The sequence below is a fragment of the Primulina tabacum genome, chromosome 18 (genome assembly GCF_025594145.1).
Source record: "Primulina tabacum isolate GXHZ01 chromosome 18, ASM2559414v2, whole genome shotgun sequence".
Classification (NCBI taxonomy): Eukaryota; Viridiplantae; Streptophyta; class Magnoliopsida; order Lamiales; family Gesneriaceae; genus Primulina; species Primulina tabacum.
The window spans coordinates 18,869,181-18,941,269 of NC_134567.1; positions in this window are offsets into that span (position 1 = coordinate 18,869,181).

Consider the following 72,089-nt stretch of genomic DNA (forward strand, 5'->3'; position numbering starts at 1 on the left):
TTTTTTTAATTTAATTTATATTATTAACTGATTTGTTTGTACCAAATAGTTCGAATCTGAAATGACAGGTAGTGTCCGAAACGCACCGTAGTAAATTCGGTTTCATTTTGGTGAATGAGAATGTATGATATTCGAACAGATAGTTTTGACATAGACAGATTAAATCAGTTGTGACAGAATTTGTACTGAATGTTGGCAGAATTTGTACTGAAATGTCTGAATCGCCAATAAATGAAGATAGAAAGATAGAAATCAGAAGGGTTATTACAGAATTGGTATATTTCTGACTAGACATGGGGAGTATAATTCGATGAATTTCGTAGTGAGATCACTATAATACTTCCCAGATTGTGATATGATATGATTGTGATTGACAGATTGTTCAATCTATATCTAGTAGTTGTACAAGATGACGTACACACATGACCAGATGACAAAGATCGATGTCAAAGAAATAGTCAGATTGACCAGAATGTTGAAATAGATTATATCAGATTATGAATTTTGATTGAGTTTGTAATTGACCGCATCTGCGGTCAAGAAGCCCGGAGGTCTACTTCAGAGTTTAGCTATTCCTGAATGGAAATGAGATCACATTTCCATGGATTTCGTTACGAAGTTACCTCGATCATCCCGGGGCTGTGATGCGATTTGGGTCATTATTGACAGACTGACCAAATCAGCTTGTTTTATTCCGTACAGAATGACTTACCGACATGATCAGATGGCCGAGATATATGTCAGAGATGTAGTCAGACTGCATGGTGTGCCGAAGTCTATCGTATCAGATCGTGATCCACGATTCGCTTCACACTTCTGGCACAGTTTACAGCAGGCTTTAGGTACGACATTACACCTAAGTACTGCTTATCATCCTCAGACAGACGGACAGTCAGAGCGGACTATCCAGACTTTAGAGGATATGCTGAGAGCTGTAGTGCTAGACTTTGGCACTAGTTGGCAAGATTCACTACCTTTGTGTGAATTCTCGTACAACAACAGCTATCAAACGAGCATTGAGATGGCTCCGTTTGAGGCATTATATAGCAAGAAGTGCAGATCTCCGTTGTACTGGGATTATGTATCTGAGGTACCAGAACTTGGACCTGATATGATACGTGAAATGACTGAGAAAGTGAAGATTATTCAGAAGAGAATAAAGACGGCACAAGATAGACAAGCGAAGTATGCCAATATCAGACGTAGACCGTTAGTATTTGAGCAAGGAGACAGAGTGTTTTTGAAGATTTCTCCTTTCAGAGGCGTTGTCAGATTTGGCAAACGCGGAAAGTTGTCTCCTAGATACATCGGTCCGTACGAGATTCTTGAAAAGATTGGCGATCGAGCATATCGACTTACTCTTCCTCCTTCTCTACTAGAATACATGACGTATTTCATGTATCGATGCTGCGTAGATATATGCCTGATGCTTCTCATGTCATTCAGCTTGACGAAGCCGAGCTTGTTCAGACTTTGAGTTATGTTGAAAAACCGATACAGATTCTTGAGCGGAAAGAGAAACAGCTCAGAACGAAGACTATTCCACTTGTGAAAGTTCAATGAAGTCGTCATGGCATCGAAGAAGCGACTTGGGAGGCAGAAGCAGATATAAGACAGAGATATCCCGAGTTATTTACATGATGTGAGTATGTCTTCAATTTTAATTATAGTGCTTTTCATATATGATTTGATAGATTGTTTGCGATTTCGAGGACGAAATCATTTCTTAGAGGGGGAGAAATGTAAGGCTTGAGATTTATTAGTCTTCATTGATGTGATATTCGGAAGATATGAGTATGCATGACATGTAATGAGAGGCACTAAATGAGATTATGAAGTGTTGCATGAGATATAGACCGCACCCGCGGTAAGGAAAGGACTGCACCCGCGGTTGAGCTCATGAATTGTGGAAGAATTACAGTAGCATGAACGCACCCGCGCCTAAAGAAGGACTGCACCCGCAGTGCATGGACAGAAAGTTGAATAGAATTACAGTAGCAACACCGCACCCGCGGTCTCAGAGGCAGTGCACCCGCGGTGCTGCTACAGTAGGGTGAGCGCACCCCGGTCGATGGCTCTGCATTTTGGATAGGGCTGCCGAGAGCAGACTGCACCTGCGGTCAAGAAGCCACCACACCCGCGGTGCAACGTGTTTATTGAAAAATAATAACACTTGTCCTAGCCATGCATATAAGGTGTATGTGTCTTCATTTCCTTCTTTGCTAGCCTAATAACCGAGAGAAAGGGAGAGCAAGTTCAGCAAATTCCCTCAAGCTTCATTCCATCTTTGAATTGTGATTACTCAAGATTTAACCATCCCAACTTCAATCCAAACACAGATTATTGCTCCTCTCATCAAGTGCTACAAGGGGATGTAAGTATTGTTCATTTCCAGCATGTTTTGAAATCTATATGTTGGAGGAATGATGATTTGAGTAGAGATATATGTTCTTGAGATTTTGTACATCGTAGAAACGTAAACGGATTGAAGAAATGATATCGTATATGATTGTTCTCAATTTCCAGCATATACATATTCCGATTTCTGCAGATTCTTAGATGCTAACGAGTATATTATGTTGGTTATGAATTGAGGATTATGGTTTGTTGATATATGTTGAGATTCTTATTGTTTGAGTTGATCGGTATCGAAAGATTACGCCGTTATACCGTCAAGATTGATCATTGATTCGTAGATGTGTTGAATTGAATAGAGATTGATAGAATGCATCTCAACATTGTCCTTTCAGATTTGATATTGACATATTCGACATCGAGACTTCGATCACGATAAAGACTGTACGACGAAAGGTATAATTCATGTTTTGTTTGAGGAAGACACAACTCAAATGAGATTCAATTTGAGTTTCCCAACAAAATCACATACTTGTTTTGTTTGTACTTTATATTGATTTATATATATGTACTGAGATAGGAGTATCATTGGTAGATACGCCAATTTTTAAACGTTCGGTGATATCGATGCTTCGGATCAGATTCACTCCGATTGTAGATTTCGATACAGACCAGACCGAAGTTTAGGAATAAGATGTAACGCTACCACGATTGGGAGAGTAGTTGGGAGACCTGTTACATCTTATTCACACCAGGATCCCTAGAGTTAGAATTGAGTTGAGTCAAGATATGAATTGAATTGAGTTGCGTGCTTATTTTATTTTGGTTTCAGAGATTATGGAACCCATTGTTACTGCATGCTTATTTTGATTTAGTTTCATAGACTATGAAACCTATTGCTATTGATTTTATGCATGATAATATGCTTTATGATTTATATTGTGTATATGCATGTCTACCATGCTTTATACTGGGATTTATTCTCACCAGAGTATCCGACTGTTATCTTGTTTTGTATGTGTGCATGACAACAGGTGGGACAGGCTCGGGGTCCAGAAGATGATGAGAGAAGACGAGTTTAGAGTGGTGATTCCGGACTTATTGTAGACTTGGTTTAATACTTGAAATTTAGTAGTTGAACCTTAGACTAGTTTGAATAATTGTTGTACATTATTGTACTTATATACTGAGATGTATATTAGTTACAGTCCATTACGTTCCGCACTTACATTTTTAAAAAAAGAAAAATTTTTAGACCCTGTTTATCTTAATTGATAATTAAATCCCAAAGATGATTAAGAAGATGATTAGCGTCCGGGTCCCCACAGAAGACATTGAAAATAATCCTTCGTAGACACAGATTAATTATTTTGTAAAACATTTAAAAGATATTCAAGTCGAATTGAGTAAAAATATTTTGGTTGAAATATTTTATCAAAAACTTGGTATGCAATATTTTGGTATTTGAATAACACATAAAATGGTTCAACAATACATCTTTAAAAAAATAAAAATGATAAGTAAATTCAATAAATAAATAAATAGATACAAAATTATTTATCGAAGTTCGGAGATTAACAATTCATACATCAATCATTGGGAAAGATCCACTAGAAGACTTTGATTTATACAATTATTTGTACAAACTCATTTCAACTTATAACTTATCTCTTGTTTAATTGAAACTCATAGCACACTCTTCATTGTAGGCAGCAACATCACAAACTACATAATATTTAACGTCTCTTATGCCATGACTACAAACATAATATTTGATGTCTTTGTGTGAAGGCTCATTCAACTAAATTTTGAAGCTCAACTCTAATGTATATATGTGAGGATTTAATCTATTACAGTGTATTTATCTCTCAAATGTATCCTTACACATTGAGCTTGCTCTCATTCCAGCTCATTTCTTCATGTAGGCTGACTATGCTTTAAATCCCCTTCAAAAGCTTGTATTTGATCATCGAGATGTTGTATTTATAGGATCCAACAATGATATATATGTTAGATACAATAATATAACCGTTTGGAAAGTTTCTGTACTGTTTCTGATATTGAAACGGTCATTTCCGCACTGATGCACATTTTCCCGAGCCTAAACTGGTCATTCAGTTTTGCTCGGTTCAACTGTACAATTTTGTTCTACTCAACTGGTCAACTAGTTCAGTTCTGGTTTGCTCAACTGATCAACTGGTTCAGTTCTGGTTTGCTCATATGCTAAACTAGTTAGTTTTGCTCCTCTACTCAACTGAAACTGGTCAATTGAACAAAATTGATGAGGTATGAAAAAATCAGTCTTGCTGATTTCAGCTTGTGCAGAACCAGTAATGTAATGATCATGGGCCATTAGGCTGAACTAACATCGGCCTCGACCCATACTCATGCACCACTACTGGTCATGGGTCATTAGGATGGTCTAACATCAGCGTAGCCCATGCCCATGCACCATCACTCATAGAATATCTCATCCCCGAAAAATGGTTTCTTTCGCCTCCCCCAACACTTAAACTCAGGACCTCACAGCTTAAGTACCTAGATTCCTAAAATGTTGGTACAAATTGTGCTAGTACCATTGATGTTAAATACGACATGTTACAAATTGAATTTTCTATTCAGTCGTCTTAATAACTGGTCATTTGGATTACCGAGTTACGAGATATTATCAAAAAACCAAAGCTTTCCAGATTTTCAGATTCGCTAGATTCGAGTTTCATTTTTCATTTTGAGTTAACAAGTTCACACTTGAGTAAATATGTTAGAAATACAATAACAAGTTTTTTTTTATCACCGTTTTTTTAGACAAAATTTGAATTTAGTTTCATGTTTAGACAAATCAAGTTTTTTCTTTATCCATGTGGCAATGAAAATTTTCAATTTTTTCGAAATTGAAATATGATTTGTCTTGGTTCCTTGACTGATAAGCTTGATAAATTGAACATCAATATTTTAAATGATATTGATAATATGCATGCATGTAATTATTAAATTAAATGCAAATTAATTTCGTATGTTGACATTAGTAGGAGTGAGTAAATTGAAAGTCAATCTTGAGAAAAATATATAGATGTTTATGTTAACATGTGTGTTGGTATAAATTTGATCATGTGGTAATTTCATTCGTATTTATAAGAAAATCATTTGGATATTGTGCAAATCATTGGATTGTTGGGAATATATTTAAGAAACCCGGGATTAGATCATTACTCGGGTAAACGGTATATAAAGTGAAATAAGGATTTCATGCTCACATATTGGAGATCTGACATATGAAAATAATTAGATATTTTGACTCCGAATAAAGTTGCGTAATTTTATCACCGGCAATGATAATTGGTCTAAGAAACCATTGATGGTCAATTGTGTTAATAAAGCCGCTATATTATATTTAAGAACAACTAAAGCTTGTCAAAGTCAAAAAATATTTACATAGAGTTTCTAGTTGAAAGGAAATAATTTAGCCTGCTTGTGTGTCAATTGAGCATGTTATTGCAAACACTATAATTGCATACACGTTTATCATAGGTTGGCCACCCAAGATGTTTATGGGCATGTGACACACATTTCTGTTATCCATACATATGATATGCATGTATAGTGTGAATTTGTATTCGGCTTGAGCATTGACTCATTTGACGTGGTTTAATTTTTTGTACATGTTAAAGTTTATATGAATTACTCTGAAATAAAGTGATGACTGTCATTGTGGTGTAGCATTTGGTTGAAAGTACGTTATTGGACTAGTTGAGCCATTAGGAGGACCAGTTGGAAATACACGTTTTATTCTTAGATCACATTTATGTATCTTCATGATACACATCCATACTTAATCTATGTTATTGATTATACTGATATGATGATCATTGATGGGTCTAGTGATTTGAAATGTAGCGAAGACCGCTTTGGTTCAATATTTATATAATTGATAGACCATATTGTTATGGAATATTTTGTTTTAGATAACAAGAGCTCAATCAATTTTTTGCATGTACAATATCTAGATAACTTATGTAGCCCAAGTAGGAGATTGTTAGAACTATTTTGTGGGCTCACATAATTTAACTAATTTTATATGGACAAAATATTTAATAAATGACCCAATAAGTTAATCTAATTAATTATAAGTTTCTGAATGATTAAATAAATTGATGTGATCCATCTTATGTGTAGAAACTCAGCCTAATTAAGTTTTCTATGATAGGTTGAAGACTGTTAAGGTTATATAAAGTTATGATCCATTAGACCTTGAGAATAACACAAAATATATATGACACACATTTTCTAGATGTTTCTAGTTCTTCCATCTAAGGCAAGAATAAGTGGATGATCCTCTGTTGCCTTGAAAGATCCCTAACTCCAACGTTAGATCAATCAATAGATTTTAATATGTGTTTACTGTTATTTATATTTTCTGATAATTCGACTTGAATTCTTGGCCTATTGTGATATATATAGATTTAATCACATTATTTATAAATTTATTTTTGTTAAATCTCCAACACGGCTCTTTGACTGCTTTCTTCTCACTACAAATAATGATCATTAATGACAACTTTTTCACAACACTTGCATATCATGAAAGAACCCGAGAATCTCCGCGAAAATAAAAGTGTACGTGATTCGATAAACGCTAGATATTGATTGCAGATACTCATCATCCTAGAGACTAGGCTTGTAGTTTCCTGACTTCGGACAGAACTTATGATACGATGTATTATTTCAGTTATGTGCAAATAATTAACTTTGTATTACGATTTTGGTGATGATCAGCTGATTGTGGTTTGAATAGATAGATCCAAAGCAAGTATTAGAAATGCAACGACGCCTGATGAATAGTTGGTCAAAATATGGAGAAAAAAGTTGACAAAAGAGCCGAGGGAAAAAAAAGGAAAAATCGTTGAAAGTTTGTTACCAGATAGATAGATTGATAGTCGATAGATAGACTTATGGAACCGTGTCATGTCGGTGCTTACTCTAGAGCTATGCCTTTTTATTTAAACTTTTGTTAGCCCTTGAATCGTCAATATATATATGTCAACTTCTATAAAATTGTGAGAGACTTACATGATCTAATGATATTAAAATAGACGAAGAAAAACTCTCGTTATAGCATAAACTAACTCATCCTGTTTATTAGAGTAATTAATTTTGATGTGTCATTGGACACTACATTGTGTTTATACTTCATATAAATTTATTTGAGTTAATTTACGAAAAATAATTTTTTTTGGTTTACTAACTTTGCTTATTTTGGATTTTGGTCCACTAAGTTTTCAAATTTTAGTTTTTGTGCACTAACTTTGAAATTTTTTTATTTTTGTTATTTTTCTTCGAGGTGCTGACATGAAATCAGAAATTTCTAACTTTTTTTATGTCAATCAACAAAAAAAAAAAGTTACTATATAAAAACTAAATTCTGAAAAATTTCTGAGTCAAAAAACAATTTTCCTATTCATTTATTGAGATTAAGAGAATTTAATTGTTTAAATTGATTTAATAGGTTATAATTTTTTTATTGCATCTAGGTAAAAATAAGTCACGAAATTGAGACAAAACTACTGCCACTTAAATTTTATTTAATATATCGGAATCAACGGCACATTGGTTTGGATCAAAATGCATGATAATTGTTAACTTTGTGATCATTGTCAGTATTGAGTTAGAGTTTAGAGAAGGTGAATAAATTTTTTACGAAAAAATTTAAATGTTTAAGCTACAATAGCTTGGGTTTTGAAATAATGAACACTAAGAAATTAAATCGAATTTGGTTCTAAAATCAAGCGAAAGAAACTTAAAATAATCCCACTAAAAACCAATAAAAATTTTAAAATAATTCAAAAAATATTCAAATTAAAATATTAAGAACGGTTTGGTTGAAGCATTCTATCAAATACTTTGTATGTAATATTTTGATATTTAAAAGATAAATAAAATTCTTCAACGATGCATCTAAAAACAATATCAATAATTAAATGCAATAAGATAAGTATGAACAAATTTGTTTATGGATGTTCGAAGATTAACAACTTATACATCACATATCCTTCCCCTTGGAAAGATTTACTAGAAGACTTTGGTTTATACAACCTGTTAGATTTAATTGTGGTGATGAGAGTCAAAACCAGTAGGTCGCGATAGCTAAAACCAGAAGACTATATATGTAACGTACCGTATTTTGAACTACTTGATATTTGCGGAAAAATAAAAATTTTCTTAAATATAAAATAAACTTTCAAATTGTGATCATAAATAAACCGTCCAACCAAAAGTATTTGCAATAAGATAGATCACATATAAAGTTTGCTAGAGAAAAATACTTGTTTAAACATCATAAACCAAAACGTAAAATCAGAGCAGTTGAAGCATTGCATAAAAACTTACAACATGGGTGGTCCTCGGGTTTAGCCTCCCGCTCAGTCCAAGCCAGCTCACTGGTCCTCACCTCTCGTCTCCTCAAATTCATCATCACCTGCATCGATCAAGTCTAGTGAGTCTAAAGACTCAACATGCATAAACTGGAAATAACAAGTAATACATAATAAAACCACATGCACCTTTAAAATAAGACGTACATACTTGAAACTTGAACGTAATAGCATAAACGTACTTGAAACATGAACGTAGTATCATAAACGTAGACGTTCCATCATCATAAGAAGTTTTTTAAACATACTTGCATCATACATACTTGAGCATACATAACATCATTTTGCGTAGAGATATGTTTCAAAGCAAGTGACTCATACATACATACGCCTGATCAGACTAAACCATAGTACTGGGATGACAGAAAAAGTCCACTACCACATACATGAGATCCCTGTTCATAATTTAACGGGTGGATTAGTCCCTGGTCATACTTTACCGCTTTTCAATCCTGATCTAAACGAGGTCATACTTTATCGGGGTGGAGAGGTCCTCGGCCACGTTTACGGGCTTCCAAACCCGTTCATAAATTTGGTCACAAGACATTTAACATACCTGAAAAACTTAAAATATTTTCTTTTGCACGTCGAACATGCTTACTTGGCGTTGAAGGATTCGTTGGATCTCGCTTGGGGCCACTGCTGCACATACTAACATAAATTCAAATCCTTATCTTGCATAACTTAGACGGATAGTCATGCTCACACCCAGAAATGACAAAACATTCTAAATCTCTCGGAATTTGACCTCGTTTAATCATTGTACAAAATCATAACATCAAACCCCAAAAAAATCCCTAAAAAATTTTTTTTTAAGGGACACGGACCCCGTGTAAGGGTCCGTGTCGGTGTCCGTGTAGATGCTGGAAAATCGCATTTTGAAGGAAAAATGGACACGGACTCCGTGCCGGGGTTCGGGTACCCTCTGGACTTACAAACTCGCGAAAATTCACTAACTTATTGATTCATTCTTCCAATCCAAGCCTAGGGACCATGAACTAATACCTCGAGACTCATCCTAGGATGCTATTACATTGATTCAAACCCGTACAAACACCCCAAACGTTCCCAAGCATCGACAAGCACTTCAATACAACAATAACCCGGAATTCGACATCATTTAGCGTCCTACGACTTCTATTACATCCCAAGCCATTCCCGACCCAAACGAACCACCAAATAACACCTAAATACATCCAATAACATATCTAAATGCAGTAGCACAAGCCCGACGGTGCCCAATGAAGCCTGCAACAATAAAACTTCAAGAACACATCAAGAACGCATTTTCAGAAAACGCAGTTTGAGCAGTCCCACGAAAACGATCATAACTCATTCATTTCGTATCCAAATATTTCGAATTTATTGTCAAATCGAAGGTATCAAAAATTTCTACGTTTTATATGTTGAAAGTTTTTCCAGAAAACCGAATGAAAAATCGTAGCATTAAAATGACAGCAAATTCGTGTTTTGAGATCCAAAAATAGTTTCAAAAGTGATCCAACGATATTTGCTAAAACTTCTTCATAACATATACATGTTTTTCATACAATAAACATAAAAATCATTACTATGACAAGATCGATGCAAGAAAGAAAGAATATACATGCCTTTTGATAATTAATGTTACCAAAACGACGACACCGAAGCGGGAAGGATGCGAGAGACGATCCGGGACGAACGTGGCGCTATTTTTTTCCAATAAACCAACGTGAAATCTCAGAATCTGTAGGGGAAGAGTGATATGGAGGCTGCTGAAAATGAGAACTCAAGAACCCTACTCTCCTTTAAAGGTGAACGTGTAAGTGTGTGTGAAAAAGTATGTGTGTGCGTGTGCTTTAATAAATTAGGGAGTAGAATTTGTTTAGTTAATAATTATCAACTAATTAAAATTCTAACCCACTATTACCATACTAATAACCACATATAAAAATTAAATTACAAAATTAAAAATGCTAATAAAAATGTTAATTCCCACCAATTAAACAAAGTCCTCTAATTTAAAATAAAATGCACCATTGCTAAACTTTAAAAGTTTTAAAATCTTAAAATCATCTAATAATTAAATTAGGCTTTAAAAATGCCAAAAACTTAATAAATCATTTAAAATGCCCCATTCTTAACTTAAAGTAAATACCACATTTTAAAATTGCCAAAATCGTCGCCGGTCTCTTTTCCTTGATCCCGCAGTCGAATAATCGCCTGAAACATGAAACTCAAGAAAACATGTAACGTGTATCACATAAGCATAATTAATTTAAAATAATGCATTTAAATAAATCATGCATCGCTAAGAAATCAATTTAAACTTAAATAAATGATTTAACAATTAAATAAATCCATGTGTTTTACGTGTACTGATTTTGGGCTTTACAGTTCCTCCCCCACTTATATAAATTTCGTCCTCGAAATTAAATCTTACCAAACAGTTCGGGGTAGCGGTTCCTCATATCTGCCTCGGTCTCCGAAGTAGCCTCCTCTACTGATTGATTCAGCCACCGGACTTTGACAAACTCGGTCACCTTGTTCCGAAGTCTCCGCTCTTGTCTGTCTAGGATTTGGACAGGTCTTTCCTCATACGACAGATTTGCAGCAAGCTGCAACGGATCATAGCTCAAAACATGCGAAGGATTCGCTAAGTACTTCCTCAGCATCAAGACGTGGAACACATTGTGTACATCAGCCAGATTCGGAGGTAGGGCTACACGCTAAGCTAGTGTCCCAACTCTGTCAAGAATCTCAAATGGTGCAATAAATCTCGGACTAAGCTTGCATCTCTTCCCAAATCTCATAACACCCTTCATGGGTGCTGTCTTCACGAAAATGTGATTCACCCACGGCAAACTCGAGATCTATTCTCCTCTGTCAGCATAACTCTTTTGACGACTCTGGGCAGTATTCATCCTGTCTCGGATCTTGACCACTACGTCTACAGTCTGCTGAACAATCTCTGGACCAAGCTCTGACATCTCACCGACTTCATCCCAATGAATCGGCGACCTGCACTTCCTCCCATACAATGCCTCGTAGGGGGCCATACCTATAGATGATTGGAAGCTATTGTTGTAAGTAAACTTCATAGAAGTAGCTTAGATTCCCAAGTCCCATGGAAATCGATTATACAGGCTCGTAATAAATCCTCCAAAATCTGAATCACTCGCTCAGACTAGCTATCTGTCTGAGGGTGAAAAGCTGTACTGAATAGCAAATTCGTCCCCATGGCTGCGTGCAAACTCTTTTAGAAGGACGAAGTAAATCTCGGGTCCCTGTCGGACACAATAGAATCCCGTGCAATCGAAATATCTCCCTGATATAGAGCTCCGCATACTGTGTCATGGAGAAAGTCGTCTTCACTGGCAAGAAGTGCGCTGACTTAGTAAGTCGATCCACTATAACCCAAATAGCACTAAATCCTCTGACTGACCTCGGCAAACAAACTAAAAAGTCCATGGTGATAATCTCCCACTTCCACTCGGGGATAGGGAATGGCTTAAGCATTCTTGCTAGCCTCTGATGCTCTGCCTTCACCTGCTGACAAGTGAGGCATTCAGACACAAATCGACGGATGTCTTGCTTCATACCTTGCCACCAATACAAAATCTGCAAATCCTTGTACATCTTGGTACCTCCTGGGTGGATAGAATACGGAGATGCATGTGCCTCTGTCAAAATATCCTCCCTGATCGAATCAACAATAGAAACCCACATCCTTTCTCTGTACCTCACAATACCATCGGACACTGTGTAGAGTACACTGCCCTTGGCTTCATCCTTCAGTCTCCATTTCTGCTACTGTTCATCTGAAGACTAACCTGCACGGATTCGGTCAAACAACGAAGACTGAACTGTCAGATTTGACAGCTTAGGATCTCTGCCCTTAGGATAAACCGCTAACCCAAATCTCTGAATCTTTGACTGAAGAGGTCTCTGTACTGACAGTTGTGCTACTACTGAAACTTTATAGCTCAAGGCATCTGCCATAACATTAGGTTTTCCCGGATGGTAGCTAATTTCACAATCGTAGTCTTTTACCAACTCCAACCACCGTCTTTGTCTCATGTTCAGCTCTTTCTGCGTGAAGAAATATTTGAGACTCTTGTGATCGGTAAATATTTGGCATTTCTCACCATACAGATAGTGCTTCCATAACTTCAACGCAAAGACAACTGCAACTAACTCAAGATCATGAGTCGAGTAGTTCTTCTCATGTATTTTCAACTGCCTGGAAGCATAAGCTATAACCCGACCATGCTGCATCAACACTGCGCCTAACCCGAGCTTAGATGCATTGGTGTACAACACGAAATTGCCTTGACCTGCTGGCATGGCTAACACTTGCGCTGTGATAAGAGCTTGCTTTAAAGTGTCAAAGCTCTTCTGGCACTCGTCACTCCAAATGATTTTAGTGGTACTGCTATCGAAGAAAATCCCTGAATAAATTTTCTGTAGTAGCCTGCTAGGCCTAGGAAACTGCGGATTTCTGAAGCATTTTTCGGTTCAACCCATTCCTTAACTGCTGCTACCTTAGCTGGATCCACCTCGATACCACTGCTAGATATTATATGACCCAAAAATGCTACCTTTTCCAACCAAAATTCACACTTACTGAATTTTACAAACAACTTGTTTCTCTGCAAAACCTGCAACATTGTACTCAAATGCTGAACATGCTTCTCATGGCTCTTCGAGTAAATGAGAATTCATCAATGAACTACTATGACGAACTAGGTCTAGGTAGGGCTGAAATACTCGATTCATGGTCCATGAAAATCGCTGGAGCATTCGTCAGTCCAAACGGCATCACTAAGAACTCGTAATGCCCATATCTGGTTCTGAAGGCTGTCTTATGAACATCTGCATCTTTTACCTTCAATTGATGATACCCTGACTGAAGGTCTATCTTAGAGAACACTGTAGCTCCCTGCAACTGATCGAACAAGTCCTCGATCCTTGGAAGTGGGTATTTATTCTTGATCGTTACCTTGTTCAGTTCTCGGTAATCGATACATAGCCTCATGCTCCCATCTTTCCTCTTCACAAAGAGAACTGGTGCACCCCATGGTGAGAAACTAAGGCGGATGAATTCTTTGTCTAGAAGCTCCTGAATCTGCTGTTTGAGTTTTAACATCTCAGCTGGAGCTAACCGGTACGGTGCCTTACAAATTGGCACGGTGCCTGGCAAAAGATCAATGGAAAACTCCACCTCTCTCTCTGGTGGAAGGCTTGTGACGTCATCTGGAAAGATGTCAGGAAATTCTCTGACTACTGGTACATCAGTTAATGACGGAGTGGATACGTCAGGTGCAGACACAATGCTGGCCAAGAAAGCCTGACAACCCTTGTGCATAAGTCTCCGCGCTTGCATGCAAGAGATCATGCGAGGGAAACTCCTCCATCTAGCTGGCTCAAAGAGAAACTGCTCCATGCCCAAAGGTCTTACCAATACTGACCTTTTCTGAAAGTCATTGAGAATTTTGTTCTTTGTCAACCAGTCCATTCCCAAGATGATATCAAATTCTGGCATCAGCAACACGATTAGATCGGCCTACACTAGGTGGCCTTGCAGCTCGAGATCGATGTCTCTGACCACTCTAGTAGCTGATAGTTCTTCCCCTGATGATACTATCACTGAGTAACTCACGTCGAGCCCAATAGACTTGATGTCCAAATGGCTAGCGAACGTCTCCGAGATAAAAGAGTGAGTGCCCCTGAATCTATTAAGACCTTCGTGGCTACTCTCTTTATGAAAATATTTCTTGAGAGACGTTAACACAACACACAAAACTTATATTCCCAAAATTCTAATCTTAACCTCAAGCACAGTAGAAATCTTTACACCCAGTCACCCGAATTACTAACTAGCACACTAATAATCCCAAATTCAAAATCAAAACATGCATAGCAAGAATAATGCGGTGCTGAATTAAATTTGTTACCAGTCAGCAGGGTCGTGTCTGGGTTCGCCTCCTTCTGCCTGCATGACGAATCACTCTACCCTGGGTCGGCTGCCTCCACTTTGGGCAGTCCTTCAACATATGATCACTGGCTCCGTGCTACTACTTAAATTATAATTCACCTAAGTGTAGCTTGTCTGCAAGTAATATATTTCGTGTGTACGAGATCGATCCACAGAGAAGTTATTTTTAGTTTAAATTTATTAATTTATAAATTACCAAATTCTAGAATGAAGTTTACAAATTATAAATTTTGTCAAGGCTCAAGGATTTATTCTTGGTTTATGTAATATTGTTTAACTAAAAGTAAAACAAAGGAAACCACCATAAATAATGGTTCCAAGAAAAATTAAATAATTAAACACACATATAATATAATATATTTCCCACTATAGAAAATACCGAATTAACCGATATTTTATATATGGTACCTATGATTATATATATAACAATATAAATATATAATTGCATAAAGTAAATGTTAAATTAAATCATTATATTTCATTTAGAACAACCGGCAGAGCCACGCTATTGCCTAAATGAAATATAGGATTTAATAAGTTAGTTGCGATAAAGTAAATGTTATATTGTTAGATGTTAGTATTAAATCATAATATTACATTTAGAACAACCGGCAGAGCCACGCTATCGTCTAAGTGAAATATATGATATAATTATATAAATATATATATATATATATATATATATATATAATATAACAATAATAATAATTGATGAAATATTTATTGTATGAAAATTAAACAACAAATCAAGATAACCACTTCAATGGTCTCAAGCATTTGATGTAAATTGATAACAAAAAATAATTCATTTTTATACCTACAATAAAAAGAAGTTAGCTAAATGAAATGAAATAAAGAAAGAATATACAAAATATAAACAATCTTGCTTCACCAAGAATTCATCCTCTTCACCTTGACATAATAGATTTAGCTTGCCATGAGCTTACTTTTGATCAACACTAAAATCATCACTCATAGTTAAGAAAATGAAAGAAAAAATATTGGAACTTAGAACTTTGATACACACTCACACTATATTTTACAATGAGATAGAATGATTCTTAAGCTAGCACAAAGCCTCTATTTATAGGCCAAATGAGAGAAAAATTCAAAAATTTTAATAATGCCATGTAGTTGTAATAGTAGTTTTTGTCTCCTCCAACATCAATTCCATGGCCCTTCTTTCAATGCTATGTTCCACAACTTTAAGTACCAAATTTGACTTGGCTCAAAACGGTAAACATGTAGGGAATTGTCTGTAGATGAATTTGGCCACTTGGTTCACCTCATTTGGTTAAATATTGAATTAGTTATGATTTTTTTACTATAAGCTGGTCATAGTAAAAGTAAATTTGTCCTCCTTTTGATATTTGCACAATTTGATCATCTTAATGAACTTTTTATGCATTCATGTCTTCTGCAAAGTTGTAGATAATTTCTCAAGGATTCCAAACATATTTGAATCACCTCTATTTAAATTTTGTAGCTTGAGTTATCATTATTTTACCAACACGTAGAAAACCTGAAAATAAAACATATTTAGTAAGGCACTTAAATATAAACAAACAATACAAAAATAACATAATTTTATAATTTTAATGAAACTTAAATTTTAAAATATAGGTTTTAACATATAATAAATATTAATTTAAGTTTCATCACTCCGCACTTGAAGCACTTGCCCGATCCATATAAACACTGTCCCGGATGCTGGCGGTTGCACTTCGGGCACACTGGATACTCAACGGGCCTCTGAGGAGCCTTCTGTTGAGGAATAGGACCCTTGCCTTTCAGCGGTCCTTGAACGGCCTCTTCCCCTGCTGTCCCTGGAAAGGCCTCTTAAACTAGGTTCTCTGCTGCTGATAGGGCCTCTTGCCCTGCCTATCACTCTCGATATCCCTTTGGTCATACTCTGCCGCCAAGGCTCTAAATACGGCAACGGCATAGGTAGTAGAACCAGCAACCATGACATCACGACGCAAGATCGGCCGCAAACCATCCATGAAATGTCTCAGCTTCCCCTGGGCATCATTAGCTATCAGAGGCACAAAGTGACATCCCCTTTCGAACTTCCTGACGAAGTCTGCCATGCTGTTGTCTCCCTATTGCAGCGTCATGAACTCCTTAGTCAATCTGGAGCGTACTTCCTCAGTGAAGTAATTGGAGTAAAAGACCTACTTGAAACCATTCCAAGTCAAAGTTTGCAAATTAATCGACACAGACGCACTTTCCTACCATAGCCTGGCGTCCCCTGCCAACAAAAAGGTGGCACACCTAACTCTGTCTGCATCCTGCAGCTCCATGAAAGCGAAAATAACCTCGATGGACTTAATCCATCCTTCAACTATCATCGGGTCAGTAGTCCCCGAGAACTCCTTAGGATCCATCCTCTTAAACCTTTCGTACACAGCCTCTGGTCTGGGCCTCGCCCCTGTATCCATTGCAGCCTGATTCCCCGCAAATTGTGCGAAGAACTGAGTAATTCCTGCAAGCATCTGTGCCTGCATATCTGGCGGTGGAGGAGGAGGAGCGTCTCTCCCCTCCTCTCGAGCCTCTCTGTCATCATCCCTTGCTTCTCGGTTAATCATGCGTCTAGGAGGCATACTTGATCCAACAATTTACTCAACACGTAAACCCAATAAGCATGAAGATAATATTAATAGCATAAGATGCACGTAATTTGAACTTGAAATATGGACATGCTAAAATCATGACTTAATGCTTAATACATGGAATAATTCAAAACCTTAAAACTTACAGACTTGAGCTGTGGCTTCGTGAGCTTCTCGCAACTGGCAGTAGGCATAACCCTTTACAAGAACACCGCTCTGATACCAACTGTAACGTACCGTATTTTGAACTACTTGAAATTTGCGAAAAAATAAAAATTTTCTTAAATATAAAATAAACTTTCAAATTGTGATCATAAATAAACCGTCCAATCAAAAGTATTTGCAATAAGATAGATCACATATAAAGTTTGCTAGAGAAAAATACTTGTTTAATCATCATAAACCAAAACGTAAAATCAGAGAAGTTGAAGCATTGCATAAAAACTGACAACATGGGCAGTTCTCGGGTTTAGCCTCCCGCTCAGTCCAAGCCAGCTCACTGGTCCTCGCCTCTCGTCTCCTCAAATTCATCCTCACCTGCATCGATCAAGTCTAGTGAGTCTAAAGACTCAACATGCATAAACTGGAAATAACAAGTAATACATAATAAAACCACATGCACCTTTAAAATAAGACGTACATACTTGAAACTTGAACGTAATAGCATAAACGTACTTGAAACATGAACGTAGTATCATAAACGTAGACGTGCCATCATCATAAGAATTTTTTTATACATACTTGAGCATACTTAACATCATTTTGCGTAGAGATATGTTTCAAAGCAAGTGACTCATACATAAATACGCCTGATCAGACTAAACCACAGTACTAGGATGACAGAAAAAGTCCACTACCACATACATGAGATCCCTGTTCATAAATTAACGGGTGGATTAGTCCCTGGTCATACTTTACCGCTTTTCAATCCTGATCTAAACGAGGTCATACTTTATCGGGGTGGAGAGGTCCTCGGCCACGTTCACGGGCTTCCAAACCCGTTCATAATTTGGTCACAAGACATTTAACATACCTCAAAAACTTAAAATATTTTCTTTTGCACGTCGAACATGCTTACTTGGCGTTGAGAGATTCGTTGGATCTCGCTTGGGACCACTGCTGCACATACTAACATAAATTCAAATCCTTATTTTGCATAACTTAGACGTATAGTCATGCTCACACCCAGAAATGACAAAACATTCTAAATCTCTCGGGACTTGACCTCGTTTAATCATTGTACTAGATCATAACATCAAACCGCAAAACAATCCATAAAAAAAATTATTTTTAAATTTTTTTTAAAGGGACATGGACCCCGTGTAAGGGTCCGTGTCGGTGTCCATGTAGATGCTGAAAAATCGCATTTTGAAGGAAAAATGGACACGGACTCCTTGCCGAGGTCCGGGAAAGGGTCCGGGTACCCTTTGGACTTGCAAACTCGCGAAAATTCACTAAATTATTGGTTCATTCTTCCAATCCAAGCCTAGGGACCTTGAACTAACACCTCGAGACTCATCCTAGGATACTATTACATTGATTCAAACCCGTACAGACACCCCAAACGTCCCCAAGCATCGACAAGCACTTCAATATAACAATAACCCGTAATTCGATATCATTTAGCTTCTTATGACTTCTATTACATCCCAAGCCATTCCCGACCCAAACGAACCACCAAATAACACCTAAATAAATTCCATAACATATCTAAATGCAGTAGCACAAGCCAGGCAGTGCCCAACGAAGCCTACAACAATAAAACTTCAAGAACACGTCAAGAACGCATTTTCGGAAAACGCAGTTTGAGCAGTCCCACGAAAACGATCATAACTCACTCATTTCTTATCCAAATATCTCTAATTTACTGTCAAATCGAAGGTATAAAAAATTTCTACGTTTTATATGTTGAAAGTTTTTCCAGAAAACCGACCGAAAAATCTCAGTAATTAAAATGACAGCGAATTCGTGTTTTGAGATTCAAAAACAGTTTCAAAAGTGATCCAACGATATTTGCTCAAATTTCTTCATAACATACACATGTTTTTCATACAATAAAAATAAAAATCATTACTATGACAAGATCGATGCAAGAACGAAAGAATATACATGCCTTTTGATAATTCACGTTACTGAAACGACGACACCGCAGCGGGAAGGATGCGAGAGACGATCCGGGACGAACATGGCGCTATTTTTTTCCAATAAACCAACGTGAAATCTCAGAATCTGTAGGGGAAGGGTGATATGGAGGCTGCTAAAATTGAGAACTCAAGAACCCTACTCTCCTTCAAAGGTGAACGTGTAAGTGTGTGTGAAAAAATGTGTGTGCGCGTGTGTTTTAATAAATTAGGGGGTAGAATTTGTTTAATTAATAATTATCAACTAATTAAAATTCTAACCCACTATTACTATACTAATAACCCCATATAAAAATTAAATTACAAAATTAAAAATTCTAATAAAAATGTTAATTCCCACCAATTAAACAAAGTCCTTTAATTTAAAATAAAATGCACCATTCCTAAACTTTAAAAGTTTTACAATCCTAAAATCATCCAATAATTAAATTAGGCTTTAAAAATGCTAAAAACTTAATAAATCATTTAAAATGCCACATTCTAAACTTAAATAAAATACCACATTTTAAAATTGCCAAAATCGTCGCCGGTCTCTTTTCCTCGATCCCGCATCGAATAATCGCCTGAAATATGAAACTCAAGAAAACATGCAACGTGTATCACATAAGCACAATTAATTTAAAATAATGCATTGGAATAAATCATGCATCGCTAAGAAATCAATTTAAACTTAAATAAATTATTTAACAATTAAATAAATGCATGAGTTTTACGTGTACTGATTTTGGTCTCTACAATTTAAAAGTAGAAGCTCTCGTATCGTGTTAACAAAAGCAGCACTCTTCGAGTACTTATCAGCTTAGAAAAACAAGAAGCAAAACATAGCTTTATAAGCAGAAGTTAGCTTAAGCAGAAGTAACTTAACGTCTTTTACTTGATCGTTACAATCTTAAATGCTACTGTTACTTTACCTAGTACTAGCATTAATTGAACCATTAATGGTGTACAAAGTTATTTAAAACGCCTTACCAGTTTTGGTATAAAACAAAAATTGATTATTCTAATAGCTTTCTGCAGGACCTTTTTTAGGTGATAAAGCTGATTCTATCAGAAGTCAAAAGAAGCCGTTTTGTTTACGTTGGACTCAAGTTTTCTATATATAAGAAGATCAATCCTTTATAAAAAACAACGTTATTATCATTATCAACGCAACAATTATTTCAACGTGAATTTTGAGCTTTCATCAACTACTTATCTTCTAGCTCAACATACAGAAAAAAAGCACACACTTTATTATCCATATCCAGTCTTCTGAGATCACTTTGTGCTGTTGCTGTTTCGAAAACCTCTTCAAGCTAAACATTTTCCTATATCATTGAGAAGAGTTTGTATTGGAACATTTCATGTTTGCAATCTTGATTTTGATGTTAACAAAATTTGTTATTGTATTACTAACATATTTACTCATGTGTAAAGTTGCAAACACAAGAAGTAAACTAAAACCGAATTCTGTACAAACTGAATTTCGGGCAAGCTTCGGTGTTTTGAAGATATCTCTCAACTGGATGATTCAAATGACAATCTGCCAATGGGAGTGATTAGAAAACTCAATTTGGAACAAGTCATATTTCACGTCAGTTGGGAAAAATCGGATTTTATCTATGTCAAACTGATCGTAACTGATCGTAACTGATCACACGAAGACAACAATCAGTTGGGTTTGAGCAGCTGCGGTATTATGGTCATATCTCTCAGCTCGTTTATCGAAATGAAGCGATTTAACATGCTTTGGAAAGATAAGACGACGATCTACAAATCATCTTCAGAAGTCAAAGTCTGAATCGAAGCCTAAGATGCTGATGAATGACGATGAAGCTACTAGTTCTGCACAAACTGAAATCAGTTAGGCTGATTTCAGCACACCAGCTGAAACTGAACTGAACTGAACCATCTGCTGATCAGCTGAACTGAACTGAACCAGCTGAACTGAACTGAACCAGCTGCTGACCAGTTGAACTGAACGACAAGTTGAGTTGACCAGTCGGGAAAATGTCCAGCAAGGCGAATTTGACCGTTGCGATTCCAGAAACAGTACAGAAACTTTTCAAACGGTCATATTCTTGTGCCTAACGTATATATCATTGTTGGGGCTTATAAATACATCATCTTGAAGATCAAAAAAGAGCTTTGTAAGAGGATTCAAAGCATGGGCAATTAGCATAAAGAAATCAGCTAGTTGAGAGCCCAAGCCCTTGTGTGAGGATACATTTGAGATGTACACTATAAAAGAAAAATTCCTCACACACAATCACTCACACATATACAAGAGAGTTGAACTTCAAAGATTAGTTGAGTGAGTCTTGCACAAAGACAATAAACTTGTGTATGTAGTCTTTGCATAAGAGACGTTAAACATTATGCTGATTGTGAGGTGCTGCCTACAATCTTGAGTGCTAGGAGTTCGGTTTAGGCAGTGGGTAAGTCCTAGCTGAATGGGTTTGTACAAGGTGTTGTATAAATCAAAGTCTTCTAGTGAATCCTTTCTAAGGGGAAGAAGGGGTGACGTAGGAGCATTTGAAGTCTCCGAAAATCCATAAACAAATTTGTGTCTATTTGTTTATTGCATTTACTTATCATTTCCATTGTTTTTAAAGATACATTGTTGAAGCATTTTATGTGTTCTTCAAATACCAAAATATTGGATACCAAGTGTTTGATAAAATGCTTCAACCAAAAATATTTTTACTTATTCAACTTGCATATATTTTAAATACTTTACAAAATATTTAATCGATTTCTACGAAAGATTATTTCGAGTGTTTTTCGCTTGGTTTGAATACCAAACTCGATTTAATTCATCAGTGTTCAATATTTCAAGAATCGAGCTATTGTAGCTCAACGATGATTCCCCCCATCGATCCTATCAATTGGTATTAGAGCGGGTGTTCTTGAAAGAACATTGAAACTGATTTTGATGTTCAAAATTCTAAAATTTCATTTTTTTTACACATATATATGCAAAACTGAATTTTCGTGCAGGTTGTAGCGACCGTGGGAAAAATGACATATCTCCTTGCTCGAGTGTCCAGATGACAAACCGCTTTTTGTGTTGTAAACTATACTCGTAGAGGATTACAGCGGCATAAAATTTACAGCCTAATTATACTCGAGAAAATACAATTTATTTTTTGAAGACAGAGCATATGTGCTGCAGCAGACAATGAGTCATGGAGAAAATTGGTTAGTTATTCATCTTCTTTTATAAATTTCAAAATTTCAAAAATATAGGGGGAGAAATCATTAAAATTTTAATGGAGTTATTATTTTTAAATATTGAGGGAGAGAAAATTTTGTTTAAAATGTTTTAAAAATATGACTTTTTGATTCACACAAAAAGGGAGAGAAATATGTTAGTTGAGTTGATTGTTTATCCAAGTTTTGTTATCATCAAAAAGGGGAGATTGTTGGAACATTTCATGTTTGCAATCTTGATTTTGATGTTAAAAAAACTTGTTATTGTATTTCTAATATATTTACTCATGTGTGAAGTTGCAAACACAAGAAGTAAACTGAAACCGAATTCTGCACAAACTGAATTTCGGGCAAGCTTCGGTGTTTTGAATATATCTCTCAACTGGATGATCCAAATGATAATCCGCAAACTGGATTGATTATAAAACTCAATTTCGAACAAGTCATATTTCACATTAGTTGGGCAAAATTGGATGTTATCTTGGTCAAACGGATCGCAACTGATCGTAACTGATCACACGAAGACAACAATCAGTTGGGTTTGAGCAGCTGCGGTATTATGGTCATATCTCTCAGCTCGTTTATCGAAATGAAGCGATTTAGTATGCGTTGGAAAGATAAGACGACGATCTACAAATCATCTTCAGAAGTCAAAGTCTGAAGCGAAGCCTAAGATGCTGATAAATGACGATGAAGCTACTAGTTCTGCACAAACTGAAATCAGTTAGGCTGATTTCAGCACACCAGCTGAAACTGAACTGAACTGAACCATCTGCTGACCAGCTGAACTGAACTGAACCAGCTGAACTGAACTGAACCAGCTGCTGATCAGTTGAACTGAACGACAAGTTGAGTTGACCAGTCGGGAAAATGTCCAGCAAGGCGAATTTGACCGTTGCGATTCCAGAAACAGTACAGAAACTTTTCAAACGGTCATATTCTTGTGCCTAACGTATATATCATTGTTGGGGCTTATAAATACAACATCTTGAGGATCAAAAAAGAGCTTTGTAAAAGGATTCAAAGCATGGGCAGTTAGCATAAAGAAATCAGCTAGTTGAGAGCCCAAGCCCTTGTGTGAGGATACATTTGAGATGTACACTATAAAAGAAAAATTCCTCACACACAATCACTCACACATATACAAGAGAGTTGAACTTCAAAGATTAGTTGAGTGAGTCTTGCACAAAGACAATAAACTTGTGTATGTAGTCTTTGCATAAGAGACGTTAAACATTGTGCTGATTGTGAGGTGCTGCCTACAATCTTGAGTGCTAGGAGTTCGGTTTAGGCAGTGGGTAAGTCCTAGCTGAATGGGTTTGTACAAGGTGTTGTATAAATCAAAGTCTTCTAGTGAATCCTTTCTAAGGGGAAGAAGGGGTGACGTAGGAGCATTTGAAGTCTCCGAAAATCCATAAACAAATTTGTGTCTATTTGTTTATTGCATTTACTTATCATTTCCATTGTTTTTAAAGATACATTGTTGAAGCATTTTATGTGTTCTTCAAATACCAAAATATTGGATACCAAGTGTTTGATAAAATGCTTCAACCAAAACTATTTTTACTTATTCAACTTGCATATATTTTAAATACTTTACAAAATATTTAATCGATTTCTACGAAGGATTATTTCGAGTGTTTTTCGCTTGGTTTGAATACCAAACTCGATTTAATTCATCAGTGTTCAATATTTCAAGAATCGAGCTATTGTAGCTCAACGATGATTCCCCCCATCGATCCTATCAATTGGTATTAGAGCGGGTGTTCTTGAAAGAACATTGAAACTGATTTTGATGTTCAAAATTCTAAAATTTCATTTTTTTTACACATATATATGCAAAACTGAACTTTCGTGCAGCTTGTAGCGACCGTGGGAAAAATGACATATCTCCTTGCTCGAGTGTCCAGATGACAAACCGCTTTTTGTGTTGTAAACTATACTCGTAGAGGATTACAGCGGCATAAAATTTACAGCCTAATTATACTCGAGAAAATACAATTTATTTTTTGAAGACAGAGCATATGTGCTGCAGCAGACAATGAGTCATGGAGAAAATTGGTTAGTTATTCATCTTCTTTTATAAATTTCAAAATTTCAAAAATATAGGGGGAGAAATCATTAAAATTTTAATGGAGTTATTATTTTTAAATATTGAGGGAGAGAAAATTTTGTTTAAAATGTTTTAAAAATATGACTTTTTGATTCACACAAAAAGGGAGAGAAATATGTTAGTTGAGTTGATTGTTTATCCAAGTTTTGTTATCATCAAAAAGGGGAGATTGTTGGAACATTTCATGTTTGCAATCTTGATTTTGATGTTAAAAAAACTTGTTATTGTATTTCTAATATATTTACTCATGTGTGAAGTTGCAAACACAAGAAGTAAACTGAAACCGAATTCTGCACAAACTGAATTTCGGGCAAGCTTCGGTGTTTTGAATATATCTCTCAACTGGATGATCCAAATGATAATCCGCAAATTGGATTGATTAGAAAACTCAATTTCGAACAAGTCATATTTCACATCAGGTGGGCAAAATTGGATGTTATCTAGGTCAAACTGATCGCAACTGATTGTAACTGATCACACGAAAACAACAATCAGTTGGGTTTGAGCAGCTGCGGTATTATGGTCATATCTCTCAGCTCGTTTATTGAAATGAAGCGATTTAGTATGAGTTGGAAAGATAAGACGACGATCTACAAATCATCTTCAGACGTCAAAGTCTGAAGCGAAGCCTAAGATGCTGATCAATGACGATGAAGCTACTAGTTCTGCACAAACTGAAATCATTTAGGCTGATTTCAGCTTACCAGCTGAAACTAAACTGAACTGAACCAGCTGTTGACCAGCTGAACTGAACTGAACCAGCTGCTGACCAGTTGAACTGAACGACCAGTTGAGTTGACTAGTTGGGAAAATGTCCAGCAAGGCGAATTTGACTGTTGCAATTCCAGAAACAGTACAGAAACTTTTCAACTGTCATATTCTTGTGCCTAACGTATATATCATTGTTGAGGCTTATAAATACAACATCTTGAAGATCAAACAAGAGCTTTGGAAGAGGATTCAAAGCATGGGCAGTTAGCATAAAGAAATCAGCTAGTTGAGAGCACAAGCCCTTGTGTGAGGATACAATTGAGATGTACACTGTAAAAGAAAAATTCCTCACACACAATCACTCACACATATAGAAGAGAGTTTAACTTCAAAGATTAGTTGAGTGAGTCTTGCACAACGACAATAAACTTGTGTATGTAGTCTTTGCATAAGAGACGTTAAACATTATGCTGATTGTGAGGTGCTGCCTACAATCTTGAGTGCTAGGAGTTCGGTTTAGGCAGTGGGTAAGTCCTAGCTGAATGGGTTTGTACAAGGTGTTGTATAAATCAAAGTCTTCTAGTGAATCCTTGCCAAGGGGAAGAAGGGGTGACGTAGGAGCATTTAAAGTCTCCGAACATCTATAAACAAATTCGTGTCTATTTGTTTATTGCATTTACTTATCATTTCCATTGTTTTTAAAGATACATTGTTGAAGCATTTTATGTGTTCTTCAAATACCAAAATATTGGATACCAAGTATTTGATGAAATGCTTCAACCAGAAATATTTTTACTCATTCAACTTGCTTATATTTTAAATGCTTTACAAAATATTTAATCGATTTCTACGAAGGATTATTTCGAGTGTTTTCCGCTTGATTTGAATACCTAACTCGATTTAATTCATCGGTGTTCAATATTTCAAGAACCGAGCTATTGTAGCACAACGATGATCCCCCCATCGATCCTATCAGTTTGTAAACTGGAAAAGTGTCTTTTACAGAACTTTGTTGTATTGTTCTTTACGGAGTTGTGTAACTAAAGTTTTAGTAGGCTAAGAGTAAGCCCTATTGAAGTGGGTATTTACAAGTGTTGTACTGTAATATCCAAATTCTCTTAGTGATACCTTCTGGAAACAGAAGAAAGGGAGATGTAGAAGATTTTATCTTTGAACTTCCAGAAACAACCACTGTTCTACTGCCTACTGTTTTTATTATTTCTCATCGTACTCCATTGGATCGTTTCCGCACTTTTTGTGTTCTGCTGGATTTACATTCGAACAAGACCAGCTATAATCTCTAACAGGATTCTAGCACCCTTTGCCAAATCGTCAAACAAAGGAAAGAGTTTATTCACCCCACCTCTAAACTCCTTATTGATCCCCAACAAGTGGTATCGGAGCAGATTTTTCTTGTTCTAAATATGTACAACAGTTATGGCACACTTCAGCAAAGTACCCATGTTCTCAAAAGAAGATTTTGATGACTGGAAGATCTGTATGCAAGCTCATCTTGCAGCTCAAGACGATGACATGTGGTTTTTCATCACAGATGGTCCTCTAAAAATTTTAAAGCCAAATACAGCTATTGCTCTTACTGAGGGTGCACCACAAATGGTTGAGAAGCACAAAAGTGAATGGAATTGGGAGGACAAAAAGAAAGCCAATCTAGACAATATTGCGAAGGACATACTCTACAAAACACTTGATTAGAACACCTTCAGCAAGATCAAGATGTGTTCTACTGCAAAAGAGATTTGGGAAAAACTCATCCAAATCTGTGAAGGAAATGAACAGACAAAGGAGAATGATTTGTCTGTAGCAATGCAGAAATTTGAAAATCTCAAAATGAAAGTTGAAGAAACTCTGAATGAGTTTGATTAACGTTTCAGCAGCTTAGTCAATGAGCTAGCAGCTCTGGGGAAAGAATATGGCAACAGAGAAATAACACTCAAAGTTATGAGAGCTTTACCCAGAGAATGGGATATAAAAACTATGGCTATGAGAGTATCTAAAGATCTGAACAAGTTAGAACTATACGACTTGTTTGCAGACTTAAAATCCTATGAGTTTGAACTCGAAGTGAGAAGTGGAGAAGAGCCCTCATCAAATCCACCTACCAAAGCTCTTACTGCTACTGCTGCAGTTGTTCCAAGTGCATCACCTGCTACTTGCCATTGAAAGCACATCTGAAAAGACTACTGAACAGATCAAGAACGATGCAATGTCTTCATTTGTGAAAAAATTTTCCAGATTCATGAAGAAGAATCATCGAGCTTACCAGGGTCCTAATCGAAACTTTAAGAAGGATTCACCTCTGGTGACATGGCGTGTTTCAATTGTGGAAAAGTCGGGCATTTTATTGCTGATTGCCCTAAGCCAAAGAAGGATGATCAAAAGAAAAAGGAATACAAGAGGAATGACAAGAAATCCAGAAGAGACCGCAAAGCAATGATTGCAGAAGAAAGCAAGTCAAAATGGGCGGATTCTAGTTCTGAGTCTTTTGACTCAGAAAGTCATTCCAGTGATAGCGACGCAGAAGAGATCAAATGTCTTATGGCAGACACTGAATCAACCTCAACATCTGGAGAGGTATTTGACTTTGAATCTAATGAATTTACACGAACTGATTTGGTTAATGCACTGCATGACATGGTAGAAGAGTACTCAAGACTTTCTCAATCATTCGAGGAAGTTAAGACTGAAAATCAAAACTTAAAGGATCAAATCAGTAAGTTTACTTGCTTGCAAGAAAACAGCTGTGGTGATCTAAAAGTTGAGATAAGTAAGTTGAAGACTGAGAATGACAGAGTAAATGCAGATTACTAGACTATGAGATCTGAGAATCAGAAGCTATCAGTTCTGGTAAATGCATGGAACAAGTCTTCTGTTTCATTAGAAAAGATGCAAGAATTGCAAAAGCAATATGGTGACAGGAGTGGTCTCGGATTTAGTAATAGTGAAAGCACTTCTGAAACAAGTACTAAGCCAGAACTGAAAACAAGCAAAGGAAAATACATTCATTTTGTTAAATCCAGTGTGGTATATGAACCAGTAGTACCAACTGTTCGAGTTGAAAGGTTTATATATTAGGCGAACAGAAGAAAGAATTATGGTCAGGGTTATGTTGATCCTAATGGAAGAGTCCACCAGAGTTCTGGATCCAGTAGAGGATTCAACTCAGGAGGACAACCCTCTATGAAGGTTAGAAACAACCAGTACTATAATTCTAGATCTATTCAGAAGAGATACAGGCCAGACAACAAAAACAGAAGGGAAGAACAATATTCTAAAATGCATTCTGTTAGAGATAACAGACCTTCTGTTGCACACACCTATGTGGATACCCGAAGTACAAGGTCACCTAAAATTGTTCAAATGTGGGTTCCTAAAGGACTGATAAGGCTCGGACCCAAATAGATTGGGTACTAGTTACTAAAACTTGTGTTTGCAGGAACATGAGAGGAAAGCTAAGATCAGCAGCTCCACATGGTATCTGGACAATGGATGTTCCAGACATATGACCGAACAAAAGATTCTACTCTCAGAAATAATGAGTTGTACTGGACCAAAGATAACTTTTGGGGACAACTCAAAAGGTAAAACCGTGGATAAGGGTAAGGTTATCCATGGTAACATTACTATAAATGACGTGCTCTTGGTTGAAAATCTCTGTTACAATTTGATTAGCATTAGTCAACTGTATGATAATGGTTACTCTGTAGCTTTTCAGAAGCACACATGCACAATTGAAGATGCTGATGAGTTTACTGTATTAACGGGAAAAAGAGAAGGCAACACTTACAAAGTTTCATGGAACATAGATCATGTTAATGTTCCTACATGTTCAGTTGCCTCCCTTAGTGATAAACATTGGCTATGGCACAAGAGATTGAATCACCTGAACTTCAAGTCAAGTAATTAATCTCAAGAAGCTGAACATAGTTGATGGTTAACCTGATATTAATTTTGTTAAGAATCATGTATGTTCTGCATGTCAACTTGGTAAACAAGTAAGATCTAGCTTCAAGAATAAATGTAGTAAATCAACTTCAAGGTGTTTGGAATTATTGCATATGGACTTATTTAGTCCAATCCCTATCATGAGCTTAGGGAGAATGAATTATAAACTTGTTGTTGTTGATGGCTTTTCTAGATTTATTTGGGTGGTATTTCTTACTGGAAAAGATCAAACCAGTAGCCTCCTGATCAAGCTTCTGAAAAGGATTCAAAATGAAAAATCAGTTTCTCTCATTAAAATCAGAAGTGATCGGGACACTGAATTTATTAACAAGATTCTTGAGTTATATTTAGATGAACAGGGCATTCTCTCAACTGCTTCTGGGCAAAAGAAATCAACACAGCATGTTACGCACAAAACAGAACCATGATCAACAAAAGGCAGAATCAGACTCCATATGAGATATGGAAAGGGAGTAAGCCTAATGTATCTTATTTTCATGTGTTTGGTTGTAAATGCTTTGTGCACAACAATGGTAAAAATCATTTGTCTACATTTGATTCAAAATCAGTTGATGGATTATTTCTTGGATATTCAGCAGTAAGCAAAACATTCAGAATTTTCAATAATAGAACTCTTAATGTTGAAGAATCTATTCATGTTGTTTTTGATGAATAGAGCAGTGCTCCTGAAATTTCTAACGTGTCAAATCTAAGTAACAGATTAGACAGGATTTATCTGGAACTGGATAGTGAAGATGATGCAGAACCAAGTGTCAAAAATGATCAAAATCCAGAAGCAGACATTCCTCTGGTAGAACCAGTTGTTCAGACACAGGACATACCAGAACCAGAAGTTGACTTTCCAGAACCTGTTACTGCTTTAGCTGAGCATGATCCGAATCCATCAAATTAGGGAGAAATTTCTTTAAATCCTTTTGTTTGGAGAAAATCTCACCCTCCATCTTTGGTCATTGGTAATCCAGCAGCTCCATTGTGGGGACCCGGACGCTAATCATCTTATTAATCGTCATTGGGACTAATTTAATTAATTATAATAAACAGGGTCTAAATTTTTTTTTTAAATGCGGAACGTAATGGCATACATCTTAACATACACGTCAGTATTAAAAGTACAAATCCTGCACTATATACAATCAGTCTCAACTAAGGTTTAACAACTATATAACAAGTGTTTAAACCCTAACTCTAGTCCAAGTCCGTAGTCTCCACTCTAACTCGATCTTTCTTTACCTCTGTGACCCTGAACCTGTCCCACCTGTTGCCATGCACACATACAGACAAGACAACAGCCGGATAACTCCGGTGAGATATAAATATCCCAGTATAAACAATGTATCAATGCAATCATATAAAACATATATAAAAGCATAAACAATCATTAAAACATGTATCCAATCTGACTACATGAACCAATACGAATCTGTAGTTAAGTCAATGACTTATTATCTTATCTCAACTTATTTCTAACCTAGGGATCCCGATCTAATTTAGACTTTGGTATGCTGTATCGAATGTCTAGAATAGACGTCGATCTACATCTAAGCTCATCGATACACCGTAAGTCTAGAGTCTTCGCGGTTCTGACAAAGACTCGGCGGTTCTGCCCTAGCTAGGCTGATCTGCCCTAGACTCAAACTCTGGCTCTGCTATAATTCAATAGACTAAACAGATCAATCTGATAATCTGCAAATATCAATGCAATAAAATAAAGTATGTGATTTTGGGAAACTCAAGTCAAACCTAACTCGAGTTGTGCAATCCCGAATCAACATTTATTTATACCTTTCGTTATGTCGCTATGATACAATCGAAGTCTCGACTCAAAGTCAGTCAATGTTCAATCTGGCAATGACAATATCAATATACTGCATTAATATTCTATTCAAATCAAGACATCTCTGTCTTATCAAATTCTGACGGTACAACAGTACAATCTTGCGATACCGGTGATACCACACCAGTATATACTAATGCCAATAACTTATAATCAACCACCGTACGAATCTGACATCACATCTCAGTCAATTTAACTCTGAAATTCATAACAATTCCATAATCAATCTGTTTCTTAATCTGACTTCGATTCTATGATGTCTACTATGTCAAGAACATCATATATGAATTTGATTCAATCCTGACAATATCATAATTTCAAACCATGTCCAAACGTAATAAAACTTACGTCCAGTTGTAGTCTGCGTCGATAGGAACTCATTACCGAAGTCGGATTCAAACTCTAACGAGTAGATTTCACAAACTCATAATTTGAAACCACGGTGAAGTGTTGAGGGAATTCTCGATTTTTGCTGTTTCTATCTGATCAAATTCGAAGGAAGAGGCAATATATATATATATATATATTGCATGTAATTGATACGTGTCTTCCTCAAAATCCATCCAAAGCCTCTCGCGCATATGCGCGTACTGTCCTCACGCATATGCGTGAGAATTAAGTCTCGGCGCGTAGCTTCACGGAGACTCGCGCATATGCGCGCCCTTACTCGGCGCATATGCGCGAGGCCATTGCTCAAATTTGCCAAGTCTCGGGTACCCTCGCGCATATGCGCGAATCTACGTCGCGCATGTGCGCCCAACTCTCTGGACCTCTCGCGCATGTGCACGCATACAGTCTCGCATGTGCGCCTAGTGTTCTGTTCCGCACTATTCGCGCATATGCGCAAGACCTTCGGCTCTTGCACCAACAACTTCACATACAAACTTTTAATTCGTGTCTCGATTAGCCCTTTCATAATCAGTCTCGATTAAAAATTAATAATCGTAATTTAACACGATATAAAATCTGGGGCATTACATTTCTCCCCCCCCCCAAGATACGATTTCGTCCTCGAAATCACAGGTATTCAATCGTATCAATAAGGAATATATATACAAAGCTGTATAAGAAAATTTACATTATCGAAATAACTCTGGGAACTCTTGTCTCATATCTGATTCAGTTTCCCAAGTGGCTTCTTCATTGCCATGACGAGTCCATTGAACTTTCACAAGTGGAATGGTCTTCGTTCTGAGCTGTTTTTCTTTACGATCAATAATCTAAATCGGTTTTTCAATATAGATCAACGTCTCATCCATTTCGGCCTCGTCTGGCTGAATAGCATGTGAAGCATCAGGAAGGTATTTCCTTAATAACGATACATGAAAGACATCATGTATCCCAGATAATGAAGGCGGTAACGCGAGTCGATATGCACGATCTCCTATCTTTTCGAGAATCTCATAAGGCCCAATATATCGTGGAGACAGTTTCCCTTTCTTGCCAAATCTGACAACTCCTGTGAAAGGTAAAATCTTTAAAAATACTCGGTCTCCTGCCTCAAATACCAATGGTCTACGTCGAACATTGGCATATTTGGCCTGTCTGTCTTGCGCTGCCTTCATGTTTTTTCGAATTAGCTTCACTTTTTCTGTCATATCTCCGATCATGTCAGGTCCAATCTCAGGCACTTCAGAGATATCATCCCAATAGAGAGGGGATCGACACTTCTTTTCGTACAACGCTTCAAATGGTGCTATCTCAATACTCGTCTGATAGCTGTTGTTGTACGAAAACTCACAAAGTGGCAATGCATCTTGCCAATTAGTGCTAAAATCAAGCACTACTGCTCTCAACATATCCTCCAATGTCTGGATAGTTCGCTCTGACTGTCCGTCAGTCTGTGGATGATATGCGGTACTCAGATGTAACTTCGTACCGAGAGCCTGCTGCAAGCTCTGCCAGAAGTGCGAAGTAAATCGAGGATCACGGTCTGATACAATTGACTTCGGCACTCCGTGCAATCTGATCACTTCTCTGACATAGATCTCTGCCATCTGGTCAAATCTATACGTCATCTTATACGGAATAAAACATGCAAATTTGGTCAATCTGTCAATCACGACCCAAATCGCATCACAACCTCGGGAGGAACGCGGCAATTGTGTCACAAAATCCATGGAAATGTGATCCCATTTCCATTCAGGAATGGACAAACTCTGTAATAAACCTCCTGGTTTCTTTCTTTCTGCTTTCACCTACTGGCAATTCAGACATTTGGAAACAAATTCGGCAATGTCAGTCTTCATTTGTTTCCACCAATACTGTCTTTTCAAATCATTATACATCTTTCTGCCACCAGGATGAATACTGAATCGACTGTTGTGCGCTTCTGACAATATCTGTCGTCTCAAATCTGAAACATTCGGCACAACCAAACGATTATTTACATACAAGACGTTATCACGTACCTGATATTCCGATCGATGTCCTGTTCTGATTATCGATACTGATTTCTGTACATTCTGATCAACTTTTTAAGCTGCCTTAATTCTTAAGATCAGCTCGGGTTCCACTTGCACCGTATAAAGTCTCAACGATCTATAATCATTTCAAATGCTAATCCAGACAAACAGCAGTCTTCTATCAAATTTGAAACACCGATCGTCGACAAGGATAAAGAATATACCTTTCGACTTAGTGCATCAGCTGCTGCATTAGACTTTCCTGGATAGTATTTGATTTCACAATCAATATCCTTAAGCAAATCAAGCCATCTTCGTTGCCTCATATTCAATTCAGATTGTGAAAACAGATATTTCAAACTTTTATGATCAGAATATATCTCGAACTTCTCACCGTAAAGATAGTGTCGCCATATCTTTAATGCAAAGACAATGGCTGTCAATTCAAGATCATGGATTGGATAACGGGTCTCATGTGGTTTAAGTTGTCTTGAGGCATAAGCAATAACATGCCATCGCTGCATCAGAACACATCCCAACCCTCTGTGAGAAGCGTCACAATAAACCACAAAACCACCAGTACCGGATGGGATAGTCAACACCGGAGCACTGGTTAATCTCTTCTTCAACTCCAGAAAACTGGTCTCGCATTCTTCAGACCAAACAAATGGAGTATTTTTCTGAGTCAGCTGAGTAATTGGTTTAGCAATACTTGAGAAATCTTTAATAAAACGACGGTAATATCCCACTAAACCCATGAAACTGCGAATTTCGGGGACTGACGTCGGTCTTGGCCAAGAAATCACGGCCTCAACTTTGCTGGGATCCACTGATATCCCATCTCCGGATATAATATGCCCCAGAAATACTACATGTCTCAACCAAAACTCGCATTTCGACAGTTTAGCATATAATTTCTCAGCCCTTAAAATTCGCAACACAGTTCTTAGATGCTCAGCATGCTCGCTCATATTCTTTGAATTAATCAAAATATCATCAATGAATATAATCACATAATCATCGAGATATTTCTGGAATATACGGTTCATCAATCCGATAAATACAGCTGGAGCATTCGTCAGACCAAACGGCATGGCAATAAACTCATAATGTCCATACCTGGTTCTGAATGCTGTTTTCGAGATATCAGAATCTCTGACTCTCAGCTGATGATATCCCGATCTTAAATCAATTTTGGAATATACTGAAGAACCCTGCAACTGGTCAAACAAATCATCAATACGAGGCAAATGATATTTATTCTTTATCGTTGCCTTGTTCAGTTGCCGATAGTCGATGCAGTGTCTCATGGAACCGTCTTTCTTTCTTACAAACAATACTGGAGCACCCCAAGGAGAAACACTCGGTCTGATGTACCCCTTGGCCAGTAAATCTTCCAGCTGATCTTTTAATTCTTTCAATTCAATTGGTGCCATTCTGTACGGGGCTCTAGAAATCGGAACTGTACCTGGCATCAATTCAATGCTGAAGTCTATCTCTCTAACTGGAGGTAATCCCGGGATCTCATCTGGAAAGACGTCAGCAAACTCACGTACCACTGGCAAATCGGCCAATGATGGACTCGACTTCAGTAAATCTACTGAATATACAAGGAATCCCTCTGCTCTTTTCTGTAACAATCGAGTCATAGATAATACGGATACTAAAGGAATTCTCGATCTAGAACCCTTACCGTAGAATTTCCACTCTTCCGTCATATCTGGTCTGAATCTCACTATCTTGTGGAAACAATCAACTGTAGCTCTGTACTTGGTCAGCATATCAATACCGATAATACAATCAAATTCTGACAACCCAAGTACGATGCAATCTAATTCAATCTCATGCCCGTCATACTGTAGTACACAATATTTTACAGAATTTACGGATATCAAACCTGTCCCTAAAGGAGAAGAGACACACACTACAGTAGCTAAAGACTCTACAGGCAATGCATGACTTAATGAAAATCGTTCAGAAATAAAAGTATGTGAAGCACCGGTATCAATCAATACATAAGCAGGGTAACCAAATAAAGAACAGTTACCTGCCACAACGTCATCTGGTGCTTCCTGGGCCTGCTCCTCTGTCAAAGCTGAATACTCTGGCCTGCTGTCTAGGAGGCTGGCTAACACTCTGGCTACCTCTTGGCCTCTGCTGTGATTGAGCTGGCGCTGGCTGGAATGTATGAACAGCAGTTGATCGTCTCTCAGTCTATGCTGCTGATCCCGATGACTCGGCTCCCTGAGATCTTTGGGAATCCTCTCTGTGGACACACTTTAGCAAAGTGTCCCGTCTGTTTACAGATGTTGCAACTACCAGTTACTCCCTGGCATTGCTCAGTTGCATGTCTTCCTCCGCAGGTCTTGCAATAAACTCCAGTGTAACTCTGGCTCTGTCTGGAACCACCGGAGCTGGAAGAACTGCTGCCAGATTTCTTAAATTGCTTTCCTCTGGATTTCAAAATTTCCTTCTTCCCTCCACTGCTGCTGCCACCCTCGAATCTTACTGCTGATCTAGAATCGGTGCTGATCCATTCTCAATAAAACATATTACTATATCAAATCAGATAAGCAAGTAACATGTATTGAAGCAGTAAGACATGCTAGCATTCAAAAGCAGGAAAGAAATCATCAATCTACCCTGCTCAGTAGCCTCTTCTATCTCAATCTAAATGATCTATCGCTCTGATACCACCTGTTGTGGGGACCCGGACGCTAATCATCTTATTAATTGTCATTGAGACTAATTTAATTAATTATAATAAACAGGTTCTAATTTTTTTTTTTTAAAATGCGGAACGTAATGGCATACATCTTAACATACACGTCAGTATTAAAAGTACAAATCCTGCACTATATACAATCAGTCTCAACTAAGGTTTAACAACTATATAACAAGTGTTTAAACCCTAACTCTAGTCCAAGTCCGTAGTCTCCACTCTAACTCGATCTTTCTTTACCTCTGTGACCCTGAACCTGTCCCACCTGTTGCCATGCACACATACAGACAAGACAACAGCCGGATAACTCCGGTGAGATATAAATATCCCAGTATAAACAATGTATCAATGCAATCATATAAAACATATATAAAAGCATAAACAATCATTAAAACATGTATCCAATCTGACTACATGAACCAATACGAATCTGTAGTTAAGTCAATGACTTATTATCTTATCTCAACTTATTTCTAACCTAGGGATCCCGATCTAATTTAGACTTTGGTATGCTGTATCGAATGTCTAGAATAGACGTCGATCTACATCTAAGCTCATCGATACACCGTAAGTCTAGAGTCTTCGCGGTTCTGACAAAGACTCGGCGGTTCTGCCCTAGCTAGGCTGATCTGCCCTAGACTCAAACTCTGGCTCTGCTATAATTCAATAGACTAAACAGATCAATCTGATAATCTGCAAATATCAATGCAATAAAATAAAGTATGTGATTTTGGGAAACTCAAGTCAAACCTAACTCGAGTTGTGCAATCCCGAATCAACATTTATTTATACCTTTCGTTATGTCGCTCTGATACAATCGAAGTTTCGACTCAAAGTCAGTCAATGTTCAATCTAGCAATGACAATATCAATATACTGCATTAATATTCTATTCAAATCAAGACATCTCTGTCTTATCAAATTCTGATGGTACAACAGTACAATCTTGCGATACCGGTGATACCACACCAGTATATACTAATTCCAATAACTTATAATCCACCACCGTACGAATCTGACATCACATCTCAGTCAATTTAACTCTGAAATTCATAACAATTCCATAATCAATCTGTTTCTTAATCTGACTTCGATTCTATGATGTCTACTATGTCAAGAACATCATATATGAATTTCATTCAATCCTGACAATATCATAATTTCAAACCATGTCCAAACGTAATAAAACTTACGTCCAGTTGTAGCCTGCGTCGATAGGAACTCAGTACCGAAGTCGGATTCAAACTCTAACGAGTAGATTTCACAAACTCATAATTTGAAACCACGGTGAAGTGTTGAGGGAATTCTCGATTTTTGCTGTTTCTATCTGATCAAATTCGAAGGAAGAGGCAATATATATATATTGCATGTAATTGATACGTGTCTTCCTCAAAATCCATCCAAAGCCTCTCGCGCATATGCGCGTACTGTCCTCACGCATATGCGTGAGAATTAAGTCTCGGCGCGTAGCTTCACGGAGACTCGCGCATATGCGCGCCCTTACTCGGTGCATATGCGCGAGGCCATTGCTAAAATTCGCCAAGTCTCGGGTACCCTCGCGCATATGCGCGAATCTACGTCGCGCATGTGCGCCCAACTCTCTGGACCTCTCGTGCATGTGCACGCATACAGTCGCGCATGTGCACGCATACAGTCGCGCATGTGCGCCTAGTGTTCTGTTCCGCACCATGGGCTTCTGCCCTACTCGCGCATATGCGCGCTTACTCTTCGCGCATATGCGCGAGACCTTCGGCTCTCGCACCAACAACTTCACATACAAACTTTTAATTCGTGTCTCGATTAGCTCTTTCATAATCGTCTGGATTAAAAATTAATAATCATAATTTAACACGATATAAATTCTTGTGCATTACATCCATTAAGAACTAGAAGGCAAATGATTAATGAATATATGCATGCTGCTTTTATCTCTCAAGATGAACCAAAGAAGATTGAAGAAGCTCTTCTGGATCCCCATTGGATTGAAGCTATGCAAGAAGAGCTGAATCAATTTAAACGAAATGTAGTTTGGTTTCTTGTACCTAGACCATCTCATCAAGCTGTAATTGGAACCCGGTGGGTATTTAGAAACAAGCTAAATGAAGAAGGTATTGTTGTCAGAAATAAAGCAAGACTGGTGGCTCAAGGTTTCAGACAAGAAGAAGGAATAAACTATGATGAGACCTATGCACCAGTAGCAAGGCTTGAAGCTAGCAAAATATTCTTAGCCTTTGCTACTTTCAAAAACTTCAAACTTTATCAGATGGACGTGAAAAGTGCCTTCCTAAATGGTCTACTGCAAGAAGTGGTCTACGTTGAACAACCTCCAGGTTTTATTGATCATTTCTTACCGCATCATGTGTTTAAATTACACAAAACCCTGTACGGTTTAAAACAGACACCTCGAGCTTGGTATGACACGCTCTCACAATTTCTTGTCAATCATGACTTTACAATCGGCACAGTAGACAAGACCTTGTTCACTTTAGTTAATAATAAGCACATTCTGTTAGTACAGATTTATGTTGATGACATTTTCTTTGGGTCAACTAACCCCAAATTGTGTGCAAAGTTTTCTAAATTATTGCAGGAACAATTTGAAATGAGCATGATGGGAGAATTGACATTCTTCCTAGGACTGCAGATCAAACAACTTGATATTAGAATCTTCATAAATCAGGCTAAGTACACTAAGGAACTACTAAAATAGTTTGGCATGGAAATATGCTCTGCTGCTTCCACTCCAATCAGCTCATTTACTAAACTTGATAAAGAGGAAAATGGAATTTCAGTAGAGGTAACTCAGTATCGTGGTCTAATTTGTTCATTGTTATATCTTACTACCAGTAGACCTGATATTATGTTTGATGTTTGTATTTGTGCAATATTTAAATCTAACCCTAAGCAATCACATTATATTGCTGCTAAACGTATTCTAAAATACTTAAAGGGTACTCAAAATGTCGGCATATGGTATCCCAGTGATTCTTCTTTCAATCATATTGGATATTCAGATGCTGACTATGCAGGTTGCAAACTGGATAGAAAAAGCATAAGTGGTTTTTGTAAATTTCTTGGTGATAGGTTGATCTCCTGGTTCAATAAAAAGCAGACTTCCATAGCTACGTCTACTGCAGAAGTAGAATACCTTGCTGCTGGAAGCTGCTGCTTTCAAATACTGTGGATGCAACAAAACTTAAAGACTATGGAGTTCAAGCCTCTGAATCACCTATATTCTATGACAATACCAGTGCTATTGCAATTACGCATAATCAAGTACTTCGTTCCAGAACGAAGCACATTGAAATCAGACATCATTTTATTAGAGATCATGTGCAGAAGAACGACATTCGTCTGGAATATGTCTCTACTGATCAGCAAGCAGCATATATCTTTACTAAACCTTTGCCTGAGAATAAGTTTTCTTATTTTCGTAATGTTCTCGATTTAATTGATTTATCTTAATTAATGTTTACTATCTTCTGTTTTCTTTTTTGCAGTAAGTAAAAGCAGTAGACAAACAAGAGATATGACAAAATGAGATATTTTATTCATAAAACTAGATGCATTACATTATCTAATCTATTACATTTGTTGATTATGCATTACATTATATAATCTATTACATTTGTTGATTTCAGCAGTATTGAGAACTTCAGCAGGAACCTAACTAGGAGCTACTGGAATCATCCCCCTCTTCGCGTGGTCATGGTTTGTAAAAGGGATGATTCCGCAGCCTAGTACTTCTAAAACTATGGAATCATCCCACTCTCTTTGCATGATCGTGGTTGGTGAACAAGATGATTCCTCAAACTGTCAAGAAAATACTCGAATTATAGATCGAGATATTTCTTTCAAGTCTTCGTCCTTGGGAAGATGATGTCTCCAGACATCATCTTACGAGAAGCTGGAAGTGCCTTTGTAACTCATCTGCTGAATCAGACTCTGGAGAAGACTCCGAGAGAATATTTGCATCATCCATTTGTTTTGATTTGTTATTTGTGTAAATGACTTAGTTTGTGAGCTTGCAGGTATTTATAGCAAGCCTCGGAGAAGCTAAAGAGCCACTTGACTGTTCATCTCATGCATGAATATCAAGAGTCACCTATCTTTCCCTCAGATCTCGTATCTTCGCATTTATTAGTTGCATTAATTTAGGGGGAACAATTTTTTTTTTATTCTGTCTAATATTTCCGTGTTTTATCAGAAGCAGAAGGAGGTTTGTCTTTTCGATAAAACAATATGTATACTGGTTTTCATTAAGGTGCTGAATATATTTCAGTACTTTATGAATACCAGTAGATATTATCATAAGACGACAAATCCTCTTCTAATTTTTTTGTAGTAACAGCTTGGACAGCCCGCCCATATTTTAGTATTTTTTAAAAATTTTGCGTACCTGACACTCTCTGTTTAACCTTTCAAAAACTCAACCGCAAACATACTGACACGTGTCCTTATATTTCTCTGACGGCTGTACATTTTGAATATTTAACCGACTTTCGTTCTCATTTCACCTTTTTATGATTACAAACTTTTTCTTACTAGCTACTGCTTTCTCTCGCATTCATCTCTACTACAGAATCTACTTCGAATTCTTTTTGTTTGCAGAAATTGCTGGAGCTTACACTCTAAATGCTTATCAAGCCAACTTTACATCGGTTGTGACCATCAAAGGCGAGAATCTTGTTAAGATGTTCAAAGAAATTGAAAAATCTGGTCTCCGAAGGTTTTTGGAAGCACCTGCTATCATATACAAGACTACACTCTTGGATTTCTACGCCAAAGCAACCGTCGAGGAAGGGAAAATCATTTATTCCCGGGGAGGTGCATCTATCTCCATTGATGCTGCACTATTGGGATCGACTTTCTTTCTCCCATACTCAGGTATCTCTGACTTTTCTGATATTTCTAAGGAGGAGATGTCCACTGCTCTTACCTCCTTCTCAGCTTCTGGAGAGGAACTCTCTCCCTCTTGCTTCAAGAAGCTTCTGAAAATGGAATATCAAGTGCTTGCCTGAAAATGGAATATCAAGTGCTTGCCGATATCGTGGCAAAGGCACTTCTGGTCAAAGCTGGTACGTTTGACAAGCTGACCAAGGAGTAGATACAAGTGATGGTAGATATCACTTCTGACTTTAAGGTGGACTAGAGTTGATTCTTGTTCAGAATCATGAAAGATATGTTTGTGAGGAAAGCTACTGGTTTTGCTGTTCAGATCAGCACAATGTTAATGGATGCTGGTTTTCCTCACACTTCTGAACAGCATGCTTTTTTTTGTAATAATGGCTGATGCTGCCAATATACTTGCTTTGAGGCCAAAGCCAACTGTGGCCGAGTTTGTTGCTCTAAAGAAAGAAGTTGGCGATGCTCAGACTGAGGCTCAAGTGCCTCAAAAGAAAATCAAGAGAAAAAGATTAGTTGTCTCCATTGATTCGGATAAAACATTATCTGAGGAGTCTGCTACTCCAATCAAAGCATCACTCTCTGCCACCCCTAGAAGGAAGAAAGCTCGCACAGTTCTCCGCCTCAAGAAAACAGCAGCCGTTGCTGATTTAGACACTGTCCCTTTGAGACAAGTGTTTCCAGAAACCACCTCATCCCAAACAGAGTCTGTCCCAGTCTCCAAACCAGCAGTCACATCTACTGTCACAACCTCTACTTCTGTTCCGACATTCAGACCCTTGTTTGGAGTCGTTATTCGAGAATCTACTGCAGGGTCTTCTGCCTTTAGACCCATACTGCCTGCCTCCTCTTCAGATAAAGGCAAGGGTAAACTTGTTGTAGAACCACAATCTATTGGCGCCAAGTCATCTGTCCTTACTGCTATTGATCTTCACTTGGAAGAGATTGAAAAATCTACCAGTGAAGACATGACTTTCTTTGATGATTGGCTGAAAATCAGAATTATCCACCCAATCTCTTATTTGAAAACACCAGGTGTTTATGCGATAATGGTGAAAAATGAGAAGAAGGTTTTTGACTATGCCAAGATCGAAAATGTGATTGCGGCAATGAACAGACGAAGCTACATTCTTGGGCAGCTGAAATGTCATAAGCTAGAATCTGTTTTAAAGACTCTTAAGTCTAATTTCGACTCTATGATTCCTACTGCTACTCAGGATCAGAATGTGATCCAAATTTTGATCGATAGACTGAGATTGATTAATGAGCAACTTCTTGCTCAAGAACAGGCCTTTGGAGAGCTTGTACAGTACCAAGTAGGCTTCATCCCAGACTTTATTCAGAATGAGCAAGTTGGGGAAAGGACTATAGCTCCCTCAGAAGCTAAGGTTTCCAGTACTCCTGCATCCCAGAAGCAGCCTACTCAATCTTCATCACTTCTCTTTGTTCGAGAATTGTCTTCAGTTGATGAAGTCATTCAATCTATTGTTCTTACTGTCTCTACTGCACCAGAAGCAGATCAGGCTGATGATATGGTCCAACCAGAAGCTCGACCATCAGACCAACCCATGGCAGAATCAGATGTTGCTCCATCTCAATCATTGCCGAATTTGGAGGTATTCTCTGCTGAACATCAAGCGGAAATGGAAGCTATTTTGAATGTTCAATTTGAATCTATTCCAACCACTGAGAAAATGGAAGCCACGGAAGCTGCCCAACCAGATGAGAGTGCAGCTCCTGAACCAACTACTGCTGGAGGCACTTCTACAGAAAAGACTACTGCTCTTTCTACTGCTCAATCAGAAGATACCGCTTCTACTGATTTGATTATCCCTCCTGCTAATTCTCCTGCTCACAACGATCGTCTCGCAGATATCAGATAGCGTACCATCCCCAGCAGAAACAACGTTTGATCTTGAATTCGAGATAGATATTCTGAGGGGAAATCTTGATACTCTATCAGATATTGTTAAAAAATTGTCTTTTGAACATGCTGGTGAGGTTAGTGCCACCAAATTCTTCCGTGACCGCATCTCAAAAGAAGTCACTCGCACGGCAGAATCATTGGCCAAACTGAATGTCGAAACCAGCCTTTTTAGACAAAATGTTGTCTCAAGTCACGCCAGCAACTTGCTTGGTCAAACTGACATCATTAAAACTGTCTCTGATCATGATTCGGCTATTCAATCTGTCTCCACCTAGAAGCCCTGGACTCGAAACTTGTAACTATTGATGCCAAGATTGAGTCTCAATCTCAATCTATTCTTGATCTAAATGAATGAGTTTTGAATCAAGCACCATTTTTGGAGATGCTGAATAGTGGCATTCTTACTCTTACTGGCCGAGTGGATGACTTACTCACTCGCGTTCAAGCCAATGATGCCAAAAAAGGAGAAGCAGAAGGCAGAGAAGAAGGCAGATCTGGAGGACATCATGCAAAATCCTCCTTCAGAAGCCAAGATCCTCAGGATGAGGAAACAATTTCCAGAGACATTGGAACTGATGATTAAATTCTTTTAAACTCAGTTTTACTGATTGTTTGTTTATCGATTATCTTATTTGCTATCTGTTTTCATATTCATCGATACTAACATCCAGGTTTTGGCATCACCGCAAAGGGGGAAATTGTTAAATTTAATTGTGGTGATGAGAGTCAAAACCAGTAGGACGCGATAGCTAAAACCAGAAGACTATATAAAAGCAGAAGCTCTCGTATCGTGTTAACAAAAGCAATACTATTCGAGTACTTATCAGGTTAGAAAAACCAGAGCAGAACATAGCTTTATAAGCATAACTTAGCTTAAGCAGAAGTAACTTAACGTCTTTTACTTGATCGTTACAATATTAAATGTTACTGTTACTTTACCTAGTACTAGCATTAATTGCACCATTAATGCTGTACAAAGTTATTTAATACGTCTTACCAGTTTTGGTATAAATTAAAGACTGATTATTCTGATAGCTTTATGTAGGATCTTTTTTAGGTGATAAAGCCGATTCTATAAAAAGTCAAAAGAAGCCGTTTTGTTTACGTTGGACTCAAGCTTTCTATATATAAGAAGATCAATCCTTTATAAAAAAAAACAACATTATTATCATTATCAACGCAACAATTATTCCAACGTTAGTTTTGAGCTTTCATCAACTACTTATCTTCTAGCTCAACATACAGAAAAGCAGCACACGCTTTATTCTCGATATCCGATCTTCTGAGATCACTTTGTGCTGTTGCTGTTTCGAAAACCTCTTCAAGCTAAACATTTTACTATATCATTAAGAATAGTTTTTAAACTGGAAAAGTGTCTTTTACATAACTTTGTTGTATTTGTTCTTTACGGAGTTTTGTAACTAAGAGTTTCAGTAGGCTAAGGGTAAGCCCTACTGAAGTGAGTGTGTACAAGTGTTGTACTGTAATATCTAAAGTCTTTTAGTGATACCTTCTGAAAACAGAAGAAAGGGAGACGTAGAAGATTTTATCTTAGAACTTCCAGAAACAACCACTATTTTACTGCCTACTATTTTATTATTTCTCATCGTACTCCATTGGATTGTTTCCACACTTATTGTGATATGCTGGATTTACATTCGAACAAGACCAGCTATATTCTCTAACAAGATGCTAGCACCCTTTGCAAAATCGTCAAACAAAGGAAAGAGTTTTGTAAGGTCCAAAATTAAGACGACGTAATCCAACTGCATGCAAATCTAGAAAACATGATAAATGGCTAATTAATTGATTTTAATTGATTAATTGATTATGAGACATACATGATTATATGTTAAATAGGATTTTATTATCATTATGCATAAAATTGTATTTTTAAGGATTATTCAAGTTGCGATCGAGGAATGGGGAACGAGGGCTGAAAAACGAAAAATGTTTTTATTAAATAATTGTTTTTAATTATTTAAATTAAAGGTGTTACTTTTTCTTATTTTTGAAAATAAGGAGTTTTGAGGTGATTTTATACACCGGGACGTAATTTTTATCGGTGTTGGATTTTCAACAAAAATATGAACTTTTTGGCAACCCGGCTAATAAAGTCACAAACTTATTTTTACCAAATCTATTTTTATATTTTAATTAAATCCTAATTAAGGCTAATGGACCTAAATTGTTAGCTTATTAGGCCTAAGCCTTATTTAGGGATTTACTTAGTATATAATATATTAAACACCTCAAACCCTACACTCAAAGTCACGCCTCAAATTTCAGAATTGGTTGCACACCTATTCACGGCACACACCACACGATAGAATTGAAGGAAAAAACTTGGGAGGTTTTGAAGAAAAATTCAACCTAGGCTCCTATGTCAAAGTTCTTCGTATCGCCATCAAATTTTCGTGTGTAAATTACGCAAAGGCATGCCATACATCTCCTTTTCTAATCTATCGCATCGTAGTATCGTTTTAAATATCGTGTGTATGAAAAGCATGAAGTTTCTATGATTATTTTTGAATTATTGCATGCATATGTGGGAAACTTGAGATTTGTTATGCAAATTCATGGTTTTATTATGTAAAGGGGCTGCCATGATCTTTGGTTATGAACAAGTGGAGTTTATACACGATTTAAGGTCCTAACACACACACCCTAAACACCAAAGTTGAAGGAACAAGCAATCGAAGTAGGAGTCGATTCTGCTGTCAAAGGTTTATGGGATCATGTTTCATGGGTTAGGGGTTGGCTTGGTCTTGTCATGGTTCAGGGCTCGGCCAGTGTCCGTGATGGGTCAGGGGGAGAGTCCTAGCCATGCTAGGACTCGAGTTAAGGGCAGGGGAATGAGATTACCGAATTCTTAAAGGACCATAGTACAATTAACCAAAAATTAAAGGACCTAAATGAGATTACCGAATTCTTAAGGACCACAAATCCAATTTTCGGAACTTAAGGGATCAAAATTAGAATTTTCGAAAGAAATATAAGGGTTAAAATGTTATATTTCAAAAATTTGGGGCTAGAATGCAAATTACGAAAAATTGAAGGGCTAAAATGCAATTTTTCCAGAAGTGCTTAAGTTCAACACGTAATCTTCATACAACTTTGGGAAATTAATTATAGAAATTTCTTAAGCTTCAACTCGAAAGGATTTAAAAGACATTTTCGTCGCATGAAGGATTAACATTCAAGGGGTAGCTACCTACGCATTGCTAGATTCAGGAGCTACACATTAATTCATATCTGAAACCTTCATCAAAAGACTGAATATTACTCCTCAAGATATGGGTTTGGGTTTCAAAGTTTCTACTCCATCCGGGGATCAAATGCTCACCTCTAAAATTGTCAAGAATCTGGAGCTTTGTTTATGCAAAGATGTGGTTCGGACAGATCTTACTGTGCTTCCTATGCCTGAATTTGATATTATACTCGGTATGGATTGGCTATCAGCGAATGGAGCTTCGATTGATTTTCGTCAGAGATCAGTGTCTATTATGCCACCTAGTGGTAAATCTTTTGTCTTTGAGGCGGAAAGGAACAAGAGAATACCGCACATTATCTCTTGTCTATGTGCGAGGAAGCTTATTAAACGAGGGTGCCAAGCTTTTCTAGCATGTGTCACTAACACATGATCCTATCAGTCAGAAATTGGAGGATGTTGATATTGTCAGAGATTTTCCTAGCGTCTTTCTCGAGGACGTATCTAGTATTCCACCTGATCGTGAAGTGGAATTATCTATTGATCTTATGCCGGGCACTGTTCCTATATCTAAAGCAACTTATCGTCTAGCACCTTCTGAAATGAAATAATTAAAAGATCAAATCCAAGAGTCGCTATACAAGGGTTCTATTTGCCCTAGTTATTCTCCATGGGGAGAACCGGTATTATTTGTGAAGAAGAAAGATTGTAGTATGCGTCTTTGCATTGATTATCGAGAGCTTAATAGGGTCACTATCAAAAACAAGTATCCACTGCAAAGAATTGAAGATTTATTTGACCAGTTACAAGGAGCATCGATATTTTCTTAGATTGATCTGCGATCGAGATACCATCAATTGAAAGTAAAAGATTCTGATGTTCACAAGATAGCGTTTCGTACTAGATATGGGCAATATGAATTTATGGTCATGCCATTCGGGTTGACCAATGTGCCAGCGATCTTCGTGGATCTCATGAATCGCGTATTTCAGCCGTATCTGGATCAGTTTATTATAGTCTTCATCGATGATATCTTAATCTATTCCAAGAGCAGAGAGGAGCATAGTCGTCATATGAGCATAGCACTGCAACACAGGAAGCTATATGCAAAATTCAGCAAGTGCGAGTTTTGGCTTGATAGAGTTGCATTCTTAGGCCACATCATTTCTAGTGATGGCGTTGAAGTTGATCAGAGTAAACTGGAGGCAGTGAAAGTGAAACGTCTACCCATTTTATTGCTTAAAAAGTACTAGAATTTTTTTTCTATAAACACTCAATTTTCGGCCATACACATAAACCTGATGAAAATATAAAATATTTTACCCTTTAAAATAAAACATCATCCAACTAGTATTTTAAAAATCAAGTGAAATAGTCATAAAAATGAAATCGTTGCATGTTTTACCAAACCTAAAAAGCAATAAGTTTGAAAAGTGTAGCCCATACTAAACCTCTCAAAATTCTCTCAAAGCATTAATAAATAGTCTTAAAATCTTTAGCATAAATCATAAGTCATAATCGTAAACGTAGAAAAATAGAAGCGCTGGTCCTCGGGTTGTGTGCACCTTCAGTCCAGTCAAATCACCCGTCAAGACCTCCCTCAAACTCACCTACATCCATCACATCTAGTGAGTCTAAAGACTCAACACACCATCATCTTTATAGCAAGTAATACGTAATATAGTAAACATATAACAGTGAAAAATATTTGTACTTAAAATATCGTTTTCATGAAGATGCATAAACTTCAAACATGAACATTTTCGTAAACCTTTTATGATGCATGAACTTTAAATAGAAACATTTTCAAAATGATGCATCAACTTTAAGCATAAATATTTTAATGACATGCATCACATAAAACTTAAGCTTCTCCTTTTTTTTCATCAACATGACATGACATAAAATATTTTTCATGATCATAAACATTTTTCCTTTTCCTTTGTTCTTTTCCTTTTCCTTTGTTGAATTCAGATCGTTAATTTTGACTTTCCTGACTTGACATGAACATGAAAAATCGATGGATCCATCTACATGAAACCACAGTACTGGGCGGCGGGGGACACCAGCAACACTCTCACCGGTCAACTGGGCCCTGGCCTATCCTGATCGAATAGAAATACGATCGTCGGGGTTCCCTCGGGGGTCTTTTCCCATAAATGGGTTCCCTCTGGGGCCTTTTTCCCTCACGATATTCCCATTCTTACCGTTACCACAAAACCGTTACCACATATTCGTAATGATGAAAATACGATCGTCGGGCTCCCACTGGGACCGTCACCCTCACGACATCCCCAACATTAACGAATTAGTCACAATTACTTCACTTCTCTCAACATTTACATTCTCATCATGTGGGGACCCGAACCTAATTCGTCTTCTTAATCATTATTAAGAATCAATATAACAATTAAGTAATGTGGGACATAAATTTTTTTTTAAAATGCAAGTGCGGAAACGTAATATACTCGATCTGATATACATGTCAATATAAAAGTACAAGTCTTGTACAACACTTATTTTTCTTAAACTAAAGTTCAGTCAGTATATCAAGTACTGAAAATCAATCTACTCTAAGTCCGGATCTCCATGCTAATTTTGAATCTCTCATCCTTTTCCTGATCCTGATCTTGCCCCACCTGTTGTCATGCACACATACAAACAAGACAACATCCGGATAACTCCGGTGAGAATATAATCCCAGTATAAACAATGTAAACATGCAGTCATATAAAAGCATATATAAAAGAATGAAACACATATCAATAGCATGTATCAAATCAGAAAGACATGTATCGATATAAAGCTGTCAATAAAACTCTGGCCTCATCATTTCAGACTCTACTCATTTCTAATCTAGGGATTCCGGTTGAATAAGAACGCAACTTTCCCCCACCTATTTTCCTCAGTCAGATGGTGGTACGTTCTAATTCCCAGACTTTGGCTATCTATATCGAATATCTGCAATAGAAGTCAATCTTCTTCTAAGCAAATCGAAATATACCCAAAAGTCCAGTGACTTGGCGGTTCTGCCAAAGACTAGGCACATCTGCTCAAGACTCTAACTCATGCTTTGCTATAAATCAATAGAATAAGCATATCAATATCAAGAATTGCAAATATCAATGCAATAATCATTCAGTATGTGATTTTGGGAAACTCTAGTTGAATCTAACTCGAGTTGTGCAATCCTGGATCAACATTGTTTTATACCTTTCTTTCTGTCAATATGACTCTCTCGAAGTCTCGGACTCAAATTTGTAAATACTCAATCTGGCAATGACAATAACGTGGAGTACACTATCAATACCCAAGTCAATCAATACTGGATATAATCAGAACTCAATCAAATTTTGTTTCAACAGCATAACTGCACAATCTCAATATACCTAGTGATACAAATCAACAGATATCAATTCCCACAACTCAGATTCAATAACAACACAAATCTGATATAAATCTCAATCAGATCAACTCTGAAAATCATAATAATTTCATACAGTAACCGTTCTTCAATCCAGTTTCGATTATACGATGTCAAACATGTCAGGAACACCATATATGAATCATATCCGATCCCTTCATTATAATAATTTCAAATCATAACAAAACGTAATAAAAATTACGTCCATTTGAAGCTCTCATCGGTAGAAACACAGTACTGAAGTCGGATTGAAATTCAGACGGATGGATTTCTCGCAAATCGAATTCTAGTATCAAGAAGTTAAGCTTCCTCTGTATTTTCGTTTCTTCCTTTTCTTTATTCTGAGGAGAATGACTCTTGTCATATATATATGTCAATTGTATTCCAAGCTACGTGTCTTATTTTTCTTGCATCTCGGTCGGCTCTCGGGCGGTCGAGAATTACCGTCCGGGAGTAGAATGTTCTGCCCGATCACTTGACTTGTCATGCACTGGCGCTCGAACGGTCACAAACTACCGCCCGGGCGCTGAATCTTCTTTCCAAGAGTTCAGGTTATACAACAATGGCGCTCGGGCGGTCAAAAACTACCGCTCGGGCGCCAAACTTTCTACCCAAATTTTATGCAATTCGCATGTTTCACCCAATCTGGTCTCGGAGTGATCTGTCTATAATCATATCAGTTCAAAATCAATAATCTCATATTAACAGAATCAAAATCTCGGGCCTTACACATCACTTTATAAAAATCATGCATAACATAACATTTTTGTTTTTGAAACCAAGCATGCAACATGTCTTTTAAATGTCTTCCTTAATTCATAAAAATCTCAATGGACATTTAAAAATCATAATTTAATCATGAACATTTCATAAACATTCAAAAATAGTCTTGATATCATAAAAATAGCATTTAGGGCACTGCCATAACCTTTACTAATTTTTTAGGTGTAAAAAGACTGTTTTACCTCTGGCCTAGCAATTTTACGTTTTTGACTTTTTTCTTGATTTCATGACTCTAATATGTCCCAAATAATTATTTAAGCTTACAAGAATTTTTTCATAATTTTATTTGGCTTAAATATCAGACGTTTTCATTTATCTTTAATTAATTGTTTTGACGTTGTTTTAATCCCGAAAAATCCCAAACTTTAATATAAAATTCCTAAATTCTAAATTTAGTCTTTTTATATTAATTTAGCCCTTATGAACCACGACTTGACCCCCGTGAGCCGTTTTCCAATTTTCTTAGCTAAAAACCCTAGTTTGACACCTAAACTTCGACCCCGAGCCAACTTTAGATTTTCACGAGTTACCCCCGAACCATATTGATCCAACACTTGACCAACATCCTAAAGTACCCTACTGGACCCTTAGACCACTAAGAAACCCATCCCAAACGCACAAACGTGAACCCCCTAATGACCCCTATGCTGGCCGAGAGTTTGGTTTTGCATGGACTCTAAGTTTGTGCGTCTCGGCTGCTTCCGGCAAACCCAGCCCTTGAACCACTCATCCTCACACCTTCCTAAGACTCTAAAGCCTCGTCATAACCCAGCCCCTGAGCCCTGGACCGAGACCTTATGCCCTTGCAAGTCACCCGAAGTCTGCACACTTTTGTGCCACTTCTCGGGTAGGAGTCCTTGCTTGAAATAAATATATGAATCATGGCGTGAATATTATCTTCCATGTATCGCATGAATCATTTTCCTTAATATAAATTAATGAATAAACTCAATGTTTTATTCTATTTCCAGCTTAAATGATATGTTATCAAAATAATTGAATATGTACATATATAAATGAATGTGAGAATATCATATCTGAATGAATTTCATAAATATAATCTAAATGTATATAACATGAAAACTTTTAGGAACCAAGTTCATTATTAATTATTACATTATCTTTAAACATCTAGATTTGCATGTATATATATATATATATATATATATATCAAAACTCATAACTGCATTAAAAGCCATAAACTCGTAAACGTCAAAACAAACCTAAAATTAGCATTTTTTAAAAACAATTTGAACTTCATAAATCCTCTCAAAACCACTCTTACTTCCAACGATCATAAAAAATCTTTAGAAAAATGTAAAAGCATAATTGTGCGGGAAAACTAGCAATGCATAGGTCCTCGGGTAGTGCACCATCGGCCCAACCAGTTCAGTCATCCAAACCTTCTGGCTCAACAGTAAAATCCTCAACTGCATCATTTACACCTAGTGAGTTTATTGGATCAGCAAGCCTTAATCATAGTTACAAGTAATACGTATGCATGCATATGCAACAGTGAAAATACTTTTAATAAAAATAGCTTTTCATGACATGCATAAATTTAAACTTTTTCTTTCATCATATACTTTTATTTTCATCATAAACATATATTATATATATATATATATATATATATATATATACATTTCTTTTTGGGCGGAATCCGTTCGTTAATTTTGATCATCCTTTCATATTTCGATCGATTAATCAATCTCAGCTCATGTAACCATGGAACCAGGAATTATGACCATTCTTTCATCTTTCGGTCGATTGATCAATGTCGGTTATAACCATGGAACCAGGCGACGAGACAAAAGTAACCATTTTTTCGTTCTATGCCTTTGCCTATAGTTGGCAGGGACACTAGCAACCACTTTTCCGTTACTGGACCTTGGCATATGGAAATTCGATATAGGGTTCCCACATGGCTTAGTCCCTCAATCGGGTTCCACTAGGGCTTTGTCCCTCACGGATCCCCATTTCTTTACCGTCACAAGTAAGTCATTTCATTCAAAACATTTTCAGCATTTCCATCACTTTATAAAAATACATGCATTTTCTTTTAAACCAAGCATGCAACACGTCTTTTAGCATTTATCATCTTCCATCATAAAATTCCATATTCTTTTAAGATAAACATTTTAACATTCATTACAGCATTCAGGACACTGCCAGGATTCCTAACATTTTTCAGGTTTAAAATGACTGTTTTGCCCCTAAAACCCTAGTTTTCTCATTTTACCCCTAGACTTTAAAACTTCGTCTTGAATCCATCCAAACTTACCATAATACCTTAAAACACACCCATAGGCATTTCTTAGATGTAAAATTAAGCCCTCGACTAAATATCTTAATTTTTTTCAAGCTTGAACCGACGTCCCGGTTTTAACCCAAATCTTAACCAAACTTTCACTATAGCTTGCAAACACCTAACCACCGCCTTTTCAATCCAATTCAAGCTATTTAGAACCCATATAAACTCATAGAAAGCTGCTGGAAATTTCTGCACCATTCTATCCAAAACCCTAGTTTTAGAAACTCCCAAGTTCCTTCGACCCTAGACCTTAACGTGACCAGCCCCTAACCAGCCATCCTAAGACATAGATCGAATCCTTAAGACCCTATTGGACCAACCTCTACATCCCATGCACGAAGACATGCACGGTTCCTTCTAAAACTCGTGCGGCACGAGTAGCACAGGTCTCCCTTGCAACTTCTGCCCTTCTAAACCTCTCCAGCCTTGCGTGGTCCGCCATGGCTCGTGGCTAGGACGCTAACAAAATCAGACCCTCGTCTGGACAGCACCCGACACAACCCTCTCTCTTATTTCTTCCCTAACCTGTGCCCAAGCTCTCTTGGCACCAAAAATCATGCAGCCCTTTTTCCTTTATGTCTAGCCCTTGTGCAGCCCCATCTAGGCCTCCTAAACAGTCCCTAAATCATGCCCATATGGTCCCTAACCCGGCAGCCCCTTCATGCTATCAAGAAACATCAAGTTTTGCAAGAGAATTCAAGTTCTTCCAAGTGCAAACACTTAGAACAAAAGTATTATGATACTTTTTGACTTTTCATGCAATAACACATATTTACACATAATATGGTATTAACGATTGGAAAAAAAGAGTAAGACGTGCCTTTTTTGCATGATTCACGCACGAAAACGAATTCTAGACGCAAAGAACATTGGCAGAGAGACGTGGGATGTAACGTACCGTACTTTTAACTACTTAAAATTTGCGGAAAAATTTAAAAATTTCTTAAATAAGAAGTGAACCTTCAAAATTCGATAAAATAAATTGTTCATCTCAACAACCGTTGTAACAAAAGATCTCGAAGTAAAGTTTTCCGAAAGTATTTGCTTAAAATCTCATAACCAGTAACAATAATCAGAGTATTTTTGAACATTCATAAAAACTTAAAACATGGCGGTCCTCGGGTTTAGCTTCTCGCTCAGTCCAAGCCAGCTCACTAGTCCTCACCCCTCGTCTCCTCAAATGCATCCTTACCTGCATCGATCAAGTCTAGTCAACACGTATAAACTTGAAGTAACGAGCACTACGTAATAAAATCATATACAACTTCAAAATAGAACGTACATACTTGAACTTGAACGTGCATATAAAAGCTTGAACTTACATACATACATAGACGTGCCATAACATGAAACTTTTCTTAAACGTGCTTGCATACTTGTACATACATGAACATACATAAACTTCATCATTTTGCGTAGAGGCATGTTTTAAAGCAAGTGACCCATACATAATACGCATGATCAGACTAAACTACAGTACTGGGCTGACAGGGAAGATCCACTGCCACATACATGAGATCCCCGTTCATGCTTTAACGGGTGGATTGGTCCCTGGTCATGCTTTACTGCTTTTCAATCCTGATCTAAACCCGTTCATGCTTTAACGGCGTGGATTGGTACCTGGTCATGCTTTACCGCTTTCCAATCCCATACATAATTTGGTCACAAGACATTTAGCATACCTCAAAAACTTAAAATATTTTCTTTTCGCACGTAGAACAGACTTACTTGGCGTTGAGGGATTCGTTGGATCTCACTTGGGGCCATTACTGCACATACTAACCTGAGTTTCAATACTTATCTTGCATAACTTAGACGTAGATATTCGTGCTCAACACCAAAGTAAATAAATAGTTTATGACACTCTAGAACACTCGTGACTTGACCTCGTTTAATTATCGTACTAAACCATAACGTAGACCCCAAATAAAATATCAAAGGGAAACTTAAACTATTCCCAAACAGGAGGTACACGGACCCCCTGCCCAGGTCCGGGTCCGTGTCCGTGTAGGTAATGTAAAATGCGTGTGAAGAAAAAGGAAGGCACGGACCCCGTGCCTAGGTCCGTATAAGGGTCCGTGTAGACCCTGGAAAATGACACTTCGGAAGAAACAAAGGCACGGACCCCGTGTCAGGGTCCGGGTGGACGTCCATGTACATACTGGAAAAACACACCGAGTGAAAAACGAAGGCACGGACCACGTGTAAGGGTCCGTGTAGAGGTCCGTGTGGCCTCGAATGGACAAACCTGCGGGGAAAACTTTACACGGTGCTAATGACCTCAAACCAAACCAAATAGACTATGAATCGATCCCTCGAGACCCATCCTAGGATGCTATTACCTTGTTCCAAACCCATACAAACACCCCGATACAACGACATCCAACCTACGACACAATACAACTCAAAAACACGGAAATTGACACCAAATCGTTTCCTACAACTTCTAATGAATTCAAGTGCCTATCAACACTAACCGGCATACCAAACACCAACCCAACATCATACCAAACATACCTAAATGCAGCAAAGATCACTCGTCGATCCCCAATGAAGCCTACAACAATAAAACTTCAAGAACACATCAATAACGTAATTTTTCTGAAAACGCAGTTTGAGCAGTCCCACGAAAATGATCATATCTCACTCAATTTTTATTCAACATTTTCGAATTTATATCAAATTGAAGGTATCAAAAATTTCTACGTTTCTTATGTTGAAAGGTTTCCCAAAATCTCGACCGAAAAATCGCAGTATTTAAAAGATCAATAAAAACGAGATTTGAGATCCCAAATATTGTTTCAAAAGTGATCCAAACATGATTGCTCAAACTTCTACACATCACACATGTATTTTCTCTCATAAAAACATCGCAACACATAATATGACTCGATCGACGCAGGAAAAACAGAATATACATGCCTTTTGATAACTAAAAATACCGAAACGACGATACCGACGCGGGAAGGATGCGAGAGACGATCCGGGACGAACGTGGCATGATTTTCTTGCAATAAAACCAACGAAAATTTGCTGGAAAAGAGAAGGGCAAGGGGCGGCTGCTTTCCTCTCAAGAACCCTAAGGTTTGCTCTCTCAAAAATAAATAAATCTGAATTGGAATAAGTGTGTGTGTGTGTTGAACGGTTTCAGTGTGTGTAAAAGTGTGTGTGTGCATGTGTTTAGGTGATAATTAGGGACTATAATTTGCTTAATTATAAATTAATCACTAATTAGGTGGTAATCAAACACTAGCCTTTCTTTAAATTTAAATACAATCTCTTAATTTAAAGTAAAGTGTTCAAGTGTCAACTCTTCAAAAACTTTAAAATCATAAAATCAGTTAATAATTAAATTAGGCTTTTAAAATGATAAAACTAAATAAATATTTTAAAATGCCCCAATTTTCACAAAAAATAAATATCACGCTTTAAAATTGCCAAAATCGTCGCCAGTCTCTTTTCCTCGATCCCGCATCGAATAACCGCCTAAAACATGAACTCAATAAACGTTTTAATGTGCATCACATAATCATTAAAATAATGCAATTTAAATAAATCACGCGTCACTAAAATCATTTTAATTGAAATAGCTGATTTAACAATTTAAATAAATACATGTGTTTTACGTTTACTGATTTTGGGCTCTACAGTTCCTCCCCCACTTATATAAATTTCGTCCTCGAAATTAAATCTTGCCAAACAGTTCTGGGTAGCGGTTCCTCATATCTGTCTCGATCTCCCAAGTGGCCTCTTCCACTGATTTGTTCAACCACTGAACCTTGACCAACTTGGTCACCCTGTTCCGAAGTCTACGCTCCTGTCTGTCTAGGATTTGGACATGTCTTTCCTCATACGACAGATCTGGAGTAAGCTGCAACGGCTCATAGCTCAAAACATGCGAAGGATTCACTAAGTACTTCCTCAGCATCGAGACGTGGAACACATTGTGTACACCGGCCAGATTTGGCGGTAAGGCTACACGATAAGCTAGTGTCCCAACTCTGTGGAGAATCTCGAACGGCCCAATGAATCTCGGACTAAGCTTGCCTCTATTCCCAAATCTCATAACACCCTTCACGGGTGCTATCTTTACGAAAACGTGATCACCCACAACAAACTCTAGATCCCTTCTCATCTTGTCAGCATAACTCTTTTGACGACTCTGCGCGGGCTTCATCCTGTCTCGGACCTTGACCACCACATCTGCAGTCTGCTGAACAATCTCTGCACCAAGCTCTAACCTCTCCATGACTTCATCCCAATGAATCGGTGATTTGCACTTCCTTCCATACAATGCCTCGTAGGGAGCCATACCAATAGATGATTGGAAACTGTTTTTGTATGTAAACTCCACTAGAGGTAGCTTAGATTCCCAAGTCCCATGGAAATCTATCACACAAGCTCTCAACAAATCCTCCAAAATGTAGATCACACGCTCAAACTGGCCATCTGTCTGCGGGTGAAAAGCTGTACTGAAAAGCAACTTCGTCCCCATGGCTGCATGTAGGCTCTTCCAGAAGGACGATGTAAACCTCGGGTCCCTGTCGGACACAATGAAAACGGAGATCCCATGCAATCGAACTATCTCCCTGATATAAATCTCCGCATACTGCGTCATGGAGAAAGTCGTCTTCACTGGCAAGAAATGTGCCGACTTAGTGAGTCGGCCCACTACAACCCAAATAGCATTGAATCCTCTGACTGACTTTGGTAAACCAACAACGAAGTCCATGATGATATTCTCCCATTTCCATCTAGGATAGGGAGTGGCTTAAGCATTCCTGCTGGCCTCTGATGCTCTGCCTTCACCTGCTGACAAGTGAGGCATTCAGACACAAATCGACGGATGTCTCTCTTCAACCCTGGCCACAATACAAAATCTGCAGATACTTGTACGTCTTGGTACCTCCTGAATGAATGGAATAGTGGAGATGCATGTGCCTCTGTCAAAATATCCTCTCTGATCGAATCAACACTAGGCACCCACATTCTACCTCTGTATCTCACAATACCATCGGAAATTGTGTAGAGTACACTGCCCTTGGCTTCGTCTTTCAGCCTCCATTTCTGCAACTGCTCATCTGAAGGTTATCCTCTACGGATTCGGTCTAGCAAATCGGATTTGACTGTCAGATTAGATAGCCTAGGGAGCTCTGCCCTTGGGATAAACCTCTAACCCAAACCTCCGAATCTAAGACTGAAAGGGGTCTCTGTACTGACAACTGTGCTATGACTGCAACCTTTCGGCTCAAGGCATCTGCCACGACGTTAGCTTTCTCTGGATGTAGCTAATCTTGCAATCATAGTCTTTCACCAATTCTAACCACCGTCTCTGTCTCATATTCAGCTCTTTCTGCGTGAAAAAATACTTGAGACTCATATGATCAGTGAATATCTGGCATTTCTCGCCGTACAAGTAATGTCTACATATCTTCAACGCAAATACAACGGCAGCTAACTCAAGATCATGAGTCGGGTAGATCTTCTCATGCACCTTCAACTGCCTGGAAGCATAAGCTATAACCCGACCATGCTGTATCAACACTGCGCCTAACCCGAGCTTAGATGCATCGGTGTATAACACAAAATCTCCTTGCCCCGATGGCATGGCTAACACTGGCGCTGAAATAAGAGCTTGCTTCAACGTATCAAAGCTCTTCTGACATTCATCACTGCCACACGAATTTAGCATTCTTCTTTTTCAGTGAAGTAAGTGGCACTGCTATCGAAGAAAACCCTTGAATAAACTTACGGTAGTAACCGGCTAAACCCAGAAAACTGCGGATCTTCGATGCATTCTTTGGCTCTACCCATTCCTTAACAGCTGCCACCTTAGCTGGATCCACCTCAATTCCAATGCTAGACACTATGTGACCCAAAAACACTACCTTCTCCAACCAGAATTCACACTTACTGAACTTCGCAAATAACTTGCGACTCTGCAGGATCCGCAAAACCGTACTCAAATGCTGGCTGTGCTCCTCATGGTTCTTCGAGTAGATTAGAATATCGTCAATGAATATTATGACGAACTGATCTAGGTAGGGCTGAAATACTCGATTCATCAAGTCCTGTAAAAATCGCTGGAGCATTCGTCAGTCCAAACGGCATCACTAAGAACTCGAATGCCCATATTTGGTTCTGAAGGCTGTCTTATGAACATCTAGCATCTTTCACCTTCAGCTGATGATACCCCGATCGAAAATCTATTTTTGAGAACACTGTGGCTCCCTGCAACTAATCAAACAAGTCCTCGATCCTTGGTAACGGGTATTTATTCTTGATCGTTACCTTGTTCAGTTCTCGGTAATCGATACACCCCCTAATGCTCACATCCTTCTTCTTCACAAAAAGCACTGGTGCGCCCCATGGCGAGAAACTAGGGCGGATGAATTCCTTGTCAAGGAGCTCCTGAATCTGCTGCTTGAGTTCTAACATCTCAGTTGGAGCTAATCGGTACGATGCCTTAGAGATTGGCACTGTGCATGGCAAAAGATCAATGGCGAACTCCACCTCTCTCTCTAGTGGGAGGCCTGTGACGTCATCTGAAAGACGTCAGGAAACTCTCTGACTACTGGTACTTCAGATATAGACGGAGTGGGTACGTCAGGTGCAGAAACAACACTGGCCAAGGAAGCCTGACACCCTTTGTGAATCGGTCTCCGCGCCTGCATGCAAGAGATCATGCGAGAAAAACTCCTCCATCTAGCTGGCTCAAAGAGAAACTGCTCCATACCTAAAGGTCTTACTAACACCGACCTTTTCTCGAAGTCGATAAGAACTCTTTTCTTCGTCAGCCAGTCCATTCCTAGAATGATATCAAATTCCGGCATCGACAACACAATCAAATCGGCGTACACTAGGTGGCCTTGCAGCTCCAGATCGATGTCTCTAAACACGCTAGTAGCTGATAATTTTTCCCCTGATGGGACTGTCACTGAATAGCTCACGTCGAGTCCAATAGACTTGACGTCCAGGTGACTAGCGAATGTCTCTGAAATAAAAGAGTGAGTGGCTCCTGAGTCTATCAGGGTCTTCATGGCAACTCTCTTTTTGGAAATATTTCATGCGAGACGTCAGCACAACGCTAAAACTTATATCCCAACAATTCTAATCTTAACCTTAAGTACAGTAGAAAACCTCTACCCAAGTCACCATAATAATATTAGCACACCAATAATCCCAAATAAAATTTGAAACATGCATGGAAAAACAATACTGCGCGTATTTAAATAAGTTTACCAGTCAGTAATGTCGTGTCTGGGTTCGCCACTTGAACATGCATGGCGAACACTCTGCCCTGAGTCGGCTGCCTCCACTGTGGGCACTCCTTCAGCATGTGGTCACTGGCCCCACATTTAAAGCACTTGCCTGACCCATATAAACATTGCCTCGGGTGCTGGCGGTTGCACTTAGGACACACTAGGAAATCACCGGGCTTCTGAGGCGCCCTCTGCTGCTGAATTGGACCTTTGCCCTTCAGCGGTCCCTGGTATGGCTTCTTCCCTGGATGTCCCTGGAAAGGCTTCTTGAACGGAGGTCGCTGTTGATGTTGCTGCAGCTGCTGTGAAGCCAGATAGGGCCTCTTACCTTGTCTGTCAGCCTCAATATCCCTCTGATTTTGTTCTGCCGCCAAAGCTCTCGACACGGCAACTGCATATGTAGCAGGACCAGCAACTCGGACATTTCGGCGTAAGAGCGGCCGCAACCCATCCATGAAATGCCTCAACTTCCCTTGGGCATCATTAGCTATCAGGGGTACAAAGGGACACCCCTTTCAAACTTTCTCACAAACTCAGCTACGCTGCTGTCTCCCTGATGCAGTGTCATGAAATCCCTGGTCAGTCTGGATCGAACTTCTTCAGTGAAGTACTTGGAGTAGAATACCTCCTTAAATCCACTCCACTTCAGTGTTTGCAAGTTAACTGACACTAATGCACTATCCCACCACAGTCTGGCATCTTCTTCCAGGAGGAATGTGGCACACCTGACTCTATCTGCATCTGTCAGTTCCATAAAGTCAAATATTACCTCGATGGACTTAATCCATCCCTCGGCTATCATCGGGTCAGTGGTCCCCAAAACCTCCTTAGGATTCATCCTCCTGAATCTCTCGTATTCCACCTCTGGTCTGGGCCTAGCCCCTGCATCCACTGTCGCCTGGTTCCCCACAAACTGTGCGTAGAATTGAGTCATTCCTGCAAGCATCTGTGCCTGCATATCTGGCGGTGGTAGAGAAGGAGCGTCTCTGCCCTCCTCTTGGGCCTCTCTGTCCTCATCCCTTGCTATTCGGTTAATTATGCGTCTAGGAGGCATACTGTTCTAACAATTTACCCAACACGTAAACCCAATATGCATGCATGAACATAATATCAATAGCATAAGATGCACATAATTTGTACTTGAAACATGGCATGCTGAAATCATGGCTTAATGCTTACTACATAAAAGAATTTAAAATTTTAAAACTTACAGACTTGAGATGTGACTTTGTAAGCTTCTCGCTAACTGGCAGTAGGCATAACCCTTTACAAGAACACCGCTCTGATACCAACTGTAACGTACCGTAATTTTAACTACTTAAAATTTGCGGAAAAATTAAAATTTTTCTTAAATAAGAAGTGAACCTTCAAAATTCAATAAAATAAATTGCTCATCTCAACAACTGTTTTAACAAAAGAGCTCGAAGTAAAGTTTTCCAAAAGTATTTGCTTAAAATCTCATAACCAGTAACAATAATCAGAGTATTTTTGAACAATCATAAAAACTTTAAACATGGCGGTCCTCGGGTTTAGCCTCCTGCTCAGTCCAAGCCAGCTCACTGGTCCTCACCCCTCGTCTCCTCAAATGCATCCTTACCTGCATCGATCAAGTCTAGTCAACACGTATAAACTTGAAGTAACGAGCACTTACGTAATAAAATTACATGCAACTTCAAAATAGAACGTACATACTTGAACTTGAACGTGCATATAAAAGCTTGAACTTACATACATACATGGACGTGCCATAACATGAAACTTTTCTTAAACGTGCTTGCATACTTGTACATACATGAACATACATAAACTTCATCATTTTGCGTATAGGCATGTTTCAAAGCAAGTGACCCATACATAATACGCATGATCAGACTAAACCACAGTACTGAGCTGACAGGAAAGATCCACTGCCACATACATGAGTTCCCCGTTCATGCTTTAACGGGTGGATTGGTCCCTAGTCATGCTTTACCGCTTTCCAATCCTGATCTAAACTCGTTCATGCTTTAACGGCGTGGATTGGTACCTGGTCATGCTTTACCGCTTTCCAATCCCATACATAATTTGGTCACAAGACATTTAGCATACCTCAAAAACTTAAAATATTTTCTTTTCGCACGTCGAACATACTTACTTGGCGTTGAGGGATTCGTTGGATCTCGCTTGGGGCCACTGTTGCTCATACTAACCTGAGTTTCAATACTTATCTTGCATAACATTAGACGTAGGTATTCGTGCACACCACCAAAGTAAATAAATAGTTTATGACACTCTAGATCACTCGTGACTTGACCTCGTTTAATTATCGTACTAAACCAGGACATAGACCCCAAAACAAATATCAAAAGGAAACCTAAAATATTCCCAAACAGGAGGTACACGGACACCGTGCCCAGGTCCGGCTCTGGGTCCGTGTAGGTATTGTAAAATGCGTGTGAAGAAAAGGGAAGGCACAGACTCCGTGCCTAGGTCCGTGTAAGGGTCCGTGTAGACTCTAGAAAATGACACTTCGGAAGGAACAAAGGCACGGACCCCGTGTCAGGGTGCGGGTGGACGTTCGTGTACTTACTGGAAAAACACACCAAGTGAAAAACAAAGGCACGGACCCCGTGTAAGGGTCCGTGTAGAGGCCGTATGGCCTCAAATGGACGAATCTGCGGGGAAAACTTTACACTGGTGCTAATGAACCCAAACCAAACCAAATAGACTATGAATTGATACATCGTGACCCATCCTAGGATGCTATTACTTTGTTCCAAACCCATACAAACACCCCAAACAACGACATCCAATCTACGACACAATACAACTCAAAAACACGGAAATTGACACCAAATCGTTTCCTACGAGTTTTAATGAATTCAAGTGCCTATCGACACTAACCGGCATACCAAATACCAACCCAACATCATACCAAACATACCTAAATGCAGCAACGATCACCCATTGATCCCCAACGAAGCCTGCAAAAATAAAATTCAAGAACACATCAATAACGTAATGTTTCAGAAAATGCAGTTTGAGCAGTCCCACGAAAATGATCATATCTCACTCAATTTTTATTCAAATTTTTCTAATTTTATATCAAATCGAAAGTATCAAAAAGTTCTACGTTTCTTATGTTGAAAGTTTTCCCAAAATCTCGACCTAAAAATCGCAGTATTTAAAAGATCAGTTAAACGAGATTTGAGATCCCAAATATGGTTTCAAAAGTGATCCAAACATGATTGCTCAAACTTCTACACATCACACATGTATTTTCTCGCATAAAAACGTCGCAACACATTAATATGACTAGATCGACGCAGGAAAAACAGAATATACATGCCTTTTGATAACTAAAAATACCGAAACGACGATACCGACGCGGGAATGATGCGAGAGACGATCTGGGACGAACGGTTTCAGTGTGTGTAAAAGTGTGTGTGCGTGCGTGTGTTTAGGTGATAATTAGGGACTATAATTGCTTAATTGTAAATTAATCACTAATTAGGTGGTAATCAAACACTAGCCTTTCTTTAAATTTAAATAAAATCTCTTAATTTAAAGTAAAGTGTTCAAGTGTCAACTCTTCAAAAACTTTAAAATCATAAAATCACCTAATAATTAAATTAGGCTTTTAAAATGATAAAACTAAATAAATATTTTAAAATGCGCCAATCCTCACAAATAATAAATACCACGCTTTAAAATTGCCAAAATCGTCGCCGGTCTCTTTTCCTCGATCCCGCATCGAATAACCGCCTAAAACATGAACTCAAGAAACATTTTAATGTTCATCACGTAATCATTAAAATAATGAAATTTAAATAAATCATGCGTCACTAAAATAATTTTAATTTAAATAAATGATTTAACAATTTAAATAAATGCATGGGTTTTACGTGTACTGATTTTGGGCTCTAAAGAGGAGACCTTGTTGCATTTTTCCTTTCAAAAGTGACGTGAATAGAGCCTTTGGACGTGTGGTGTGTGGGCATGTGTTGTGGAGAGTTGTGGAGAAAAAACCCTAGGAGTCTTTAGGTGTTGTGTGCGTGAGTTTGATGTAGAGTTTTAGGCTTTAAAAACTCAATCTTTTGATATAATTAATTAGTTAGAAAGCTAGGCTCAATAACATTGGTATAATAGGCCCATTAGACCCATTATAATGTATAAAAATATCTCTTTTAGGTAAGTTTTCGAAAATAATAATCGAGCCTCCAAAAAGTCATGTTTTCGTCAAAAATTGATTACCGATTTAAAATACGACCCGACATGTAAAGTATCTCAAAAGACACTATTTTTGAAAATCACCTATTAAATATGTCATATATTAAAAAAATAAAATAATCATTTAATAAAAATATATTCTCTTTATAGTCCTCGGTCTTCCGTTCCTCGGTCGCGTCTCGAATAACTCTTGAAAACACAATTTTATGCATTCTAATATAAAAACATATTTTTAACATGTAGACATGCCTACCACATATAATTAATGCCATTAAAATAATTTAATTAAGTATTTTTCATTTTCCTAAATTTGTATGTAGTTGGATTATGTTATCGCATTTTAGACCTTACACAAAGAATAATCAAATCAATGACAACGTGTTCAATGACCACTTTATTTTGCTTAACACATTCTCAAACGGCTAAAATACTTAATGTCGGCATACTTAATTCGACTGTCGCCTTAGTCACAGAGACTACAACTGAATTGTCGTAATATAATCTTAATGGCTTAGACATAAGATTCACAATTCTAAGCCCAAAAAAGAAACTCCTTAACGTACTCCATACAATAGTGCTTCAAAATAGGAGACAAATTTAAACTCCAAAATGGAATCAATAAATTACTTCCAAATTGTTAATTCGTCTATACATAAGAATGTAATATTTAGTAACATCAAAGTACCCCAAAAATATTTTTTAGCTTTCTAGTGTTCAATACCTAGATAACTCTGATAATTTCCCTACAAATTCTGCTCCCGTTAACCTTTTGATATACATAATGACCCACAGTGTTCTCAAAAAAAAAAAAAAAACTCAAGGAAACAATAATATTGTCAAACCTTAAATACCACTAATGTGAGACCTTTTTCAATTTATATAGCTTTCTTAATATTGTAACTTCATTAAAGAAGAATCCTTAAGATTATTTCATATAACTTTCTTAATCTAGATCATCATTGAGAAAAATTATTTTCGCATCCATCTAATGCAAAATCTAAATCAAATTGGTTGTCAATGTCATGATCACAAGTTGGGTTAAGCGTGCATGAGTGAAAGCAATACTGGGATGAGTGACCTCCTGATAAGTTCTCATGCATCAAGTTGCTGACGTTGCGCCGCTTGATCTGATTGGCTAAATGAGCCGTAAAAGAGTTACACCAGATCTTAACGGGTAATAATGTCTCTACTGGAGACAGGACTGACTGTAGGCAAAGGGTAAGACTGATATCTAAGGGATATGAGACATCACCAGCAGATAGACACGTACCTCCTCGAACTCATGGGCCTAACAGCCTGAGCCATTAGCACACAAAATGGTACGCTCTGTGCTGCCACAAATATAATGAAATAAAGTTGCGCCTTGGCTAACACCTATAGCTTTTGGCCTAGTGGTATGTTCTTAATCCTAACAATTTGTATCAGAGAGAGGTCATGGGTTCAAGTCTCTCAAGAAGCATATTTATATTCTTCTTGGGGGCGGGGGGAGGGAGGCTTTGTTGGGTTAAGCGTGCATGAGTGAGAGTAGTACTGGGATGAGTGACCTCCTGGGAAGTTCTCATACTTCAAGCTGCTGACATTGTGTAGCTTGATCTGGTTGGCTAAGTGGGTCGTAAAAGAGTGATACCAGATCTTAACAGATAATACTGTCTCTGCTGGGGAATGGACCGATGGTACGAAAAGGATAAGACCGATCTTTAAGGGATATGAGACATCACCAGCAGATAAACACGCACCTCCCCGGACTCATGGGCCTAACAGCCCGACCTATTTGCACTCAAGAAGATGCACTCTGCGCTGCCACAAGTATAAGGAAATAAAGTTGCGCCTTGACTAAAATCTATAGTTTTTGACCTTGTGGTAAGCGCTTAATCCTAATAGCACATGAAGAGAAATTTCTTAAATACATGAGAAAATATTTATATGCAGTTATTCTCTTCCCCTAAGTGAATTCCTTAGCAACATGTTTATCCCTATGTTGTTCAGTGTTGCCTAATGAAACTTTATTTGTCTTAAGGAATCATCAACAATAAATAGCGATAGAAGCATCTCTTAGACTTCATTATTTGTTATTGAATTCCTTCTTAGTCATAAAATTAGACCACAAATTAGATTTCTTGATGCTCATGACTTGTGAAAACATCTCAGGATCATTTTTCCCTTGAAATAAAAATTCAGATTCAAGATACACAATATAAACCCTTGAAAATGTTGATATCTTAATTCCACTAAATATTTTTAATGTTGCATCAGCACTTTCCAATGAAGCTAGATCATGTTGTTCAATTGAATGCTCAATATCTTGATGAGCATTAAAATTCATATGATCATGATTTAAATTTTTTGCAGTTTATGTGCCTCGTTTCACAACACACTTTTTAAATTAAGCGATGTTGTGAATATCAATCAATATATATAATTTGTGTGGGTGAATGAGCATCATAATAATCAATATTCTGATTTTGATTGCTCTCATTAATCAATCTATTCTCAAGAAATCTCTCATATCTTGATTCCAAAAACTATTTGATTTGTGATTCCAATGAAATACCCATTAATGGTTCTCAGTTCTAACTTGTTTTCGTTTCTCAGTTCTAACTTGTTTTTGTGTAGATTATCAAATCTTATCTAGACAAGCATTTATATTTCCCAAACTCATAATTCAAATGTCTTCTTATGGACAACTTCAATTGGAATCCGATTTAACATATATACAGTAACTTTAAGGGTTTCAGTTAACAAGAACTTAAGAAGTTTGGAGCTCCTAATCACGCTCTACACAATGTCCATCCTCAATCTATATCTTTTACCCTATCTCATCTCACAACACTACTTTTCAATTTCCACATTATATTTTAATCGAACATCCAATATTTCATTGTTGTTATGAAGCAAGTAGAAATACATATGTCGTGAGTAATCATAAATAAAGATAATAAAATATTTTGTCTACGTACTCTTAATTAGTCCAAGTAATTGTCAAAACTAATAACACACAGATGCCACATAACAGAAAAGTATTAATCATAACATATTTCTTAATACCAATATTTTCTTCAACATGCAATAGTGGGTATACTTTGTAAATTAATGCAAAGAAGACTATCCAACAAAGTATTTATCATTTCCAAAAATCTCTGATTTATACAATAAACTAAATGATATAGCTAAAAATTAAGGAATATTCTATTTGATACTAGTTTTGAAACTGAAATCAAATTTCTATAGAAATTTTAAATTAAATGTCTTTTTCAACAACAATGTAAAACCATAACGCAAGTCTCAACATCCTCCATATGTTTGATAATCTAGTTTAGTGAATAGATGATGCATGAATCACATTCTAATGACTTCCTTGAGTCTTGCACGGTATTGATAACATGGACCGTAGATCATAATCAATCCACAAAATTTTATGACTAATATTAAACATATTGGATCATATTTAATTAGAGTTGAGAAGTCATGTTCACATATTATCTATCCTTCATAACAATCCACCTTCTTCTAAACACGTGGTCAAAAACTCATTTATTGATTGTTTAACCTTTTGTTTGTTTTTGAATATTTTAAATAAGTCATGATGTTGAGCGAGAGTGTTCAAAATACCATGAACTGGAAATATCTCAATATCGCAACCACAATAGTTTAATCCGAGTTGTTATATTTCCTTATGTACATTATATAGTCGTGAACTCGAATATTGGTGAGCTTTAAAAAAGAAAACTATATGATTAACGTACTTGTGATTGTAAGAACACTATTTTACTATTCGATTGAACCCATGATCCCAACAGAAATATCGATCTTTATGAAACTATTCAATAAAAAATTATATATCCCACTTTTCATAAAGATAGTCATATGAGTAATTGGTTTCAGTAATGACAAGTGATTCATCTTTCCTAATAGTAAATAAGTGTTCACTAAGTGTAAATGAAGAATAATCTTTTTCTTCCGCACCTTATAATTATAACTTTGAATCTCCGGAATTACAAAACAATTATCAGGGTAATTAACAAGACAGAATGTTGTAAAATAAATAAATCAATCAATCAAATACATGATAATGTTACTAGATGAAACATTAAATCATATGTAATGTTTTATCCATGTAAATCATGCGATATATTTGAATCGCATACATAAAAATTTCAAGTGGTCTAAATTTTTAATTTAATTAGATTCATACAATTTAATGATATAACTATTGAATTATACTCTATTTTTATTCTTCGTAGTTAAATTAAGAAAATATTTCAATATCATATCATAATTAATTATATTTAACACAATGAAGTTTCTCGTGGGATGAATTTCACTATTCAAATATAATTAATTACAATTTATATCCCTTATGATGAAATATGATTTAAGTATAATTTTAATTCAATCGAAGATGATGTTGCAACTCTTGAATCAATTAAAATCATATGAATCACTAGGATATTGAATTCTTTATGCATAAAATATTTATTGTCCATAATTGTTCATCTCCAAATATTACCAAAATGATGAATAATTTTATGTAAATTAACTCTGCTACAACTAAATGTTATTGAAAATTAATTTGTAATGTTAATTCAATTAAAGATATTTTGGCTATTCTTTGATAAGTTAGAATTATATGAATCGCTAAGACATAAAATCACAAACATATGAATATTTATGATTTTAATCATTTAATATAATAAATGTCTTTCATATGATCATCAACACACTTCATGAATAATTTCTAATAATTTAGGGTATTATGACTAAACTTTAATTATTTAAAATTATACGGGTTTACTAGACATGATTTTGTTTTTAATTAGCTCTTTATATGATAACTATTTAATAACAAAATCAACATTTTTCAAGAATACTCACAAGAAAGATAAATATGGTTAAGGTCTTTTAAATACCTAATTCCTAGACAGAACATTATTTCTCATGAAGACCACTGACAAATCAAGGCAATTTAACCGGTCTAGGAAGAACTTTCTCAAATTATATTTTCATGTGTATTTCATAATTATTATTACTTAATTATTCATAATGTATATTTATATGCCAAAGGTTTTATTATTTGGTAACTTTTTTTTCACATTTTAACTTAACTTTTCCATATAAAATTATGTAGAACAAAATAAATAATTAAATATATGAATAAGATGTGAATCTCTCCTTGAAAATTCTTAAATTTTATTTGCATAAATGATTATGACAATAAATATAATCATTTTTGGTGATCGAAAATGAGTTTAGAGGGGAGGTGAATAAATTCTTTCCTTTGTTGGACGATTTTGCAAAGGGTGATAGAATCATGTTAGAAATTATAGCTGGTCTTGTTCGAATGTAAATCCAGCAGTTCACAATAATAATTGCGGAAACGATCCAATGGAGTACGATGAGAAATAATAAAAACAGTAGGTAGTTGAACAGTGGTAGTTTCTGGAAGTTCGAAGATAAAATCTTCTACGTCTCCCCTTCTTCTGTTTCCAGAAGGTATCACTAAAAGACTTTGGATATTACAGTACAACACTTGTACACACCCACTTTAGTAGGGCTTACCCTTAGCCTACTAAAACTATTAGTTACACAACTCGATAAAATGAATACAAAAAAGTTATGAAAAAGACTCTTTTCCAGATTACAAAATCTTCTCAATAAAATAGTAAAGTGTTTAGCTAGAAGAGATTTACGAAATAGTCAGCAGCACAAAATAATCTCAGAAGATCGGATATAGATAATGAAGCATGTGCTACTTTTCTGTATGTTGAAGTTGAAGATAAGTAGATAATGATAGCTCAAAACTCACGTTGAAATAATCGTTGCGTTGATATTAAAATAACGTTGTTTTCTATAAAGGATTGACATATATATATATATATATATAGAAAACTTTGAGTCCAACTTCTATAATCAAAAACAGCTTTTGTGACTCCTGAGTAAGATCAGCTTTAATACCTAAAAAAGGTCCTGCAGAAAGCTTCAGAAGTAATACATACCAAAACTAGTAAAGAGCGTTAAATGTCTTTGTACAGCATTAATGGTACAATTAATGCTTGTAATAGGTAAAGTAACGGTAACATTTAAGATTGTAACGATCAACTAAAAGACGTTAAGTTATTTCTGCTTAAGCTAAGTTCTGCTTATAAAGCCATGTGCTGCTTCTGATTTTCTAAGCTGTTTAAGTACTCGAAGAGTACTGCTTTTGTTAATGCGATACGGGAGCTTCTGCCTTTATACTGTCTTCTGATTATAGCTATCGCGACCTACTGGTTTTGACTCTCATCACCGCAATAAATTAAGTCTAACAATTTCTCCCTTTGTGGTGATGCCAAAACCTAGAAGTCAGTAAACAACAATTGTAACAATAAGCAGATAGCAATTGATAGCAAAATAATCGATAAGAAAATAAGTAATAAAACATAATTCAAAAGAGTTTAATCATCAGTGCCGATGTCTCTGAACATCGTTTCCTCATTCTGAGGATCTTGATTACTGTAGGAAGATTGTAGAGCCCAAATTCATTACACGTATAATCCATGCATTCATTTAATAGTTAAATTATTTATTTAAGTTTAAAATGATTTATAGCGATGCATGATCTATTTAAATCGCATTATTTTAATTATTTATGTTTATGCGATGCACGTTAAATGTTTTCTTGAGTTTCATGTTTCAGGCGATTATTCGATGCAGGATCGAGGAAAAGATACCGGTGACGATTTTTGGCAATTTTAAAAGTCTAATTTAATTATTAGGTGATTTTATGACTTTAAAGTTTAGCAAGAGTGCATTCTATTTTAAATTAAGGGATTTTTTTAAGCTAAAAGTGGGTTAGAATTTTTAATTGGTTGCTAATTATTAATTAAGCAATATTTAGTCCCTGTTTAACACTAAACTCACACACACACACACACGTTTTTAACAAACAACACACACACAATCACAATTCAAATTTTATTATTTTTGAGAGAAGTAAACCTAGGGTTCTTTGCTAGAGAGCAGCCGCCCGTCCCCTTCAGATTTCAGCATATCTTCGTTGAGTTTTCTTCAAAGGAAATCGTTCCACGGTCGTCCCGGATCAACCCTCACTTCCTTCCCGCTTCGGTGTCGTCGTTTCGGTAACTTTAAATATCAAAAAGCATTTATATTCTTTCGTTTCTGCATCGATCTTGTCATAGTAAATATTTTGATGTTTATTGTATGAAAACCATGTGAATGTTATGCAAAAGTTTGAGCAAAAATGGTTGGATCGATTTTGAAACGTTTTTGGATCTCAAAACTCAAAGTTTGCTGTCATTTTAAATACTGCAACTTTTCGGTCGACTTTTTGGAAAGAACTTTCCACATATGAAACGTAGAACTTTTCGATACCTTCGATTTGACAGTAAATTAGAAATATTTAAATAAGAAATGAGTGAGTTATGATAGTTTTCGTGGAACTGCTCAAACTGCGATTTTCTGAAAATATGTTCTTGATGTGTTCTTGAAGTTTTATTGTTGCAGGCTTCGTTGGGGATCGACGGTTGATCGCTGCTATGTTTAGGTGTATCGAGAATGATGTTGGGATGATTGTTGGTGTTTCGT